We start from the raw sequence: 72,089 nt of genomic DNA on the forward strand, positions 1-72,089 counted from the left end.
AGGAAAATGCTGGAATTCATTAAGGAGTTGTTAACTTGTTAACAAGGTACTTAGAAAATCATAACATGATTGGACAGAATCAATGGTTTTGTGAAAGGGAAATCATGTTTGGCAAATTTATTACGATTTTTTTGAGGATGCAACTTGCAGGGTAGATGAAGGGCAAACCAGTGGATGTAGTATATCTGGATTTCCAAAAGGCATTCAATAAGGTGCCACATAAAAGGATATTACACAAAATAAGGGCTCATGGGGTTGGGGGTAATATATTAGCATGGATAGAGGATTGGTTAACAAACAGAAAGTAGGGATAAACAGTGCATTTTCATGTTGGCAGGCTGTAACTAGTGAAGTGCCACAAGGCTGGGGGCTTAGCTATATACAATCTATCTTCAAGACTTCGATGAAGGGTAATGTATCCAATTTGCTGATGATATAAAGCTCGGTGGCACAGTAAGCTGTGAGGACACAAAAAGGCTGCAAATGGATATAAAATAAAAATAGAAAATGTGAGAAATACTCAGCAGGTCTGGCAGCATCTGTAGAGAGAGAAGCAGAGTTAATGTGAGTATGTGGGTAATAAGATGGCAGATGGAGTGAGGTTATTCACTTTGGTTATAAGAATAGAAAGTCAGAATTTTTGAAATGGTGGAAAACTTTTAAATGTTGGTGTTCAAAGGGTGTCCTTGTACAAGAAATACAGAAAGTTAGCTTGCAGATACAGCAAGCAATTAGGAAGATAAGTGGCATGTTGGGCTTTATTGCAAGGCATTTGGATACAAGAGTAAGGAAGGCTTACTACAATGGGCAGAGGACTTTGGTTAGACCACACCTGGAGTACTGGCAGAATTCTGGTCTCCTTTTCTAAGGAAGGACATACTTACCTTGGAGGCAGTGAAGGTTTGCTAGATTGATTCCTGGAATTAAAATGTTGTCTGATGATGAGAGGCGAAGTAGAAAGGGCCTGTACTCTCTCGAGTTCAGAAGAATAAGAGGTGATCTCATTGAAACATAAGCTTCTGAGGGGGCTTGAAATGGTTGATACTGAGATGATGTTGCCCCTGGCTGGAGAGTCTAGAACTAGGGGGTATAGTCTTAGAATAAAGGATTGATCATTTCTTCTTTCTTTGGCCTCCTTGTTTCGAAAGACAATGGGTAAGCACCTAGAGGTGGTCAATGGTTTGTGGAGCAGTGCCTGGAGTGGCTATAAAGGCCAATTCTAGAGTGATAGACTCTTTCACAGGCACTGCAGATAAAATTGGTTGTCGGGGCTGTTACACATTTGGCTCTCCCCTTGCGCTTCTGTCTTTTTTCCTGCCAACTGCTAAGTCTCTTTGACTTGCCACTCTTTAGCCCCACCTTTATGGCTGTCCGCCAGCTCTGGCAACTGACTCCCACGACTTGTGGTCGATGCACAGGATTTTGTGTCGTGTTTCTGAACGGACAGGGGGCATTCTGAAGGGGGAGGGTGAACAGCCAGAGGTTGTGGTACACATCGGTACCAACGACATAGGCAGGAAGAGTATGAGGTCCTGCAGGGGGAGCTTAGGGAGTTAGGTAGTAAGCTAAAAAAACAGGACCTCTAGGGTTGTAATCTCTGGATTACTCCCTGTGCCACGTGCCAGTGAGGCTAGAAATAGGAAGATAGTGCAGCTAAACACGTGGCTGAGCAGCTGGTGTAGAAGGGTGGGTTTCAGATATCTGGACCATTGGGCTCTCTTCAGGGACAGATGGGACCTGTACAAGAAGGACGGGTTGCATCTAAACTGGAGGGGCACTAATATCTGGCAGCAAGGTTTGCTAGCGTCACTTGGGAGGGTTTAAACTAGTGTGGCAGGAGGGTGGGAACCAGAGCAGTAGGACAGCTAGTGAAATAAATGAGGAGGACATAGTAAATAAGGCCAGTAGGACTAAGAGGAAGAGCAGGCAGGGAGATGTTGCTGAGCACAGCGGGACTGGTGGTCTGAAGTGCATTTGTTTCAATGCGAGAAGTATAACAAGTAAGGCAGATGAACTTAGAGCTTGGATTAGTACTTGGAAGTATGATGTTGTTGCTATTACAGAGACTTGGTTGAGGGAAGGGCAAGATTGGCAGCTAAATGTTCCAGGCTTTACAAGCTTCAGGTGGGATAGAGGGGGATGTAAAAGGGGTGGGGGAGTTGCATTACTGGTTAAGGAGAATATCACAGCTGTACTTCGGGAGGACACCTCAGAGAGGTCATGCAGCGAGGCAATATGGGTGGAGCTCAGGAATAGGAAGGGTGCAGTCACGATGTTGGGGGTTTACTACAGGCCTCCAAACAGCCAGCGGGAGGTAGAGGAGCAGATATGTAGACAGATTTTGGAAAGATGTAAAGGTAACAGGGTTGTAGTGGTGGGTGATTTTAACTTCCCCAATATTGACTGGGACTCACTTAGTGCTAGGGGCTTGGATGGGGCAGAATTTGTGAGGAGCATCCAGGAGGGCTTCTTGAAACAGTATGTAGATAGTCCAACTAGGGATGGGGCCATTCTGGACCTGGTATTGGGGAATGAGCCCGGCCAGGTGGTCGAAGTTTCAGTGGGGGAGCATTTCGGGAGCAGTGACCATAATTCCATAAGTTTTAAGGTACTTGTGGATAAGGATAAGAGTAGTCCTCCGGTGAAGGTGCTAAATTGGGGGAAGGCTCATTATAACGATATTAGGCAGGAACTGAAGAGTTTAGATTGGGGGCGGCTGTTTGAGGGTAAATCAACATAGGACATGTGGGAGTCTTTCAAATGTCAGCTGATTAGAATCCAGGACCAGTATCTTCCTGTGAGGAAGAAAGACAAGTTTGGCAAGTTTTGGGAAGCTTGGATAACGTGGGATATTGTGAGCCTAGTCAAAAAGAAAAAGGAAGCATTTGTAAGGGCTGGAAGGCGAGGAACAGATGAAGCACTTGAGGAATATAAAGACAGTAGGAAGGAACTTAAGCAAGGAGTTAGGAGGGCTAAAAGGGGTCATGAAAAGTCATTGGCAAACAGGATTAAGGAAAATCCCAAGGCTTTTTATACATATATAAAGAGCAAGAGGGTAACCAGGGAAAGGGTTGGCCCACTCAAGGACAGAGATGGGAATCTATGTGTGTAGCCAGAGGAAATAGGCGAGGTGCTAAATGAGTACTTTGCATCAGTATTCACCAAAGAGAAGGACTTGGTGGATGATGAGCCTAGGGAAGGGAGTGTAGATAGTCTCAGTCAAATCATTATCAAAAAGGAGGAGGTGTTGGGTGTCTTGCATACCATTAAGGTAGATAAGTCCCCAGGGCCTGATGGGATCTACCCCAGAATACTGAGGGAGGCAAGGGAAGAAATTGCTGGGGCCTTGACAGAAATCTTTGCATCCTCATTGGCTACAGGTGAGGTTCCAGAGGACTGGAGAATAGCCAATGTTGTGCATTTGTTTAAGAAGGGTGGCAAGGATAATCCAAGAAATTATAGGCCGGTGAACCTTGCGACAGTGGTAGGGAAATTATTAGAGAGGATTATTCGGGACAGGATTTACTCCCATTTGGAAACAAACTTATTCGCGAGAGACAGCATGGTTTTGTAAAGGGGAGGTCGTGCCTTACTAATTTGATTGAGTTTTTTGAGGAAGTGACGAAGATGATTGATGAAGGAAGGGCAGTGGATGTTATCCATATGGACTTTAGTAAAGCCTTTGACAAGGTCCCGCATGGCAGACTGGTACAAAAGGTGAAGTCACACGGGATCAGAGGTGAGCTGGCAAGATGGATACAGAACTGGCTCGGTCATAGAAGACAGAGGGTATCAGTGGATGGATGTTTTTCCTGAATGGAGGGATGTGACTAGTGGTGTTCCGCAGGGATCCGTGCTGGGACCTTTGCTGTTTGTAGTATATATAAATGATTTGGAGGAAAATTTAGCTGGTCTGATTAGTAAGTTTGCGGACGACACAAAGGTTGGTGGAGTTGCGGATAATGATGAGGATTGTCAGAGGATACAGCAGGATATAGATCGGTTGGAGACTTGGGCAGAGAAATGGCAGATGGAGTTTAATCCGGACAAATGTGAGGTAATGCATTTTGGAAGGTCTAATGCAGGTGGGAGGTAAACAGTAAATGGCAGAACCCTTAGGAGTATTGACAGGCAGTGATCTGGGCGTACAGGTCCACAGGTCACTGAAAGTGGCAACGCAGGTGGATAAGGTGGTCAATAAGGCATACGACATTGCCTTCATCGGTCGGGCATAGAGTATAAAAAATTGGCAAGTCATGTTGCAGCTATACAGAACCTTAGTTAGGCCACACTTAGAATATTGTGTGCAATTCTGGTCGCCACACTACCAGATGGACGTGGAGGCTTTGGAGAGGGCACAGAGGAGGTTTACCAGGATGTTGCCTGGTCTGGAGGGCATTAGCTATGAGGAGAGGTTGGAAAGACTCTGATTGTTTTCACTGGAACGACGGAGGTGGAGTGGCGACATGATGGAGGTTTACAAAGTTATGAGCGGCATGGACAGAGTGGATAGTCGAAGCTTTTTCCCAGGATGCAAGAGTCAGTTACTAGGGGACACAGGTTTAAGGTGTGAGGGGCAAAGTTTAGAGGGGATGTGCGAGGCAAGTTTTTTTTTTTAAAGAGGGTGGTGAATGCCTGGAACCTGCTGCCAGGGCAGGTGGTGGAAGCAGATACGATAGCGACGTTTAAGAGACATCTTGACAAATACATGAATAGGAAGGAATAGAGGGATATGGGCCCCGGAAGTGCAGAAGGTGTTAGTTTAGGCAGGCATCAAGACCGGCGCAGACTTGGAGGGCCGAATGGCCTGTTCCTGTGCTCTATTGTTCTTTGTTTGCAGATATCCTTAAAGCGGAGACATGGATGACCGGTGGGTCTGATACCAGTGACGAGCTCACTGTACAATGTGTCCTTGGGGATCCTGCCATCTTCCATGCGGCTCACATGGCCAAGCCATCTCAAGCGCCGCTGGCTGAGTAGGGTGTATATGCTGGGGATGTTGGCCGCCTTGAGGACTTCTGTTTTGGAGATACGGTCCTGCCACCTGATGCCAAAGATTCTCCAGAGGCAGCAAAGATGGAATGAGTTGAGACATTGCTCTTGACTGACATACATTGTCCAGGCCTCGCTGCCATAGAGCAAGGTACTGAGGACACAGGCTTGAAACACTCGGACCTTTGTGTTCCATGTCAGTGTGCCATTTTCCCACATCCTCTTGGCCAGTCTGGACATAGCAGCGGAAGCCTTTCCCATGCGCTTGTTGATTTCTGCATCGAGAGACAGGTTACTGGTGATAGTTGAGCCTAGGTAGGTGAATTTGTACCACTTCCAGAGCGTGGTCGCCGAAATTGATGGATGGTGCATTTCTGACGTCTTGTCCCATGATGTTCGTTTTCTTGAGGCTGATGGTTCGGCCAAGTTCGTTGCAGGCAGTCGCAATCCTGTCGATGAGTCTCTGCAGACACTCTTCAGTGTGAGATGTTAATGCAGCATCGTCAGCAAAGAGGAGTTCCCTGATGAGGACTTTCCGTACTTTGGTCTTCGCTCTAAGACGGGCAAGGTTGAACAATCTGCCATATGATCTTGTAATCATTTAAGAGGAATTCTCTACCCTTAGAGGGCTGTGGATGTTCAGTCATGGAGTATATTTCAAGGCTGAGGTTGAGGGATTTTTGAACTCTAGGGGAATCAAGGTATCTGGGAATTGAGTGGGAAGGTGAAGTCCAAGATTAGCCATGATCTTATTGAATGGCAGAGGAGGCTCGAGAGATGTATGACGTAGTCCTATTTCTTACCTTATCTTGATTTCTACCATTAACAGTAGATTTGTTAATATTGCTTATGCCAAGAAACTTAGTAATACTTTAAACATAATTTTAACTTAACTTACTAGGCAAGAAACCTGGGCGGGGGTGGGAATCAGGTGAAATGCCAATCTTACACCCACCCAATATTTCTTTGTGATTAGGGCGGCACAGTGGTTAGCACCGCAGCCTCACAGCTCCAGTGACCCAGATTCAATTCTGGGTACTGCCTGTGTGGAGTTTGCAAGTTCTCCGTGACCGCGTGGGTTTTCGCCAGGTGCTCCGGTTTCCTCCCACAGCCAAAAGACTTGCAGGTTGATGGGTAAATTGCCCATTATAAATTGCCCCTAGTATAGGTAGGTGGTAGGGGAATATAGGGAAGGTGGGGATGTGGTAGGAATGTAGCATTAGTATAAATAGGTGGTTGGTTGGCACAGATTCATGGGCCGAAGGGCCTGTTTCAGTGCCATATGTCTAAATAAATAAACTTCAGTGTAAAACTATCTTTGCACATGATTTAGTTAGTTTCCTGACAGGTTAGGTTAAATTTGCACCCCCCCCCCCCCCCATAACTCTACAGCTGACAAAACATCAACTTTACATTTTTTGAAATCTGCTTTTCTCTTCTAATGACAGCAATCTCTTGGGTGCTGAAAGAATGTGCAGTTTGTGAAAGATATGCTCTTGAGACCATGAACTAAATGCTTGAGACTGGTTCAAAAAGGTCATTAACTCACTTATGCGGATCCTATTTTGGGACCCAGTTCTGTTTTCATCATTTTCTTTTCTGAGTCAGTATCCCCTATGATCTAAATAATCAGGAATCAATCCAAGTCATGTAAATACTTCAATCCATTAATTGTTTACAGCTATTACAGACATGTGTATACTCCTTTGAATCAGTCTTGGCTTTTTAACCATCGATTGATTCTAAATGTACTCTATTTGTATGTATTCCTATTTACCTAATTACCAATTGCATTCTTTGTTGGAATGATTTTAGATGTACCTTTTCCCCCAACATATCAATAAATGAACACAGTACATCAATTATATCTAGCTGTCATGCAAGGTTGTCACGCTGCAAGCTGTATCTCCTAAATTAAGTCTCATTCATGAAGGTTTGTTGGTTGCTGTTGAAAAACGTTGAGTCTTGTTGCTTCCTTGCGATCCATAGTTATGGTTACCTCGTTACTAAGCTACCCCAACACAATACAGTTATGCCCACGTTACACAAGATGTACTCCAACTAACCACCAAAAGAAATTAAATTTATAAACTGGGCACACAAATGTGGACAAGGTACAACCTTAAGAGCCGCCTCACACACACCAGGGGGAAGCAATAACTGAATTTCCATTCAAATCACTCCAACATTCGCATCTCGCCCCACCCCAAGGCGATTGGCCACATTTTCCGTCCTTACCGCAGATCTGATTGGATAAGATTCCGACCTACTGCTGCCCGTCTGCCATACCATTCTGATTGGATATTGGGTCACAGTGACGTCACTATTTCGTAATTGGACAGTTCCACCGCCAATCAGCGCTCCTCATCTTGCACGGCTTCCTCTCTAGCCAAGATGTCGGCGGTGAGCAAGGTCTTAACTCCGCCCAGCCTGTCCCGATTCTGTGGGGCGATGACTGGGGCGTTGTTGGGGGACTGTATTGGTGGGGAGTTCGAGGGGAAAGAGCTAGTGAGAATGCAGGATGTGATTGAAGCTGTCCGCGCCTTGGAGGAACACAGGCAGGAGGAAGGTAATGCCGAATGCGCATGTACCACCGAGCATTGATGAGGCAGAGCACCGAGGAGCTGTCGGTACCTAACAGGCTCCTTCCTGCTGCTCAAACTCCCAGTAGAAACACACCCACTGTTCAAAAAAAATTCTATATACCATTACCCCACCCCAAAACCTCCAATGTTTTTCTAATTGGTTGTTGCTCCATTTGGTGTGTAAACCCATCACAAGAGTTGTTGTCGAATAGGTTTTGTGTCAAGTTTAATGTGGATGATCGGTGGACTGGATGGTCCGGTTTTTGAGTGGTGTGTCAGAGAATTTCTAAAATGGAATCTGGACGTAACCCTTTTAGGAAATCCGTTGTTAATCTGTTTACTTCTGCGACGAATGGTATCAATTGCATTTTGCATTAAACAGTACAATTCAAACTCTGCCCTGCCCCTCTTCTATTCTCTGTTTTACGATTTCGAAAAGCCTTATGCTTAGTAAACGTGAATGAATATTCTGTGAATCAGGTGTCCAAAGTGTTGGCCTGTTGGTAGGAAAAGTGCCCGCACTAGTTTGTAATATCTTTTTTGGGGGGAAAAGGCTTCCCCAGATTACAGGGGTGGCAAAAGCAAATGGTACATTGTTTTAATAGTGGTAAATTTCCTGTGTGAAGATGCCATAGTATGTGTACTTGAGACTGTACTTCTATCATTTTAATGTTGGTAATGACCAATACAAAGGCAAAATGTTGCAGATACTGAAAATCTGAAATGAAAACTGTAAATACTCAGCAGGCCAGCCTATGGGGACAGAAATAGTTAACACTTTAGGACAATGACCTGTTGTTAGAACTGGAAAAAGTTAGAGATGTAACAGGATTTAAGCAAGCACAGAGGCAGGGAAGGGGGAAAGAACAAAAGGAAGGTCTTTGATAGGGTGGAAGGCAGGAACGATTAAATGACGAAAGGGATGATGGTGTAAGGCAAAAGAAGATGGTAATGGGACAAGTAAAGAAACAAAAAATGGGTCCAGAGAAGGTGTAAATGGCAATAACAGAATCATTACCAATAACTGCTGTCTGAAAAATTGGGGGCAGAGGTTATGAGCTGAACTTGTTGAACTCTGTGCTGGGCCCGGAAGAATGTAAGGTGCCTAATCAAAAGATGAGCTGCTGTTACTCGAGCTTATGTTGAGCTTCATTGGAACAGTGCGGAAGGCTGAGGATGGAGATGTCAAGGTGAAAATAAGGCAGAGATTTAAATTACCTTTTCCTCATTACCATCAAATCAGGTGATCAATCCTGGTTTAATGAGGATTGTAGAAGAGCATACCAGGAGTATCGCAAGGTGTAATTAAAAGTGAAGTGCTGACACAGGACTTATGTATGGCAAACAGGGCTTGGGCTGATGAGTGGCAAGTTACATTCGCACCACACAAGTGCCAGGCAATGACCATCTTAAATGAGAGAATCTAACTATCTCCCCTTGACATTCAATGACATTACCATCACTGAATACCCCAACTATCAACACCCTGGGGGATTACCATTGACTGGAAACTAAACTGGACCAGCTATATAAGTACTGTGGCTACAAGAGCAGGTCAGAGGTTGGGAATACTGTGACGAGTAACTCGCCTCCTGACTCCCCAAAGCCTCTCCTCCATCTGCAAGGCACAAGTCAGAAGTGTGTTGGAGTACTGTCCACTTGCCTGGATGGGTGCAGCTCCAATAACGCTCAAGAAGCTCAACACCATCCAGGACAAAGCAGCCCGCTTGATTGGTACCCCATCCACCACCTTCAGCATTCACTCCCTCCACCACTGACGAACAGCGGCAGCAGTGTGTACCATCTACAAGATGCACTGCAGCAACTCACCAAGGCTCCTTCGACAGCACCGTCCAAACTTGCGACCTCTGCCACCTAGAAGGACAAGGGCAGCAGATGAATGGGAGCACCACCACCTGCAAGTTCTCCAATCCACATCATCCTGACTTGGAACTATATTGCCGTTCCTTCACTGTCACTGGGTCAAAATCCTGAAACTCCCTTCCTAATAGCACTGTGAGTGCATCTACACCACATAGACTGCAGCGGTTCAAGGCAGCCGTTCATCGCCACCTTCTCAAGGGCAATTCGTGATGGGCGATAAATGCTGGTTTAGCCAGCGACACCCACAGAAGCAGCATGCTATGTAAAGAAGTAAGCAATTCCACAACCAATAGATCAGATCAAAGCTCTGCAATCCTGCCACATCCAGTTGTGAGCAACGTACACTCTTTTTTGGCAATATGCAATAGATTCATTTAAGTGTGCAGCCACGCACGCACGGTAACATAAAGGGACTGACTTGTGCATGGCCTGTGTGGAAACCTTTGGGTTGCTGCGCAGCCATGCAGCTTAGAACGTTTGTCATGAGTAGTCATAGACAATTAATGAACTAATGGAAGGAGGAGGCTCCATCAACATCCTCATTCGTGACAATAGAGGAACCCAGTACATGAGTGAAAATTAACCATTTTCAGCCAGAAATGTCAAGTGGATGCTTCATCTCAGCCTCTTCCTGTGGTTCCCGCGATCACAGGTACCAGTCATCAGCCAATTCGATTAACCCCACCTGATATCAAGAAATGGCTGAGCACACTGAATGCAGCAAAGGCTATGGGCCCTGTTACCATATTGGCTGTAGTGCTGAAGAGCTATGCTCCAGAGCTAACTCTGCCTCCAGCCAAGCAATTTTAGTGCAGCTACAAGACCTGATGGTAGGAAATTGCCGAGGTCTGTCCTATCCACAAAAAACAGGACAAATCCAGTTGAGTCAATTACTGTCCCATTGACTTATACTCAATCGTAGCAAAGTGATAGTTGTCGACAGTGCTGCCAAGCAGCACTCACCAATCACCACCTCGGTTTGGGATATGTCAGGACCACTTGGCGCCACACTTTATTGCAGCCTTGGTCCAAATATGGACAAAAGAGCTGAATTGCAGAAGTGACTGCCCTTGACATCAGTGCAGCATTTCACCAAGTGAGGCATTAAGTAAAATTGAAATCAGTGGGAATCAAGTGGCAAACTTTCCACTGGCTCCAGTCATACCAATCATAAAGGCAGAGAGTTATGGTTGTTGGTGGCTAGTCATCTCCACTCTAGGACATGGTTGCAGGAGTTCCTTAGGGCAGTTATAGGCCCAACCATCTTCAGCTGCTTCATTAACAACCTACCCTCCTTATAAGGTCTGAAGTGGGGGTGTTTGCTGATTGCACAGTGTTCTATTCCATTTGGATTTTCCTCAGTGAAGCAGTCCATTCCCACATGCACCAAGACCTGGATAACATTTAGGATTGGACTGATACGTTGCACAAATGTTACTTGCCACTTAAGTGCCAGGCAATAATCGTCTCCGACAACAAAGTCTAACTGCCTCTCTTTGACATTCAGTGGCATAGCCATCATCGAATCACCTACCATCAACATCCTGGGGTTCACCATTGACCAAAAACCACATGAATTCTGTGGCTACAAGAACAGGTCAGAAACTGGCCTCAGCTGCTTAGCTCCTTTCTGTTGTTGACCCCAAGAAGCTTTGCTGTTTTTTCCACTATGTGGAGTGCAACCATTATGTATCTCTGCTAACGATACAGAGCAGGTGAGTTGTAAAGCTCTAAAATAGAAACACAAAATGCTGGAAACACTCAGGTCAGGCAACATCTTTAGAGAGAGAAGCAGTTATCATTTCGGGTGGTTGACCATTCTGCTTCCATACCAATATAATATACCAAGTAATGGGATGGTCTGTTGCTACTGGACTTGTAACCATAGTAGCCATGTTAACCAACAGACAAATTACGTTTTAAGCTTGCATGGATGCTTCAGGTCCTCGTTGCTATTCGTATGGATGTAGTGGATTTTTTGGCTTGTGGCCATGTACTAACTGCTACCGTACTCTGAGGCTAGTGTTATATTTGTTTATTTTCTGTGACATTTGGTTTCTCACAGCTGGTTCCTTTAGACATTGAATTTATTTTTCAGGTTCATTAGCATATTCGGATGATACAGCAATGACCAGATGTGTGGCACAGTCATTGATAACCAAGCAAGACTTTGACGAAGTGGATATGGCTAAAAGGTAACGCATTGCTACATCTAACTGCACTGCTGCATCTAACTGCACTGCTGCTGCACTGCGGAGGTCCTGTTAAGTTGTACTGTGGCATGGTGTTCTGTCTTAAAGCTCAAATGTCATTGTAAATATGCTAAACTCTTAGCCAACTTATCATAGAAAGTTTACAGCACAGAAAGAGGCCACTTGGCCTGTCGTGTCTGTGCCAGCCGAAAAACGATCTACCCATTCTAATCCCATCTTCCAACATTTGGTCCGTAGCCCTGCATATTGCGGCACTTGAGGTGCATATCCAGACTCCTTTTGAATGAGTTGAGGGTTTCTGCCTCAACTACCCTTTCAGGCAATGAGTTCCAGACCCCCACCACCCTCTGGGTGAAAAACTTTTTCCTCATATCCCCTCTAATCTTTCTACCAATCGCTTTAAAACTATGCCCCAGTCCTCTGACCTCTCTGTTAAGATAAATAGGCCCTTCACTTACACTCTATCCAGGCCCCTCAAAATTTGGTACATTTCAATCAGATCGCCCCTCAAATTTCTCTGTTCCAAGGAGAACAGCCCTAGCCTATCTAATCTTTCCTCATAGTTGCATTTTTCTAGTCCCGGCAACATCCTCGTAATTCTCCTCTGTACCCTCTCTCGTGGAATTGCATCCTTTCTGTAATGAGATGACCAGAACGGCACACAGTACTCAAGTTGTGGCCTAACCAATGATTTATACAGTTCCAGCATAACCTCCCTGCTCTTATATTCTATACCTCGGCTAATAAAGGAAAGGATTCCATATGCCTTCTTAACACCTTATCGACCGGTCCTGCTACCTTCAGGGATCTGTGGACATTTACTCCAAGGTCCCTCACTTCCTCTACACCGCTCAGTATTTTCCCATTATTTGTGTATTCCTTTGCCTTGTTTGACCTCCCCAAATGCTTCACCTCACACTTCTCAAGGTTGAATTCCAATTGCCACTTTTCTGCCCATCTGACCAGATCATCAATATCTTCCTGGAGCCTACAGCTGTCCTCCTTGCTTTCGGCCAATCTTTGTGTGGTCTGTAAACTTCTTGATCATGCCCCCTATGTTTAGGTCCAAATCATTAACATAGACCAGAAACAGCAGGGGACCCAGTACTGAGCCACTAGAAACAGCCTTTCAGTTGCAAAAACACCCATCAACAATAACCCTTTGTTTCCTGCCACTGAGCCAATTTTGTATCCACCTTGCTGCATTTCCCTGGATCCCATGGGATTTTTTTTAACCAGTCTGCCATGTGGGACCTTGTCAAATGCCTTGCTAAAATCCATGTAGACCATATCAACTGCACTATCCTCATCTACCTTGTTACTACTTCAAAAAATTCAGTCAAGTTGGTCAAACAAGATCTTCCCTTAACAAATCCATGCTGACTATCCTTGATTAACCTGTGCCTTTCTAAGTGACAGTTTATCCTGTCTCTCAGAATAGATTCCAATAATTTGCCCACTACTGAGGTTCGACTGACTGGCCTGTAATTATTCGGTCTATCCCTTGCTCCTTTTTTAAACCGAGGTACAACGTTAGCAGTCCTCCAATCCTCCAGCACCACATCTGTATCCATTGAGGACTAGAAAATGTTTTGTAGGATATATTGCCTGTTACAGTTGCTGTGACATTATGATGTTTTGAAGTTTATATTTTATCTGGAATGAAGCTGAAAACATCTCGAGGGAAAGACATTTTGTCTTGGAGGAAAGTAGTTTTTGTCTTTTCTTATCGTATCTGTTTGTAGTAAGTGTGCGTCTATGTCATACAGCCAAGTACAATTCTCTATTTTGGTGACTTTGCAAAGTTAGTATTGTGATCAGATTCTTTCCTCTTTTATTCCAGTCAAAGGCAGCATTTGTTACTGAAGCTACTATGTTGCACTTAATGGAGGGGAAGAGTCTTAAAGGTATTTTTCTAGTCTTATCCATTCTTGGATTTCCTGTGTTGTTGGATAAGAAAGGGCAACTGACATCAAGATCCTGGAAGTTGCTTTGAAAGTACTCACAAACTGTGCAGGAAGGTTCTGGACTGTCTCCTTCAGTCAATTTTCTCTTCCTAAAGCATGCTATGACAGCCCAATAACTTGCATTTTAGAGTGAGAGAGGGGTGGGGGAGGGAAGAAACAGAAAAGGACAATGAGCAGCATAATAAGAGTTGGTGAAGGATTTTGCATGGATGGGTAGTTGGAGAATTGTAAATGTAAATCTGCATTTACAGAGCAGTACTTCAGTATTTGCGAGTGTTGATTGAAAATTGCCATTTTAGGTAACAACAGACTAGAGGTGTGATAGCAAGCACTGTACTTCTTAGTAATATTGAAAAAAAAAGGAAAGACTTGCATTTATATAGCACCTTTTGCAACCTCGGGATGTCCCAAAGTACTTTACAGCCAACTAAATACTTTTGAAGTATAATCGCTGTTGCAATGTAGGAAATTCAGTTGCCAGTTTATGCATAGCACGTTCCCACAAACAGCAATGAAGTAAATGATCAGATTTACGTTGATTCAGTGATGAGATCAGGGATAACTCCCCCTGCTGCTGTTCAAAACAGTGCCGTGGGATCTTTTACGTTCACCTGAGAATGCAGACGAGGCTTTGGTTTAATGTCAACTTGAAAGATGGCACCTCTGACAGTGCAGCACTCCCTCAGTACTGCACTGGATTTAGATTTAGAGATAGAGCACTGAAACAGGCCTTTCGGCCCACCGAGTCTGTGCCGACCATTAAACACCCTTTTATACTAATCCTACACTAATCCCATATTCCTACCACATCCTCACCTGTCCCTATATTCCCCTACCACCTACCTATACTAGTGGCAATTTATAATGGCCAATTTACCTATCAACCTGCAAGTCTTTTGGCTGTGGGAGGAAACCGGAGCACCCGGAGGAAACCCACGCAGACACAGGGAGAACTTGCAAACTCCACACAGGCAGTACCCAGAATTGAACCCGGGTCGCTGGAGCTGTGAGGCTGCAGTGCTAACCACTGCGCCACTGTGGTGTAAATTTTTATGCTCCAGTCTCTGGAGTGGAACTTGGAACCCATGACTTTCTGACTCCAGAGACAGTGCTGCCAACTGACCCATGGCTGTATCCTGCGTATTCTCTCTTCTAACCCTTCCCTCAAATTTTAGATTTTAAAATAATGCAAAACAAGCATTAACAGTGTTGACCAGTAAAGGATTTAGCCAATAAATGAAGTTTTAAATACTTCATTTTTCTCTTGGAAGATGTATTGGTGGGTTCAATAATTTTCCCCTTTACTTGATTTTATGTTTGGAATAAAAATCCATCAGGATACGAAAACAAACCTGGATGTTGAATCTGCATATATGCATTGCTTTTGGCTCCCTCATTGAGAAGCCATGTTAAATACTCATTCTGTAAAAGACCCCTAACTATAGCCTACTTTTAGCGTGGCTTAAAACCAGGTTCTAGAGTTATTTAGGGAATGATTAAGTACTGTACCTTGAGCATGTAGCACAGGAGACAGTTTTTGATTTATATCGCACAAGGGTAATGTAATAACTGGCATATACAGGCCATTCTGAGGAGGATAAGACAAAACCATCAACTGTATCTCTTGTACAGTTCTGTTTCTGATGCATTTGTTAAAATCTTTTTGAAAGATTGTTGAGTTTCACTGAGTTATATAACCATTAAAAAAAAAATTGATTTTTGTTTTTAACTAGGTGAGATAACACCCCAAAATGATTAATGTATTCTGTTCCCCTCATAGTTGTGTTGAAATACTCATGGTTTCTTGTCTTCTGCCCAAGATCTAAGCTGACTTCCTTACTGAAATGCTATCCTTTCTCTCTTCTCTCAGTCTGTGTTGAGTGATTTCTCATTCTGTGATTTCAATATTCACCTGAATTCTCCTAGCCTTCTCTCTGACCTTACTGCTCTCCTGTCTTCAATTAAACTCCTTCTGCACATAAAGTCCCCTACCCTTCATGAATGTACTTCACCCAAGGTCTGAGTGCTGACAGGTAACTACAGCTCACTTCTTCGTCTCCTTTGCCATACATCATCCAGCCCTCCTTCAGTCCCATTTTCCTCATCATGCGTCTGTGGAAATAGCCTTCCTCAACTTTTTTTTTATTTGTTCGGGGGATGTGGGCTTTGCTGGCTATGCCAGCATTTATTGTCCATCCCTGATTGCCCTTGAGCAGGTGGTGGTGAGCTGCCGCCTTGAACTGCTGTAGTCCTTGGGGTGTAGGTACATGCACAGTGCTGTTAGGAAGGGAGTTCCAGGATCTAGCAACAGTGAAGGATAAGCGATATAGTTCCAAGTCAGGATGGTGTGTGGCTTGGAGGAGAACTTGCAGGTGGTGGTGTTCCCATGCATCTGCTGCCCTTGTCCTTCTAGGTGGTAGAGGTCACAGGTTTGGAAGGTGCTGTCGAAGGAGCATTGGTGAGTTGCTGTAGTGCATCTCATAGATGGTACACACTGCTACCATCGTGCGTTGGTGGTGGAGGGAGTGAATATTGAAGGTGGTGGATGGGGTGCCAATCAAGCAGGCTGCTTTGTCCTGGATGGTGTCGAGCTTCTTGAGTGTTGGAACTGCATCCATCCAATCAAGTGGAGTATTCCATCACACTCCTGACTTGTGCCTGGTACATGGTGGACAGGCATTGAGGAGTCAGGAGGTGAGTTACTTGCTGCAGAATTCCCAGCCTTTGACCTGCTCTTGTAGCTGCAGCATTTATGTGGCTACTCCAGTTCAGTTTCTGGTCAATGGTGACCCCCAGGACGTTGATAGTGGGTGTTCAGCGACGGTAATGCCATTGAACATCAAGGGACGATGGCTAGATTCTCTCTTGTTTAAGGTGGTCAGTGCCCGGTACTTGTGTGGCACAAATATTACTTGCCACTTATCAACCCAAGCCTGGATGTTGTCCATGTCTTGCTGCATATGGATACGGGCTGCTTCAGCATCTGAGGGGTTGCGAATGGTACTGAACATTGCAATCATCAGCAAACATCCCCACTTTTGCCCTTAGGATGGAGGGAAGGTTATTGATGAAGCAGCTGAAGATGGTTGGGCCTAGGACACTACCCTGAGGAACTCTTGCAGTAATGTTCTGGGACTGAGATGATTGACCTCCAACAACCACAGCCATCTTCCTTTGTGCTAGGTTGACTCCAACCAGTGGAGAGTTTCCCCCCCACCCCTATTCCCATTGACTCCAGTTTTGCTCGGGCTCCTTGATGCTATGCTCGGTCAAATGCTGCCTTGATGGCAAGGGCCGTCACTCTCACCTCACCTCTTGAGTTCCGCTCTTCTGGCCAGGTTTGAACCAAGGCTGTAATGAGGTCAGGAGCTGAGTAGCCCTAGCGAAATCCAAACTTAGCATTAGTGAGCAGGTTATTGCTGAGCAAGTGCTGCTTGGTAGCACTGTCGACGACCCCTTCCATCACTTTGCTGATCATCAGGAGAAGACTAATAGGGTGATAATTGGCTTGGTCGGATGTCCTACTTTTTATGCAGAGGACATAACTGCGCAATTTTCCCATTGCTGGGTAGATGACAGTGTTGTAGTTGTACTGGAACGGCTTGGTTAGGGGCATGGCTAGTTCTGGAGCACAGGTCTTCAGTATTATTGCCGGAATGTTGTCAGGGTCCATTGCCTTTGCAGTATCCAATGCCTTCAGCCATTTCTTGATATCACGTGGAGTAAATTGTGGCTGTAGACTGGCAACTGTGATGCTGGGAATCTCAGGAGGAGCTTGAACTGGATCATCCGTTCGGCACTTCTGACTGAAGATGGATGCAAATGCTTTAGCCTTGTCTTTTGCACTGATGTGCTGGGCTTCCGCATTGTTGAGGATGGGTATTTTTGTGGAGCCTCTTCCTGTCAGTTGTTTGATTAACTTTCCTACATTGCAACAGTCACAGCACTTGGCTGTAAAGTGTTTTGGGATGTCATGAGATCATGAAAGGCGCTAAATAACTGTCTGAATTTCTTTCTAAAAACACACTCACAAATTCCTAACTCCTGCACCTTTTTGGCCTGCTATGCATCAAACCACCTCTGTTGTAACTGATCCCTTGTCTCTGTCTTCAAGACCTTTGTGTCCAGCTAGTCAATCACTGCCCTCTCCCTTCTCGTCATTTCCCCTGGCAAAGTTCCAATCTTCGATCTTTCAAGTCAGAGCTTGTGGCTTATTCAAGAGTCATTAGATTTAGCATTACTGTGTTTGCTGTTCTCGGCCAAAATTACCTATTATTCCAGGATCATCTTGGAAGGCAGAGACAATCCCAGGCTCTTGCCCAACTCTTGCTCCCTCAATTCCCACTCCACTTGATACATATTCCTGGCCCCAATGCTGGCTGACATCTGCAATTGTTGCCTTTCGATAGGCACTGGCTGTCGCCCCTTTGAAACTGTCTTCACTCCTCAAAAGAATTCATCCTTGATCCATCTGTCTTTTCCAACTACCACTCATTTCTTTGTTTGTTGTTTCTGATTCAGGTCTGCCTTAGTTATCCTCTTGGACTCAGTGACATCAGTTGCTCTCTTAAGCAGTTTGTGTGGCTTTCATTAAAGTTGGTTCGCATTGCCTTGTGTCTACCAGATCATGTTAGTGGGGTCAGCAAAGAAGGACAACATGCTTTGACATGAGTAGCTAACTGCAAGGTTTGATTACAGGAAGATATCTTGCATTGTCACCACATTTGTGTGAATAACCTAGACAAAAGGAGAAAGCTGATGGATAAAGCATTGTAGTGACATGATCCTGAAAGAGTTAATCATTTAGCATTAATATGTATATGGGACTGAGTGATACTGCGGATTATCGTGTACAGTCTAACACAGTCCAACATGGTACATATTTTTAAGAGATGGAGTTAATGTGGGTAGAGTTAGTTTTTAACATCAGCAATGGGGGTACATTTTCAAGTCTATTTAAGGATGAAATTGCCATGCATCTAGATCAAGAAAAAAATAGCAGTCAGCATGGATTTCAAAAGAGACAATCGTGCTTGGAAAAACTTCAGCAGAATCTTTGAAGAAGCTATCGACATCGTATACAGGGGAATTTTTTTTTCTTTTGTGGGATGTGAGCATTGCTGGCAAGGCCAGCATTTGTTGTCCATCCATCCCTAATTGCCCTTGACAACTGATTGGTTTGCTAGGCCAATTTTAGAGGGCAGTTCAGAGTCAACCACATCGCTGTGGGTCTGGAGTCGTGTGTAGGTCAGATCAGGTAAGGACAGCAGATTTCCTTCCCTGAAGGACATTAGTGAACCAGATGAATTTTTACGAAAATCAATGAAAGTTTCATGGTACTGAGACTAGCTTTCAATTCCAGATTTTTATTAATTAATTGAATTAATTTTATTTAAATTCCACCAGCTGCTGTGGTGGGATTTGAACTTGTCTCCAGGGCATTAGCCTGGGCCTCTGGATTACTTGTTCAGTGACATCATCACTGTGTCACCGTATTGTACATAACAAGGTATGATTCAGGAGATTACAACAGAAGGGTGTTTAATTGGGTGGGATAGTATACTGGATTAACAAGTCCTTAGAAAGGAGAAAACAGTTAAAAGGTAAGATCATTTTTTCCAGAATAGTTGGAAATAGGTGGTGGTGTCTCTCAGGGTTAGTTCTGTGGCCACTTCTGTATGCATATCAATGATTTGGACACAAGAGTGAGTAATGTCAAAATTTGCAGATGGTACCAACATAGGAGGTATAGCTAATTTTTCAGAATATTAAAGGAAGCTGCAGAGGATTGTTAGGGGAATAAGCCAAAAAAAAGGCAAAAATAGAATTCGGTGTTATTAAATATAATTATCAACATTTTGGTTAAGAAAAATAACAGCAGTAATTATACTCTGTATTGAAGTAGGTTTGATGTTTTGGAAGAGCAGGGGAATTTGGAGAGTCATGTTTACAGGATATTAAAGGTAGTATCTTTGATAAGGCTGTAAAATAAAAAGTATATACAAGTAGAATTCTAGATTTTATCACTAGGGATAGAACATAAACGCCAAGAGGCAGCGAATAGTGAACTTATTTTTTAAAATCCTTAAGATCTCGGAGTACAGTGTGCAATATTGGACTCCGCGCTATAGGAAGGATGTCAAGACTTTAGATAGTTTTGTGCAGATTCAGTAGGTGGCTGCCTGGTATTAGGAAATAAAAATATGAGGATAGACTTGAAAAATTGGGGCCTTTTTGTTCAGAATAGTGCAGATTACAGGGTGACATGTTGAAAGTGTTCGAAGTTATGAAAGGCTAGGACAGGGTAAATGGACTCTTTCAAGTTCTTGAGGAATCTAGAGCAAAGAGTCACAGATGAAAGATCAAATGTAAGATTTGGAAGATAGAGCAAGGGAAATTTCTTTACACAGTTGTGAGGCTGTAGAAATCACTTTCAAAGTTGGTGGTTGTGGCAGAAACTATTTTGGATTAGGCAGGTGGATGAGGGAAATGGATGAGACATTTGGGAACCGGGCAGTAAATCTGATTAGAACTATTTGTTCATGTGGAGTAGATACAGACTTGGACTGAATGGCCTAGTTCTGTGTTCTGACAGTTGCTTAGAAGGCAAGAATGTGACTTTAGAGCAGCTGTATATGTGTAACTCGCACATGTACAGTTAGTATGAAGATCAAATATTGATTTGTCATTATGGCTACAAATCTCCCTAGTGGTGGGGCATGTTCAAATACGTCCGCAATAACAAAAGTGGATTTCTGGCCTGTGTGAATGGATTAACTATTCAGTTGATTTGTGGCTAGGTGAAAGATGGAGCTGACAAAAGGTGGAATTTATTTACATTTTCAATCCATTGCACCTAGAGCAAATTAGTCATAAAAGTTTGGTTTCTATTGACAGATTAGTTACAGATTTGCCTTTGGTATTTCTACTGTCTTGGGTAACCCTACAACATAAATAACATTTTTGGAGTACAACATTTAGGGGGACTGTTGCTGTTTGACTGTAGTGTAAGATGATCTGTTGACTTAACTGAGAAAAGTGTACCATTCCCAGTGCTGATATCCCTCTTCTAGATGAGATGAAAAAAATGTTTGTTTCTGCAGAGTGTAATAGTTTTCCACTGCACAGCTGTTTGATTTTAATAATGTGTGTGATGCTGTTTAAAGTTTTGGAACCAACAAAAATTATATTTTCTTTAACTTAGGTTTGCTGAAGAATACAAAGAACACCCAAACCGTGGGTATGGAAGTGGTGTCATTCGTGTATTTAAGAAACTTTTAAGCCCAAACTGTAATGATGTGTTTAAACCAGCAAGGGAACAGTTTAAGGGGAAGGGTTCCTACGGAAATGGAGGTGCCATGAGGATCGCCCCTATTGCACTCGCATATCCAGATGTTCAAGATGTTAAAAAGGTCAGATTGATGGAACATGCGTAATTTACTTTTTTGATCAAGTAAGAGTTTTTTCTGTTGATTTTCTCTCTTTCTCCTCTTCTCTTCTGTTGCTTCTGCCCTCCACCCCTTTAGCATCAATGGTCCACCCTCCTTGGGCAGAATAATTCATTGTATAAACATTTTTATGATCATTATTCCTCTATCGCCACTGGACACTCTTCCCCAAACTCTCAGAAAAAGAAATCCTGTGTGTTCACTTTACTGCATTTGTGTTAGCTTATCATTGACTAAATCAGAAGTTTACCAATCAACCTAGAGTATATAATGGGATTGAGAAAATTATGGAAGTCATGTATGATGGGGTGGCAGCTACAGGAAAGGAATGAAGCTCCTTTTGGCTAGCCTTTATAATTAATTTTGTGCTAATTGTACATTTATGTTTTTGTTCACTTGCCAGAGTTTATCTATACTAGTGGATCTCCTGGGGCATTGCTTATGGTAAGTTAAATGGTGGTCTGTTTTGCGTACCAGGAGTATTATTTCATGTAATGCACAAAGTACTAATTTAAGATTGAATTTTCAGGTCATTAATCTAATGGCTGTTAAATAAACACTACCCTAGAATTTGAAAATGAGAAATACCTTCAGATCTTCTATTTGCAGATTGGAAGGTACATTGAGCTTTCATGTTCCAGATCAGTGGCTCTCTTTAAATTGAAAGCTAGTTTGCATCTGTAATAAATTGTGACCTCTGGTATGTGACAGATGTGAGCCAAACTATACTTTTAATTTATATGTGAGTGGATTTCCTCTGTCATTGCTAATACTGGGTTAGAGGTTGTGCAGTTGCAGTGGGCAGAGGATGTGGGGAGGGGAGCACGTCTCCAGTTTGAGTTTGGAAAGCTTTTAGGAGATCTCTGCACTGACAGAGTATTTTTGATTGCTTCCTAGAAAACTGAATAAAAAATGTTTTATTTTTTCAATCAATCATTGTTTTTTGACCAAGGTAAATGGATAACTGGGAACTACTAAAAAGAAATAGAAATCTTCATAAATGTAATCTTTCTACTTTGAAATTGTCATGCCCAACATGTTGCAAGAAGTTCTTGTATATAATAACCCTGTTTAATTTTCCAAGACAATTAACTCCAATAAGTTGGCATTGATGCTTTACCCATCTTTTTTCCATATATAAAAAAAAAATCAGTTACTATATTTAAATGGGAGTTTCCACAGCAACATGGCTTAAAAACTTCAACACCTCTGCCAGGGCATCAATCAGGCTGGGACAATTGGGAGTTCTCTGGAAAAGGTATGAGGCAGAATGTTCACCCCTATATTGGGGCAAGAAATGGAGGTGGTTGGGCACAAAAGTTTGCGCTGTTGGCTAGCGTGCTGGTTGACTGGCACCATCCAGCCCCCGGGCTATTTCCCCAGAGGCAGGAATGGTGGCGGAAAGGCTACCCACTCGCAAGTGGCGGTTGGCCAATTAAAGGGGGGTGGGGGGGGGGGGGCGGTTTAATGGCCTATTAAGACTATTGTCAGAGGCTGACCAGAATTTTCCAGTCGGCTGTGGGCCTATCAAGATGTAGGCGCATTCTCACTTTCTTGAACTGCAGGCTGGTGCTCCTTCTGAGCTGGAGGGCCTCCTATTGGCCCTCCAACTTTAAGGACGGCAAGCCCACCCTCTGGCCACTAATTGGCCAATTTGGATATAATCACGGTAGCATCTTTCACAACCTCAGGATGATCTGAAGTCATTCATGCACTTTTCTTTTTTTTAAAAGTGCAGTCACTGTTGTAGGAACATATTGAGGATCAACCTGTCTTGTCATAGATGATTAATGAAAAAGGACAGAACCTGCCCTGGTTCATTGGCAGCACTGTCTTGTCCCTGGGCCTGCAGTAGGTGGCAGAAATTCACAACATTCAGTCAGAGGATTATAGCATAGGAGCCAACTGAAAAGGATTGAAATTCATCAACTGGACAGCATTGAACGCACAAATTCTAATATATCCAATCTAAAAAAGATGTGAGAATGGTCATAACTCTTTGCAACTATTACCAAGCTCCCCAACATTAATAGCTAAAAAAAAACCTTAAAATAGAAAAAAACGTGTAAATCAGAATTGCAAGGACTGGATAATGCAAGCTCATTGGCCACATGTGGCCTGCAGGCAGTGTCTTGGACATCCCTAATGCTATCAGATATACAAGTACTGAGGTACATGTGCTACAACCAGTTGTTCTACTTTGTCTTGCATGCAAAATCTTTTTAAAAAAAAATTAGAAAGAGAAAGCTAATCGCTTCCAAACTGCAGAGAAACGTCCTTTGCAAGATTAAGTATCTAATTGACCACCTAATCCTTTGAACAATTAATCATTAATTGACTTTAGGATGCTATAGGAATTTGTTCTATTGCTTAAAGGCAAAAGATCTCTTAGCAGCTGAATAATGTGTATTACTCGGTATAATACTCTTGTCCTCTGACATGCCATAAACAACTCCCTGTGAGATCCACTTGTTTGTTACATTAACATTTTGCTGGCTTATCTATACCATTACAGTGGTTCCAGTGAAATAACCCTAGAAAAAGATTTAAAAATAAGAGTATAAGTCTGGTGATGTTGCAACATATAGCTTAGATAGAAATATCAATCTTGTAATTAACCCTTGGGGTATTGTTCTGCTGCTACCTTTTCTTGGCAATTTTGGGTGTGCAGTAATGTGAAAGTGGCTGATGAATAATGCAAAGCATGCTAAAGTTAGAAAGCATGAGTCCCTTTCCAGAATGTTATCTCACTCTCTCACTCTCTCACTCTCTCACTCTCACTCTCTCACTCTCACTCTCTCACTCTCACTCTCACACTCTCACTCTCACTCTCTCACTCTCTCACTCTCTCACTCTCTCTCTCTCTCTCTCTCTCTCTCTCACTCTCTCACTCTCTCACTCTCTCACTCTCTCACTCTCTCACTCTCTCACTCTCTCACTCTCTCACTCTCTCACTCTCTCACTCTCACTCTCTCACTCTCAGTTTGGGTGCAGCTCCAAGGAGTTTAAAGCTTTCTTTAATTTCATCCTTTCAGCTCATGGGCAATGGCACTGAAACAGTACCTAGAATGTTGTTCAGATATCAGAAGTAATTTTATTACACTAATATTCCTATATTATTAAAATTAACACTTTTTAAAAAATAAATCTAATCACAGTCTTCCTTTTTTAAGCCCGTTCATTTAATTATTTGAGGTTTACTTTTGAATAATATAACCTAACTCATAACAATTTCTCAATGTTGGTGAAAGACTGACTTAATTTGTGTCATAAATTCAGCTAAGTCAGCTTGTGAAATATTTTTCAAGCCCCAAACTTAACGTGCTACAAAATGTCTTTTTTATGGCACCCCCAACAGTGAGATTGCACTCTGCAAAGACACCTCTCTAGTGTTCCAAGGGTTATGGAAGATTACTTTCTCATCCTTTCATTACTCATTTGAAGAGGTGTTGAAAGTTAAAATGCTGGGAGCAAATAACTTTCAACTTTTAGCTATGCAAATGGAAATATGCAACTTTTTTTTTTAAATCAGTGGCAAATTAGCACAAGATCAGCTCAATCTTTCCATTAAAAATAAAATTCTGAAGATACAATCCTTCATTAGTTAAATAATTTCTAATAATTTCCCTCTGACTTTGATTTGATTGTTTTGTTATGGGACAGTTTGCAAAGAAAAATGCTGAAGTGACACATGCTTCCTCACTGGGTTACAACGGTGCGATCCTGCAAGCCCTCGCTGTTCATCATGCTTTGCAGGGGGAGTTGAAGAAGGACAAGTACTTGGATAATCTCATTGGAGAAATGCAGTTGATCGAGAATGATGAAAAATCTCTGTCAGATGCAAAAGAGTAAGTGCAGGTCTAGGGTGGCCTCTTGTGGCTAATGCCTTCATTTTCTTTGGATAACTTGACATGAAATTCTTGCAGTCTTGTCAACATACACAAGGGTTAACCTACTAAATAGATCCTAACTGAATAGAGTTGAATATTTAGGATCTGAGATAAAATACAGATCTGTTGTTTTCTGCCACTAAAGGGTATAAGATCAAGTGGCAGAAATTGGGTAATATGATATAATCTATAGTTAATTTTAAGTTTTCTGTCAACTGACAGATTTAGCTCTTCAGAAAGAAATACTTGCAGATCTGGCATCTAATTGCCGTTATTTTTTGGTAAGCTTTTTCTCTGTTTGTCTCCCCCTCACCCCACCCTGCCCATCTTCCTGTGCCTCATTCAAGAGGTGAATTCTTCCATGTGTAAGCCCAGACAGTGAATGTTGACAAGCTTATTGGAATTCATGTATGCGTGTGTCCCAATTTCCTGTGCAGTGTTCAGGAGACCTTAACGATTTTTCCCCTTTATCCCAGAAGATCTTGAAGCCAATTGTAGCAGCCCATTTTGCCATTCTGCAGGTGCAGATGCTGGGCCGAATGGCCTCCTTTCTGAGCTGTACCATTCTATGAAACCTGAGTTCACTGAACTGCACAGACTGGAAATCAAACTTCAAACTTCTCGTGTGTATTCAGCTGTATGTTAAGTGCTTCTTAAAATTAGTTTAAAAATCATTTTTGTTTTGATCAAAAGGTGGAAAATTTGGTCATCAAAAAATGTAGGTAAATTCAGAGAATGTAATAAAAATCGCTAAAACTTAGATTTAAAAAAACTAAATGACAGTCTTCAATTATTCAGACAGTTCACAGGCACTGCTTTTTATGGGTCTTATCAGCCTCACTTGATGCATAGATTTTTTTAGCTTAAAAGTTAATTTGAGGAACTTGTGTTTATTGTTGCTGCAGCCAGTTATCTGCCACTGTAGTGTGATATTAAGAATTGTTGGAGATCATGCACAGGGGAAGTGTGGCAATCTTGCTTGGTATGTGATCTGAGTTAGTTTTGATGACCTCAGTTTTCTGGAGATTATCATTCAGAGCATTGCTGTCCTTGGTCCATTCCTAACTGGGCGAAAGACTGACATTTGCTGTAGGATAAAGAGCACAGTTCTCACAGTAGTACCTAGCTGGTTCAGGTAGCATTTAAAAAAAAAATCGTTTTCTATCCAAAATTCGGGTCCTGCAATGCATGTGTATCGTATCAGTGATCTCAGCATGGCACATCTAGCAGGCAATGTGTATGCTGATGTCCCAGATGCAATTTGTGCATTCTTCAGACTAATTTGTGCTTTAAAAAAAATTGAGCAAATATAATAGCTTGTTTCCTCTAATTCAGGAGCAGATTCCACTAGGAGTGCTTAATGTCAGCATGGTGACTGTTAATTATAGTCTCTCGAGAGCATGAGAGTGAGATTTAGGTCACCAAATAATTGGAAGAAAATATAACCTCACATTCAGCACTCCGTTCTTGTGACTTTATGCTGAAATCTGGGCGTGCAAGATATGAGTAGCACAGATGAACCGAACACTTAACAGCAAGTGGCAAGAAGCAACATCTCCAATTTTCCAAAACCTTGCCCTTTCCACCACACAGGTGGATTAAGCACCTGTGGGATATATGCCAGTCAAGCCATGTAACATACGTAAGACTGGGAAATTATAGAGCACTCGATCCCTTTCTTGGAGACCTGTGAAAATTCCCTCACAAACATCATGACATGTTCCTGCTGAGAGAAGGATTTGTTGTTAACATGGTGGACCGAAGGGCTTGTTTCTGTGCTGTATAACTCTATGACGCAACTGAGAGTGCACCACTGTTCATCCCCAGTTGTATAGAAGTGACCAACCGTAAATATCCATAGAAAATTTTGGATTGCCCTCTGTACCTTAGCTATGGTGCCCTACCTTGGTTCAGAAATGTGTTAAACTACAGTACAGAAGACGCAATTAGCTGTTTGCGTACCACCTTGTAAATGCTGAATTCCGAATATATGCAACTATTACATCAATGTGAAAACATATATATATATATATATATATATATATATATACCCACACACACATTTTTTTAAAATTAGTTTAAACCTGTTTTTGACTGTTTAATTGTTAAGTGTTTCCAATTTCAGTTTGTAATCTGTAAGAAATGGCTTATTTTCCAAAGTGGGTAGTTAGTTATAGCTCTGACATAGCTAAACAGGCTGGTCTTCAGACCGTTTTGAATTGCTGTTGATGCAGCAAATTCAAGTTAAACTGTTAAACTTCCTCCTCTCAGTGGTGCTATGCTCAGTTTGAAAAGGTTATACAGTATTACTGATTCTCTAGACGATTGGGGGGGTGTGGTCGGGCAATTCTAAGGAAAGGGTTCTGATCATTTTGGTAAGCCACTGTGTTCCCTAATTTAATGTTTTTCATGTCTCTTAATTTATTTTCCCACTTTACTGCTTGGAACCAAATGAGTTGCTGCTCCTTCTGTGCTAAGAAGATTGTGTGGCTGAGTTACGCTGAAAAGAAATGCAGATTTTTTACTGAATGTATGCTTTCAGGTTGCTTCTTTAAGTCTTGTCTGCTGCAGAATGGGGTGCTTGATTTTGCTGAGTCTGCTGGATTAAAAGTTATCTGCATCTGACTGCTCAACTTTCTTGCTCTCATAGCAGATTCGGCCACTATTAATTTTGCTGATTTAGCATTAAATGTATAACCTAGGGATTATTGTTATCTATCTGTAGGATTGTGAACTTGGCTGCAAAATTTGAAGAATTCTTACAATTGTGTGGCAATTTCTATTAAGACCATCTGCTAAGAACTGAGTGACAAGAGTATTTGTTTTTCCTTTTAGCTTTTTCCTTTGGGATGTTGCCCAAGCAAACTGAGATTGGGTGTAAACATTTCCAATATACTTAACTTGCTATTGATGGCATGATAGGGGTGGCAAAGAGACAGCAAGGGAAGAGAAGTAAAAACAGGAAACGCAGGACATACTCAGCAGGTCAGGCAGCATCTGTGGAGAGAAAAACAGTTAATGGGCTGAATTTTAATCGCACTCCGCAGCGGTGCGCTTTCAACTCGGCAGCCTTCCGACACAGAAGTGCCGCTGAGGAGCCCCTGCGATATTACGCGTGGGGACTCATTTAAATAGAGGGGCAGAGCGGCCGTCCCCGATGATGTAGAGGGGGTGGCCGCTGTGTCCCCGGCCATGGCGTCTGGCGCCATGTTTGAAGGGCTTTAAGCCCTTCGATGAAGTTTTAATTTTTAAAGGCAAAGTAATTGGTATTTTTATTAAACAGATACTAAAGATATGGAGTCCCTTCCCCAACCACCCCCAATGTACATTTCAAGTCACCAAAACATGCCTTTTTCCCTACCTAGACTTTACCCCCTAACCTTCTAACTTTTGCCCTTCAACCCCTTCCCACCATTCCCACATCCAATAAAAATTGACTTCCCCACTCCTCCACCCTCCTGTCCTGAAAATTTTCAAAAAAGCCACAATTTGTAATGAACTTGTTTTTATTTCTGCCATTATATAAGCTGAGTGTCTGATTTAAAAAAAAATCCTAGTCTGACTTGCTGGAAAATGGAATAAGCTCATTTTGCTTCTACTCTAAGCATCATTGTAATGACCTCTGCTACATGATTTTTTTGTACAAAATTAAGCCAAAAAGTCGCAAATAGCCTTTGTGAGATTATCCAATTCTGGGTTTTTCATGTAGTTCGTGGGCAATGGATGAAACATTTTTAGTTTCAGTCATTACTCTGGATCATCCACACCATCAGCTCAAAAGAAAATTACAGCATCTATTGATGATTTTTGTGCACAAATGTTTATCTTGCAGTGAGAAGTTCAGTTTGTACGCACTGTGGTGAGCATACCTTAGGTTTTTTGGAAAAAACTGGCATGTCTTGGGTACAACATGAATTCATACCTCTAATTAGTTAAATGGTGAGCTGTTCCTGAATGCACCATAATGCGAGTTACATCTGCTGAAGAGGGGCACTCTCACTGACAGAATACCGAGGTGGCATTAGCAACAGTCTCCAACCCTCCTTCTTAAGTAGGGATGGTTTATGGCATGGGAGAGAAAAAGATTTATCTCAATGCAGAATTTATGTTCATTTTGAATCTTGATCTGTTGAGATTTATTTTGAACAGTTAAAGGTCTTCAGAAATTCTTAAGCATGATAAGACTTTTAAAGAACTTGAAATAAAAACAAAATTGTTAAACCTACGAATTGTGAGGAGTCAGCCTTGAAAAAACCAAGCAATCTTCGGAATAGGATGTACTGTTTTCAAAGATTCCGAGGTTGAGGTTCTGAAAGAACCTTGAAATGGTTTGCTAAAAAATCCTTTTTGTTTAATTTTCCATGATGTCCTTCTAAAAATGCTTTTTTTTTGCTTAACTTTGTTTCCATTGTTGAAGATGTAAATGGGTTGTATTTGGGGATGGCGTGTGAGGGGAGGTCTGAACAGTTTACAGAGCATGATCCCAAAAATTGATCACAACATGATCAACTTGCTTTGTATCCTAATCCCTTCTATGTTTCTAAGAACCTGTACAGTGGAAAAAATATTTTGTGTTTAAAATATATTACTGAAAAGCTTGAGCTTGGGTTGTATTACAAAGCAGTTGAACTGTCTCATATTTCTTGTACTATTAAGATTGTTATTCCATTACTTCCCTCCTCCTGAAGACAATAGCTCTTGCTGGGGTGCAAGCATTGGTTCAAATGGCCTTTGTTAATATCAGATTATTTTAGCCTAAATGTACTGCATCCAACTAATTGAATTGATGAGCGTTCTCTCCTGAAAGTGGAGTTTACTATTTATGTTGGGGCTGTGTTTTCTTAAATTAATTGGTTGATATTATGTCATAAATAAAATAAGTGAACAGTTATTGATCCAGTTGTGATTGGGTGTGAGCAATTCTGCAGTTTTAGGCAGTACAAAATCATCCACAGTTTGACAGTGAAGTGATGATTTCACATTCAGAATCAACAAGGACAGCTAGTGCAAGAAATAGAAATGTCATGCGAGTATAATGGGAGGTGCTCTTCAGAGATCGGGCCAATGTGTTGTAACCTAGGTAGGTTGGCTTCACTCAGTATCTGGCATGATTTATTGGACTTGCATGAGGTTGATGTTGGGTATCAAAGGTTGAAAAGCATTTCATTCACTATCGCTGGCATCTTTCATCTTGATAGAACAGAATATTAAAAATTGTGTGTGAAATGTACTCAAAAAAGATCATTCCAGTTTTGAAAGTTTTTGGACTTATTTAAAATGTCTCAAACCTTAAAACCAGAATAATCTTTGGATAAGTTTTTTAAGTATTTTGCTGAAAGCAGCAATGTTCAACTGAATTGCCATATAATCCAAGGTGTTAGAAATGATAACTACGGCTGTTGGGGCCTCTCTTGTCCTCTTGCTAGTGTGTATTTTCAATTGTTTTATAATTTGTAGTACATTTTTCTTCCTCTGCTTTGACATGAAAGGTGTGTTTTAGTAAAATACTAAATAGGGAAGCATTGGTCATAAGCAGGGTGCCTCCTAGTGTTAGTTTTTACATTAAAAAAAAGTCCCCTTTTTAATGGCCTATCTTTGGTGCATTTAAGTCTCTGTCATCTTTACTCAAGGCATCTTCTGTGGAGAGTCTAAATATTTGAGAAGGGCACAAAGTAGCTGATGATTAAGTGCAGTGCAGCACTTGCAGAGAATAGGCAAGCTGGAAAGATTCCAGTCTGAGCAGTTGACTCTTTCCCTACATGGATCCCTCAACAGTTGTTTTATTTTCTTCCTTTTTCAGCTTTCATGAGTTTCCCTACTGCAATAGACTGAAGAAAATGAAAACATTTTTATCCCGAACGGATGTTTCAAAGGAAGAGGTAGTTAATGAATTGGGTAAGAGTTGCTGCTTCTATTTCCTAGAAACTGTTCTGTACTAAGCCCTAGTTTCATATATTTTTTGACAGTGTATTTAGTAGAATTGAAGGAAAGGAAAAGAGAACTGTGCCAGCTGGAAGGAAAATAATTAGTTGCAGGAAGTCGCGATAGCAGCTGTTTCCTGCAAATCTCTGTTTTCAGCATTTAGAAGCAAAGTTTTGTCACCCTATTTGACTTTTTATCTATTTCTTGATGTCTAATTTTGTAGATTTATTACATTCACTCAGATCTCATTACAGCCTTGGTCCAAGCATGGACAAAAGAGCAGAATTCCAGAGAGTGACTGTCCTTGACATCAAGGCAGCATTTGACCAAGTGTGATATCAAGGAGCCCAAGTAAAATTGAAGTCAATGGAAATTAAAGGCAAAACTGTCCACTGGCTAGAGTCATACCTAGCACAAAGGTTGTGATTATTTTAGGCCAATCATCTCTGCCCCAGGACATCACTGCAGGATTCATAGAATGGTTATAGCACAGAAGGAGGCCATTCAGACCATTGTGTGTGCTGGCTTTCTGCAAGAGAATATCAGCTAGCCCCACTCCCCAGCCCTTTCCCTGTAGCCCTGCAAATTTTACCTTAACACAACAAGGCTTGCCTGGGATTCGAACCCAGAACCTCTCCCATATTGACTCAATGAAACTCCTTAAGTGAGAATCATACCCCTAGACCAGTGAACCACTAGTTACAATTATGGCTGATCTTGGACTTGATCCCACAACCTTCTGACTCAGATGAGAGTGCTACCCACTGAGCCATCGTGAGCCGGGAGTTCCTCAGGGCAGTGTCCTAGGCCCAACCATCTTCAGCTGTTTTATCAATGACCGTCCCTCCGTAATGTCAGAGGTGAAGCTGTCAGCTGATGATTGTACAGTGTTTGTTTGGTTCCATTTGCAACTCCTGAGATAATGAAGCAGTGTAGCAAGTATGTCTGTTCGGCTGTTCGTATCAGGCAGAGTACTGAACGTACTCAACCAGCCCGTACCTATAAAACTTGGAACACAATGTCTAATGTTAGATGTGATTGCGCGATTGGACAGCACTTACTGAACAATCCCGAGTGTGCTAAGAATTACACTATCAACCAATTTATGATTATCAGTCGGGCTCACGATGTGGCTCACTTATGCTAGCTAGAAACTACATATATTCATGCACAGGGACCTGTCCTCTGCAGGCAAAAGGAACATGTCCAGGCGTTGCGCCATTTTTGAATTACACAAGGTGCGATGGATAGTAGTTCCCTGATGCATTCTCCATGGCAATGCCTCAACCAGAGTCAATTTGCCAACCAATCAGCATCCTTTTCTCATGCAGTAAAAATTGTTGCTTCCTTTGAAATTTAGCATTCGCATTCTTGCGCCTGTCCTAATGCGTGCAAGACGAAAAGCTTAGACAGCATGTCTCTTTTCTTCAGCAATGCTTAAGATCTGTATTACCAAGCAACTCTATTAATAGGAATAGTGTTTGGACAAAAAAAATGCCAGTTTAATCTTTAAGCTGTGGCATAAAGTTCTTTGTAATTCTTTTGGCATCTTCAAAATGAGTTTCTATAAATAAAAGTAAAAATATTATCCATGCCGAACTATATTCTTCCTCATGCCATAGGAGGTCATTATTGTTTTGCCTGAAAGTACAGGCATATAACTGAGTATTTCAGCACATTCTCATTGTGCATTACTTAGTGTTTGTGCACTAGATTTCAAGGTATTGCTCCACTTGGGTATACTCTGTACAGTGCTTTCTGTTTGTACTCTAAAAATATCATCTCTGTATCTACTAAGCTTGTAAGGTTTGTATGATTTTTGTTTTCTTAGGGAATGGAATTGCAGCTTTTGAATCTGTGCCAACTGCTATATATTCCTTCCTGAGATGTATGGATCCTGATCCAGAAATTCCAGAAAAGTACAATGGACTGGAAAGGACAATAATCTACAGCATTTCACTGGGTGGAGACACTGATACAATTGCCACCATGGCAGGAGCAATTGCTGGAGCTTATTATGGAAAAGATCTTATACCAGAGTCTTGGCAGAAGAGCTGTGAAGCCTATAAAGATGCAGATTATTTTGGATCGAAACTGTGTGACCTGTACTACCATCACCTAGCCTCTTTAAAAACAGGATAAAATGAATTGATCTGAGATGCACTGTTGCTGGTAAAAATATAAACAATGAAATCGCAAATGAGGATTATAGTGGTTCTGGCAAAACATAATTTCTGAATCCAGTTGGTTCTCAACTTATTTTCTTCCTTTTGTTATTTTATTTGAGTAATTAAGATTGTTTGAGTGACAGAAACAAAATTAATAATTTGAAACTAACTTAAAATCATTTAACAATGAGCCGATTCAAAAAAATTGTAATTTGTAATTGTTTTTTTACAACTGCTTACAGTTGTAATGTCCTACTCAATTCAACCACAAACACTAGCATAAGGAGTACAGGAATAGTACAGCATTTTCTTATAAATGGAGTTTGTTACACTGTCTTGCCAAATTAAGGATGTGTTGGAATATTGGTGGTTTGAATTTATTTGATCCTTCAGTCATACAGCTGTTGCTACATTTGCCAGGATTGCACACTTGTGAATCCATCATTGCTTAAGTGTTCTGTTTAAAGTCCTTGTCATCAGTTTTGTTGCTTAACAAACAGAATATGATAACCCCATTTCCGAGTCTGAACATTGTATTACCTTGCCTAGATGTTGCTGGCTGTTTGCCAATTTCATGTCACTTTTCTGGGGCTAGGGGTTACCTGAACTCTTACAAGATTGGGGGAAGCATTTGCTTACAGATGTATTAACTGATAGCTTTGCCTCAGATCACCCATGCCGCATGGCTACTGGATATAGACTACTTTACATAGGTGCAGGATTATTGGACTGTCCATCTAAAATCTAGCTGAAGTCCTGTCTGGTTGCCTAGATTGTCGTGTAGCTGGTAATATAGCTAAAGCCCTAATATAAATGAAATGTGCAAATATCCCACAATACAGTTCGGGTTTAAAATCTCCACGGACATCCTTTTATCATTTAGGTGATTTTTTTTAATGCAAATTGCTGGAGTATCAGTTTCGCAGTACAGGAGGCCTTTTTTCTCCAGGGCTGTGCATTTTACAATACCTTCAAAGATTTTCTTTATTTTCAAATACTTCTCTGTTTCCCTTTTGAAACCATTATGGATTCTGTTTCTACCATTGTTTCTGCTGGGGTAGTCACTGCTCCTGGTGTGAGGCAGGAAGGGGGTTCCATGTCCTAAACCTTCTGCATTTCATAAAATACTCCTGTTTTGATAAATTTTACTGATTTGCTAACCAGAAATATTTTTTCCTGATTTATCTTACAAAAACCCTCCATAATTTGGAATATCAGATTACCTCTTTACTTTCTCTGTTCTGGTGAAAGAAGCTCCAGTTTCTTTAGACTTGCCTTGTAACTAAAGCCTCCCATCACTGGCATCATCTTAGTAACTGGCTTTTCTACCATCTCCATTAAGTTGCATGTCCAAACCTGAACACAATATTTAACTGTAGCTTAACCAAGATTAGTATAGATTTAATATTACCACTTTGCTTTTGTACAATAAGCCACTTTTTATAAACCCTAGGAATCTTGTATGTTTTTTCTTAGTAGCTTTATCAACTTTGCCTCATTTTTAAAATATTTTGGCCATCAATGGCTGAGCCTTGTATTAAGATTTTGGCTATTTATTTTCATTCAGGTGACTAAAATCATATTTTATAATTTTGCCCATCAAGCCTGTTTCTCAGTTATTGAAACAAATGGTGAAATTATTCACACTAATGGAACAAAATGACTTGCATTTATTGAGGGAGGAAGTGTTGTGATTTCCCAGTATTCAATATCTGTATAGATCTGCTTTAGACTAATTGTAAGCATTAATTTTTGCCCGCTAAGACAAGTACAAAATCTAGGCTGACACCCCTTTACAGTATGGAAGGAATGCTCCACTGTTGGAGGTGCCACCTTTCAGTTGCAACATTAAACTGAGGCCCCAGTTGCTGCCTCAGATGAATGGAAAAGATCCCAAGGTGCTATTCAAAGAAGAGTAGGGAGTTCTCCCCGATATCTTGGCCAATTATTTATCCCCCAACCAGCATGAAAAAAACAGATTATCTGGTCATATCTCATTGCTGTTGGTGGGACCTTGCAATGTACAAATTGGCTGCTGCATTTCATATATTACAACAGTGACTGGGCTTCGAAAGTATCCCATTAGCTGTAAAGTGCTTTAGGACATCCTGGACTCATGAAAAGCACCATATAAATGCAAGTTTTTTTTCTTGATTTGTAAATACTTCAAAAGAAAGTTTGATGCTTTCCTGAAGCAGGCTTGATGGTCTGAAATTGTTTGTGTCAAGTTAAGAATAGTCGGGAGAAGGGAATAGATGTCAGTCTAGCCTGGTGCCATTGTCTACCTTTAGTATTAAATTCTAGAGAGGAATAGAAATGTAGGAAATGCATCTCCAGCCTACAGTTACTGGAAAACCGGGAAATGCTTTTCATATTAAAATGCATTTAATAATGTATATGAAGATCATTTGTATTAACTAGTCTCTAGAAGGTATATTTCATGGTAAATGTTTATAAACCAGCCCCATACCAAGAAAATGTTAGTTTATCTTTGGTGTTTCAAACTAATAAAAGTTTTTTTTTAATGTGTTCCTCCCATGTATCCAGGTTGCAGTTTAAATCAAAATTTAATGCTGATGAGATTTTTCTGGTTCACCATGTCCAGCTGTGAACTAGTGAAACACTGATACAGTCACCTGTAATTTACTTCAAGTGCCTGTTACCCACTGACACTTGACGCTAAATTTTCAATCCGGGGTCAGGAACCCGACAGCCGGATCATTTCCGGGTCCCAACCCCGCACTGCGTCGGCATCAGTGACGCGATGTGATTGTTAACGACCGAGGCGGGAGGAGTGCATTGTTAATTCAGTCCCCCTTCTCCACAGGTCACAACATATATTTAAATTTTCCCACTTACTGAAACAGTCAATTGGATACTCTATTTTTCCCAGAATCAAGCACACCAACCAGATTCCTTTAAACAACAAAATTATCCATTTATTAAAAACCAAATTTTAACCAATAATAAAGTAAAATATACACACTATTAGAAATATTAAAGCCGCTTATTTATTCTAGTTCTCATGCACACAAGCTTACATACACAACCCATTAACCAGGAAAAAGTAAAAGGGATTTTTGTTTACAGCTGTTACAAAGAAATAGAAGGAATTTAAAAAAACAACACTTGGGCTGAAAAGAAGGTATGGAAGGAAGTCCTTTGTTTCGGTGAGATGTCCCAAGGTGCCGATGGCGGTCAATGGGATCTTCCTATGGCAGTTCTTCCCAGAGGATGATGATCAGTTTGGGTAGCCTTCTAAGATGCAGCTAGAGAAGATGCCAAATAAGTCTTACTGCAGGGAGGCAGCAACAAAGGTTTCTGTCGCACATGTTTGACATGCAAGTTCTTTAATTGTGCAGGCTTTCTTCAAATACAGGAGGAAATAGGAATCTCTTGATGCAGGACTTTTAAAGAGAAAGAGGTGAGCGGTCTTCTGGCAAGTCAAACTTCTTCTGTTTCAGACCAGACACCAACTGGCCTTTTTTTTTTTTAAAACAGTTCAAAATGCAACTAAAACTTTCCAGAAGCAAGTCCTGTGACATCTATAAATCTTGGCTTGCCACTCCTCTGCAACAGCTCTCAAGCCAAAACAACCCCTGCTGGGTTCTTTGAAAACAGGTGCCTTCCAGTAACTTTACTCTTGGGCCAAACCTTCTGGTGACCTTTTTTTTTAAAAAAAAAAAGCACAAAGTCAGCTTCTTCAAGATTCCAGATGTGGCAATGCCCGTAACATATTTTAAAAGAGAAATAAAAGTAATCTTGTAACATGATTTTTAAAACGGAAATCCCTAATTGACCTGGAGCCAAGTTCAGTGCCCAATTAGGGGCGGAGGAAGGAACTAGTTCTGGTGGATGCCTTTAAAAGGCAAATGGCAGACATTACTGGGCTTGCCGTTGCCTAGAGGAATGGAGCAAGCAGGAGAGCAGTAGCCTCAGTCCATACAAGTGCCCAAATGTTCACTCCAAGTACTCTATGCTTTGCTCAAGCGATGGTGACTGTGTCACTGCAGAAGCACCTCACTTTGATTATCCTTTTTATACAAGATTTCTCATCAGCAGCCATCATCACTGTGCTCCTGACAGCTGTGCACTCACTTGTTCCAGACTGTTTGCTCTTCCTTTTGGAAATTTGATCCTGTCCCTCTCCAGCCTGTTAACAAGCTCATTAAAGAGCTTCACAGCAAGTTAATTGGAAGTGTGTGTGTTGCTGGCTCTTCCCCCCCAACCACCACTTTGAAAAATTCTCGCATGCCACAGAGGCATCTGAGTGCGCTATTTTCAGAGTGCACCCACACCAGAACTCGCCCCCACAAACGATTTGAAAATCCAGTCTTTAGATTTTGATATGAGTTAATTCTTTGTAAAGGAGATTTGGAATTTTTAAAAGCAAGTGGCGGAACAAAAATGATCCCAAATAAAATTAAGTGCTATTGAATGAAGTATTGTTTTTCACATCCTTAATATCAATTAAAACTGTAACCAAAGCTAATAGAGTAGCAAGATGTATTTGTGATGTTCCAAAACTAATCTTTACTTGTCCAATAAATATGCAGTTGACTTAATTGGGAACCTTGGAAGAGGAGTTGGATACTGTCCTCCATTTTGGCATTCATGACCTGCTGTCCAAGGTTATATGGTATCAGGGAAGTCATGCTGAGGCTTGCCCCTAAAGTGTATGCCATGACTTCATTAGACTCTGATCCCCACTTCTGTCATGCAAGGCCCCAGAATTTGTGCAACAATTCCAGTTTTGTCAGCAGCTTCTAAAGAGATCTCTGCTTTTAGCAGACTAATTACACCTGTTGTTTCTAGCATTTTTAAAGAGGCAATAGAGTCATAGTCGTACACCATAGAAACAGACCCTTTGGCCCACCGCGTCCATGCCGACCATAATGCTTATCTATACTAATCCCACCTGTCTGCATTAATTCCATATCCCTCTATGCCTTGCTCATTCAAGTACCTGTCCAGATGCCTCTTAAATGTTGCTACCGTTCCTGCCTCCACCACCTCCTCTGGCAGCTCATTCCAGATACCCACTATTCTTTGTATGAAAAATTTACCCCTTTGATCCCCTTTAAACCTCCTCCCTCTCACCCTCTAGTTTTAGTCACCCCTACCATGGGAAACAGACTCTGGCTATCTACCCTATCTATGCCTCTCATAATTTTATATACCTCTATCATGTCCCCCCTCAGCCTCCTTCGCTCCAGGGAAAACAGACCCAGCCTATCCAATCTCTCTTTATAACTCAAGCCCTCCAAACCAGGCAACATCCTTGTGAATCTTTTCTGCACCCTCTCTAGCTTAATCACATCTTTCCTATAGTGCGGTGACCAGAACTGCACACAGTACTCCAAATGCGGCCTAACCAACATTATGTACAACTGTAATATGATGTCCCAACTCTTGTACTCAATGCCTCAGCCGATGAAGGCAAGCATGCCATATGCCTTCTTCACCACCTTGTCTACCTGTGTTGCCACTTCCAGGGAACCATGTACTTGCACCCCAAAGGTGTCTCTGCTCAACAACACCCCCCAGGGCCCTGCCATTCACTGTATATGTCCTGCCCTGGTTTAACTTCCCAAAATGCATCACTTCACACTTGTCTGTGTTAAATTCTGCTTGCCAATCCCTTGCCCACTTTCCCTGTTGTAACCTTAGATAACCTTCTTCACTGTCCACTATACCATCAACTTTGGTGTCATCTGAAAACTTACTAATCATGCCCCTTACATTCACATCCAAGTCATTAATATATATGACAAACAACAGAGGGCCCCAGCACTGATCCCTGTGGCACATCACTGGTCACCGGTCTCCAATCTGAAAAACAACCCTCCACTACCACCCTCTGCCTTTTGTAACTTACTGTTTTTAAGTGCCTTAGCTGTTCTAATTTGTAATTATTGTGCTAAATGAAATTGAATACTGTCCCATTTTGGATGTCCAAAAGCCAATTGTTAAGCAAAAAAAATGTCCACGTATGTACCTCCTTCTCATCATGCAGTGTGCTGCAGAGTTGATTAATAGCCACAAATTGCTCATTTTCCTCATGGTATTTGCTATTGAAAGTTTCATCGGCTTCATTTCTAGGGAATGAGTTTGGGTTGTCTTGGGCTTCTAGTGAATTCAGATATTCAATAAATGATGTTTATATGTGAGTGTCCCATCACTGTACCAATATATGAACTACTAGTCAGGGTTTCAAGCAATTGAGTTTGGAGTCAATCATCAGCAAGGGCAGTGAGCAGCTAGACTTTCCTGATGAAAGATAGAAGCACAAAGGCAAATGCAACCCTATATGAAACGCGTGGTAGTAGTTCTACAATATGTGGTGCACAATGAAAACTTAGTAAGAATAGCTGTTCCAGAATTTGACCAGGATTTCTTTTCTCCCCTCCCCTCTCAACAGATAGAACGAGCAATTCCATATGGCAACTTTGAAATGAGTAGATAAGCTATGATCTACTATCACTAGTGATTTCATGTAATGACCTTAGACTCAAATCTATCACCATCCAATTCGAAAGTGGCTTTCAAAAAGCATAGGCACCAGAATTTAGCTTGCAACCACTGTATTCAATTTGACTGAATGCACAACACACACACAGATTATTTACAATTTTGAAACACAAAGATCAGCATCACTCATGCATCGGAACTTGACCCACATCTAACTTGTGCTACACCTGGCCTCCGAGCGCTTATATTGTTCTGCTAACAGTCCTCAATGTGCACAGGGTTCACTTTTCCCCTTCACCACTGAAAGTCTTAATGGGTAGGGGGAGGGGAAAAGAACAGCCATATAGAAATGAATCAGTAAAGTTCATATATTAAGACATTCTTCCTCAATCTTTCCCCCTTGTCTTTTCTGAAGCTGATGAGTCCTGGCTCATGGGTATGGAGAGCCACTAGTACTTCGCTCTAGTGCCCATTTTTCACGTGTGTTTTGATAATTAGGTTAAACACGTAGTATAATTAGTGGAGAACTACAAGAAAAACTAGCATATAAAGGGCTCCGAATATTTTTAAATCCTACAGACCATATAAGCTTCATTTGATTTTGTTGCAATTGAGATTTTCTTTCTTAGATTCATAGTTAATTGAAAATGTAAACTTACTAAGAGAATCATGAGATGAGATTCTATGGGTTTGTGAAAGCAACTAAAATCATGGCAGTCAACAAGAAAATACAATATTCATCCAGTTATTAGGTCATTATGTTTTGTCGGGGACATGTCTTGCTCTTTCGGAGAGCCAGCACTGACATGGCGGGCCGAGCAGCCTCCTTCTGTGCTGTGCCAATTGTGTGATGTCTTAATTGTAGGTTAATAGAGCACTGATCTGCATTTCTAGTTCAGTTTAAAGTTGTTACAAAATACATTTGTTGTTAAAAACGATCTCTGAAGTGGAGTGACTGTTGAGGGGTCGGGTACATTCATTATTGTTACTCTGTAGTAGGGAACAGCTTGAATCTATTTCACTGAGGACATGATGTTCATTATGTCTCTTCCTGGAGCTTCACGATATTTCTTAAAAGACCTTGGACTCCATTTGATTTTTTTAATGAGGAGATGCCAGCTCTCCTAGCCTTGTGTCTGAAGAAGATATAAAACCAAAATTAACCCTTGATCAGCACAACTGTTTTATTTTGAACAAACCTTTTGAGCAGTGACACCTCTCACTCAAGAAACAAAATACCTGTATTTTCTCCTTGCCACATTTCTGCCCCAGAAGAATGCAGTCTGAAGACAGATCCAACAAATCTGAATGATGCACAAGTTGGATGGTATGTTGTGCTCCCCATTTTTTTCTGTGAGGCTATTATTCCTGAGACATTTTTCTGTACTTAGTGTTCACAATATTTTATAGAGTCATAGAGAGATACAGCACCAAAACAGCCCCTTCGGCCCAACGAGTCCGTGCCGACCATTAACCAACCATTTATACTAATCCTACATTAATCCCATGTTCCCGCTCACATCCCCACCTTCCTCAATTCTCCTACCACCTACCTACACGAGGGGCAATTTACAATGGCCAATTTATCTATCAACCCGCAAGTCTTTGGCATGTGGGAGGAAACCCACGCAGACACAGAGAGAACTTGCAAACTCTGCACAGGCAGTACCCAGAAACAAACCTGGGTCACTGGAGCTATGAGGCTGAGGTGCTAACAACCGGACTTGCACTCTGCATTTTACCACTGATAGATGTTTCCTCCATTCATAGTGCTCATCACTTATCTTCTACAAAGCAATTTTTTTCTTTAGCATTTTCTCAATTTTCTTTCTATCCCTCTCTCCCTCCCTCCCAAAGCTAGTAACTGATTACAGAAAATTTGCTCCAAAATCATGGGGCAGCTGCGGGTCAGGTCCAGAAAATTGAATGGAATGATGTGCAGCTTTGCTTACAAAAAAAAGCACTCCTAATGGCATACTTGGGCATTTAAAAGTTCTGCTTAAATTATGCTTTTTCTAAAATGGCAGAAATTTGGATGCTAGGATCAGCTGTGACCACAGTGTGATGGAAGCTCCACCTGCCAAGAATGAGGCATATTAATTTTGTCATATGGAACATAAATTTTAAATTCTTACTGGACTAAAAACATGGCTGCACCTACATTCTAAAAGGACAGTGGCTGGAAACATTTGCATCGCAAGAGACAGTTGCCTGGAGAGGTCAATGGAACTGCTCCCTGATTCAATTAACCAAATTGATTTTGATCAAAAGCTATTGAGGGTATGAAGGTCAGCATTCCAGCCCCCTACTGAGGATGTCTACTAAGATTGTAAGAATCCACAAAACTTGTCGGGCAGGTTTTCCCGGGGGGAAAAAAATGAGCTAGTCACATGACTGGCCAGCTGGCCCAGGTTTGATTTGAATTGTGTTCACTGAACAGTTTGGGTCAGACTGCAATTTGAAGACAAAAGAGAAGGAAGGTCTCCTTGATTCTCCCCCTCTCACGAAAAGAAGAGACTGCAACTGGATTTCCAGAAGACCGAAAACCATCGAAACACGTTTGAAAGAGTGCACTGGGCCCCAATGAGACGGCAAGATTTAACTGCAACCCAAAGACTTTACATCAAACTGAAAAGACAGTAAATGAACTCCAGCTATTGCTTCAAACCTTTCCCCTTGATTCTTTCTCCTTTTTTGTCTTATCTGCGTGTGTGTTTATCGTGTGTGCATGCTAGCGTGGTCGCATTGCGTATTTTTAGTAGTTTTAACTGAATTAGAGTTTTAAGATTAATAAACTTACACCTTTCTTGTTTAAATCTATGAAAACCAGTCTGGTTGATTTCTTTGCCATTACAATTGGAGAGCAGGGAACAAGGATTCACTGAGGGGAAGCTAAAAACACAGTCTTTTGAAAATTAAACCCTGTTAAAGTCAAACCAAGAAAAGGCTGAGAGGGAACCCCTAGACCTGGAAAGGTAATGTCACAGTGCAGCAAGCTATACATATAGTTGATCCTGTCCAATACTCCAGTTGCTCTCCATACCAAAATTCCGACTTTTACTATCTGTTATGAATTCAACAGTGAATGTTTGGCTGACTAGGTTAGCTCATTTCGCTTCCAGACCCCTCTGTGGCTGCTTTAATGTCAACTATGTCTTTAAGAAGTCTTTGAAAATATTTTTATAAAGTCAAATACCTGATGTCCCATTCTACATTAGTTGAAAGAATTTAGACCTGAGTGACATTGCAGGAAGATTTTTTTTCATTGCACTTAAGGTTAAAAAAAACTTCCTATGTTTACAACATCACAAATGCAGCTACTGAAGGATATCTTCTCCCCAGGTAATATGTACATTATAGGGGTGTTGGGTCAGTCACAGCATTCTATTTTGGATTAATATTTTGCTGAGGTACAAAGAACAAATATCCCAGTACTAATCCAAATACCGATACAGATTTGCTTTCAGAACTCTTCCTCAGTTTATTTATTAACATAAAGTTTGTACTTGCAGCTCTCCTGCAGATGATAGAGTGCAGTGAGGTTGTGGCATCCCAATCATCTGACAAGAGAATATGATGTATGTAAGTGATGAAAGTGAAGTGAAAATAAATGTGATGTAAAACAGCTTGACGACTATTTAGTTTTAGGAATTGAGATTAAACTTTTATAAAACAAAAACATTATGACGAAGAACTAAGTTGGCAAATGGCATTTTTTCCATTTTACGAAGAGACAGTACCAAGTAGTCTGACACAATCCATGTGGAATGCATGTCCTTGTTGCATCATTGCAACAATATCCTTCAACACAAGCACAGCTCAATCTTGTTGAATGAATTCCTAAATTGTGAGGACAAATTATTCTTGCACCAAGACTTGTGTGATACAGTCAGACAAGGTCTTCCAATACAAATTCCTACAGATTGGAGGGTAGCTAATGTAACCCCGCTATTTAAAAAGGGAGGTAGAGAGAAAACAGGGAATTATAGACCAGTCAGCCTGACGTTGGTAGTGGGGAAAATTCTAGAGTCCATTATCAAAGATTTCATAGCAGAGCACTTGGAGAACAGTGGTAGAATCGGAAAGAGTCAGCATGGATTTACGAAAGGGAAATCATGCTTGACAAATGTACTAGAATTCTTCGAGGATGTGACTAGTGGAGTTGATGAGGGACAGCCAGTGGATGTGGTTTATTTGAACTTTCAGAAGGCTTTCGACAAAGTCTCACATAAGAGATTATCGTGTAAGATTAAAGCGCATGGGATTGGGAATAGTGTATTGCGGTGGATAGAAAATTGGTTGGCAGACAGGAAACAAAGAGTAGTAATAAATGAGCCTTTTTCCAAATGGCAGGCAGTGACTAGTTGGGTACCGCAGGGATCGGTGCTAGGACCCTAGCTGTTTTTTTTAAAATTCATTCATGGGATGTGGGCATCGCTGGCCAGGCCAGCATTTACTGCCCATCCCTAACTGCCCTTGAGAAGGTGGTGGTGAGCTGCCTTCTTGAAGCGCTGCAGTCCATGTGGGGTAGGTACACCCACAGTGCTGTTAGGAAGGAAGTTCCAGGATTTTGACCCAGCGACAGTGAAGGAACGGCGATATAGTTCCAAGTCAGGATGGTGTGTGACTTGGAGGGGAACTTGCAGGTGGTGGTGTTCCCATGCATTTGCTGCCGTTGTCCTTCTAGTTGGCAGAGGTCGCAGGTTTGGAAGGTGCTGTCTAAGGAGCCTTGGTGCATTGCTGCAGTGCATCTTGTAGATGGTACACACTGCTGCCAATGTGCATCGGTGGTGGAGGGAGTGAATGTTTGTAGCTGGGGTGCCAATCAAGTGGGCTGCTTTGTCCTGGATGGTGTTGAGCTTCTTGAGTGTTGTTGGAGCTGCACCCATCCAGGCAAGTGGAGAGTATTCCATCACACTCCTGACTTGTGCCTTGTAAATGGTGGACAGGCTTTGGGAGTCAGGAGGTGAGTTACTTGCTGCAGGATTCCTAGCCTCTGACCTGCTCTTGTAGCCACGGTATTTATATGGCTAGTCTAGTTCAGTTTCTAGTCAATAGTAGCCCCTAGGATGTTGATTGTGAGAGATTCAGCGATGGTAATGCCATTGAATGTCAAGGGGAGATGGTTAGATTCTCTCTTGTTGGAGATGGTCATTACCTGGCACTTGTGTGGCACGAATGTTACTTGCCACTTATCAGCCAAGCCTGGATATTGTCCAAGTCTTGTTGCATTTCTGCATGGACTGCTTCAGTATCTGAGGAGTCACGAATGGTGCTGAACATTATTCACAATATATAATAATGATTTAGATGAGGGAACTAAATGTAATATCTCCAAATTTGCAGATGACACAAAACTGGTGGGAGGGTGAGTTGCAAGGAGGATGCAGAGAGGCTTCAGGGTGATTTGGATAAGTAAAGTGAGTGGGCAAATGCATGGCAGATGCAGTATAATGTGGATAAATGTGAGGTTATACACTTTGGTAGCAAAAACAGGAAGGCAGATTATTATCTGAACGGCTATAAACTGAGAGAGGGGAATATGCAGCGAGACGTGGGTGTTCTCGTACACAAGTCGCTGAAGGTAAGCATGCAGGTGCCACAGGTGGTAAAAAAGGCAAATGGTATGTTGGCCTTCATAGCGAGAGGATTCGAGTACAGGAGCAGGGATGTCTTGCTGCAATTATACAGGGCCTTGGTGAGGCCACACCTGGAATACTGTGTGCAGTTTTGGTCTCCTTATCTGAGGAAGGATGTTCTTGCTATAGAGGGAGTGCAGCAAAGGTTTACCAGACTGATTCCTAGGATGGCAGGACTGACATATGAGGAGAGATTGAATTGGTTAGGATTATATTTGCTGGAGTTCAGAAGAGTGAGTGGGGATCTCGTAGAAACCTATAAAATTCTAACAAGACTTGACAGGGTAGATGCAGGAAGGATGTTCCCGATGGTGGGGGAGTCCAGAACCAGAGGTCGTAGTCTAAAGGATACGAGGTAAACCTTTCAGGACTGAGATGAGGAGAAATTTCTTCACCCAGAGAGTGGTGAACCTGTGGAATTCGCTACTACAGAAAGCAGTTGAGGCCAAAACATTGTGTGTTTTCAAGAAGGACTAAGATGTAGCGAAAGGGATCAAAGGATATGGGGCAAAAGCGAGAACAGGTTACTGAGTTGGATGATCAGCCATGATCATAATGAATGGCGGAGCAGGCTCAAATGGCCTACTCCTGCTCCTATTTTCTATGTTTCTAAATAAGTCGAGAGATGACATGGTAATTTGACATCAGCTTGCCTTACCCCACAAATTAAAAGAACAGTAAAGTCAATGACTATTTTAGCCCTCATTTATTCACTGTAAAAAGTCTTCTGAAACCTCTTTTCTAGTTAGGAAACCAATGTGCTGGGCTGAATTGCTAAGTACACCATAACAGCAACAACAACTTGTATTTACATAGCATCTTTAACGTAGTAAAACGTCCCAAGGCACTTCACAGGAGCATTATCAACCAAATTTTGACGCCAAGCCACACAAGGAGATATTGGTTGAAGAGCTAGATTTTAAGGAGCATATTAAAGGAGGAATGTGAGGACAAGAGGCAGAGAGGTTTCAGGAAGGAATTGCAAAGCCCAGGTACTTGACAGCTGAAAGCATAGCTGCCAACGATGGAGCAATTAAAATCAGGAAACTCAAGATGCCAAAATTGTTGGAGCACAGTTATCTCGGAGGGTTGTAGGCCTGGAAGAGATTGCAGAGATAGGGAGGGACAGGGCCATAGAGGGATTTGAAAATAAGGATGAGAATTTTAAAATTGAAGTGTGCTTAACTGGAAGCCAATATAGGTCAGCGAGCACAGAGGTGATGGGTGAACTAGGCTTGGTGCAAGTTAGGACACAGACAGCATAGTTTTGTATGACCTCAAGTTTATGGAGGTTATAATTTGGGAGGCTGTCCATGACTGTGTTCGAATAGTCAAATCTAGAGGTAACAAAGGCATGGATGAAGGTTTCAGCAGCAGATGAGCTGAGGCAGGGCAGAGTAGGGTGATGTTACAGAAATGGGAATAGGAGGTCTTAGTGATGGCATGGACATGGGGTGGGAAGCTCATTTGGTACTTCAAAAAACACACAGCCACAGAAGAGCCAAAGTTTGATCCCCAGGTTGTGATGAATTTGCTAATTCAACCAGAGGATCAGTAGAACCACAATAATTGGCTTTAGTGTTCTGCACTTGGAAGGGGGAAAAATTCAGTGTTCCCACTCTTGATTGCTGTCACCCTTACAGTATTGCTTCTTGAGCAGCCCAGAAGCAGGTTTTGACTTCGAGGGTTTTGCTTTTTACGGTACTGCTTATTCCAGTTACTACATGAAAAGAGCAGCAGAATTTGAGAGCACAGATGACAGAAAACTTATTTTCTTTTACAGGAGCAGTGAAATGGTCACATTTATTTATCTGATTTCCCTGCTGATGCGATATATTGTACTGCAATAAATTATGTTTTTATTTTAAAATTGTAATGTGGAGAAATAAGTGCAATTTGCCACAGATAATGCTAAATGCAATTTAATTGGGTCATATCTATGTCATGTACTTTTACTTTCCTTTCTACTGTAATTTATAATATGAACCTACCTAGCTGCGGTTAGACTGGTGCCATTATTGCAGTTTCAATTGTGTGATAACGCTTGGCTGAACATCACTTTAAATCCATTGGCTAAGTCACGAGGTAGGATTTGGAATCCGAATCACTTGTGCTGTGATTCATTCACATTAGGCCCTCCTAAATCCAATGGGGAAATGGGCAGCTCGAGTTCAAGTGGCTGAACCCTTGAAGTTTTCAAACTGCTGTCAATGACCTGTAAGTCTCGGAACTTCTGCTATTGGCACAGTTTCTGAAAGCAGCTGCTTGTTTCTGCTGAGAATGTAAGCCTGCACATTGTCATTACGAGGACCGTTTGGTATGCACGTCAGTATTTAATAGCCTTTTGACCATCTGTTAAATTTAGATGAGACTTTTGCAAATTAATTGAGACCGTAGACTACTGAAACACAGAATTAATTCACCTTTTGTGCAATTCTGATAAGCAAATTCTTGATGTAAGCAAATTGCTGGCAAGTAGCAGATGGTTTTTTCAATATTATTAATCTTGGTTGCATACAAAATTAATTAGAAATTTGAAAACGCCTCCAGAATCAAGAAGACAAAACTATTTGAGGAAATAGAAAAATCTATCTGCTGTCCTCAGGCAGAAGATGCCAGAAAGTGTTTTATTTTTAAATCTGTGGTGAATTAGGGGACAAGCAATATTGGAATTTATTTTCAAAACTGCTGTGAAAACTGTCTTAGCAAAAAAAAATCAATAAATGGCAGCAAGCAGGAAAAGATAAACCCAGGACAGTAAGTAAAAGGGCACAGCAGTGCTTTCGACCTTTTTAACATAACTTGCAAGTGGCATAAACTTGCCACATGTTTTCAACAGAAACAAATTTTATAAACAGTTTCTGCGACATTTATCAGCAGCTTATGTGCCCTTTGTGGCTTATTGCTTACAAGATGAATTGACTCTGTGTAACAATTATATTTTGAAGTTTCTTCAGAGGACACTGAATAAAGAGTTGCTTCTGTCTCTCTATTTCTCCAGTTTTGCTTATGAATATTCAGCATTAGAGATTAGTTGACAAAGTTCCACAAATTAATGTTCAGAACCATCTTACATTTTATAAACAGCAAAAATTAATACTATGCTTAAAGAACTGTAGCAGTCCCATCACAGCTGAACATTAAATTGAATCAAAAAGGATTGAAATCTGTATTAATGCTAATTGTACAATTACAGAAACAAACATTCATTGTCTATATGGAACCACAGCAGTATTTTTCTTTTAAACTATGACCATCGCTGTAAAAAAATAAGTGAAGGTGCAGGTTTTAATCTGTCGATAAACTGAACTTTTTCTCATATGGTCATAGAGTCATAGAGTTATACAGTACAGAAACAAGCCCTTCGGCCCGTCGTGTCTGTACCAGCCATGAAGCACCTATCTATTCTAATCCCATTTTCCAGCACTTGGCCCATAACCTTGTAAGCTATGGCATTTCAAGTGCACATCTAAATACTTCTTATATGGTGTGGCAATAGTTCTTTGAAATATCAAGGTTTAAAGAAAAATGATTTTTAACATTTTATTTCTGAATAATAAGCTCTAACTGAATAATGGGAGGGAATTGAATTGTTAAAATTGGAAGACCATGAATTATTCTGGGTTTATTGCATGTTTATTGATAGTTCAGCTCTCTCATGCTGTCTAGTTCAGAAATTTCTTCACGTTGGAAGTGTTAACTGTTTAAAAGTTTGTTTTTTTTTAAAACAGAAGAAATGGACAGAAAATGAAACAAAAGAATGATAACGTTATTTTATATATTTACCACTGGTGAAATTAAAAAAGATCACTATCAATAAAGCAGACCAGACTGTATATTACAGGATTTGGATTTGCCTTATCTATAGTGTATTGACTCTTTCTGCCTTGTTCTCTTACTTTCACACTGATGGGTATACAAGAATGAGAGATAGAATCTTTAATTTCCTGTTAGTGTCAAGGACACTATGAAATAATGAAATGTTTAAGTCTTTGAATGCCATGGTGACAGAGCTGAGTGAGTAGTTTCTCAGTTGTAAGTGTTACTAAATGGCAAATACAAGAGTTTAAACATTTTGTAAAGCATTGATATCTGGGTTATTGTGTCCTGACTGAGTATAGTGGTAATAAATATACTGTGTGAATTCAAGTTTTCAGAAACACTGACACAAAAGTGACCAATACAATAGCCACACAATATTTCATATAACATGTATTTGTAGTGACAATGCCAACTGAGATTCTGATTACTCCTATTAAATTCGGTCACCACAGCCCCATGCCAGAACCAGACAGACCAAGTTTCCCCAACCTCATTACCACCCCTTTTAAGTTCTATAGCTGCCCTGTGCTGATCCATTTGAACTATGGTTTTCAAGGCCAGTATCAATGATACTAACTGCTCAGTCAGCAGAGGTCACTGTTACTAACAAGTGGGACGGGTCCTGCCAATTTTTTGAGAGGTGAAAACACAGTCAGTATGGCTATTTAAATTTTCTAAACAGCATGCAGCAAAACTATGAAGTCTTAGTTATGAGTCCTTCGAGACGAGTAAAACTCCCGGAAGCAACGGCTTACCGATCGAGTTGTACTCGGCCCTGTGGGACTGGGTCGGTCCGGACCTGCTGGAAGTATACGAGAGTATGCTCCTGGCCGGCAGCATGTCAGAATCCATGAGGAAAGGCATCATCACCTTCATTTACAAGCGGAAGGGGGAGAGGGCAGAAATCAGAAATTGGCGGCCCATCTCACTGCTTAATGTTGACTACAAGATTCTGTCAAAAGTCATAGCCAGTCGAGTCAAGTCTGCTCTGGAGTTGGTGATCCACCCCGATCAGACCTGTACTGTACCCGGCAGGAAGATCTCTGATAGTCTCCCGCTACTCAGAGATACGATCGCCTACGTACGGGACAGGAGGGTGGACACCTGCCTCATCAGCCTGGACCAGGCTTTTGACAGGATATCGCACACCTACATGATGGACGTGCTTTCCAAAATGGGATTTGGGGAGGGAATCTGCAATTGGATCCAACTGCTCTACACAAACATCAGTAGCGCAGTCTCAATCAATGGGTGGGAATCGGTAAGTTTCCCGATCAAATCTGGAGTCAGACAGGGCTGTCCTCTCTCCCCGGTCTTGTTTGTTTGCTGTATTGAACCCTTTGCTGAGTCTATTAGGAAGGATGCGAGCATAAGAGGGGTGACAATCCCAGGCAGCGGAGGCACTCAGGTTAAAACCTCCCTGTACATGGATGACGTCACCGTCTTCTGCTCGGATCCGCTGTCTGTGCGCAGACTGATGAAAATCTGCGACCAGTTCGAACTGGCCTCGGGAGCCAAAGTTAACCACGGCAAGAGCGAGGCCATGTTCTTTGGGAACTGGGCTGACTGATCCTTTGTCCCTTTCACCGTCAGGTCAGATTACCTGAAGGTGCTGGGGATATGGTTCGGAAGGGCCGGGGTGTGCACCAAAACCTGGGAGGAGCGAGTAGCCAAGGTACAACAAAAGTTGAGCATGTGGGGGCAGCGATCTCTCTCCATTGTGGGTAAGAACCTGGTCATCAGGTGCGAGGCACTCACGTTGTTGCTGTACATGGCGCAGGTCTGGCCCATACCCCACTCCTGCGCTGTGGCGGTCACCCGAGCCATTTTCCGCTTCATCTGGGGATCTAAAATGGACCGGGTCCGGAGGGACACGATGTTCAAATCTCTGGATAAGGGCGGGAAAAATGTACCCAACGTGGCCCTCATCCTGATGACCACCTTCGTGTGCGGCTGCATCAAGCTGTGTGTAGACCTCCAGTACGCAAACTCCAAGTGTCACTACGTGCTGAGGTTCTATCTGTCCCCGGTGTTGCGAAGGATGGGCCTGGTCACATTGCCGCGGAACGCTCCATGCAGTTGGACCGGGCCATACCACCTATTCTTCGTGGAGCAATTTCTGCCGGAAAACACCTCTGACCACCGATCCATCAGGCAGTGGTCTGCACGGAATGTCCTCAAGGCCTTACGGGAAAAGGAGACGGGGGATCCTGTCGGATGGTTCCCCGAGCAGACTGTCAAAGTCATTTGGCGGAATGCCTCATCACCAGAACTTTCAAACACCACCAAGATGTAGCTTGGCTGTTGGTGAGAAGGGCCCTCCCAATCAGATCCTTCATGCACACCCGAAGTCTCGCCCCCTCCGCACAGTGCCCCCGCGTTGGCTGTGGTGGGGAAGAGACGGTTGCCCACCTCCTCCTGGAATGTGTCTTCGCAAAGCAGGTGTGGAAAGAGATGCAGTGGTTTTTGTCGAGGTTCATCCCAAGCAGCTCTGTAACACAGGAGTCTGTGCTCTACGGGCTGTTCCCAGGGACACACACCGAGACAAACATCAACTGCTGCTGGAGGACTATCAATTCGGTGAAAGACGCCCTTTGGTCTGCCCGAAACTTGCTGGTCTTCCAACGCAAAGAGTTGTCCACCACCAAATGTTGCAGACTGGCACATTCCAAGGTCCAGGACTACGTGCTGATGGACGCACTAAAGCTTGGGGCAGCTGCAGCAAAGGCTCAATGGGGAAAGACCACAGAGTAAGGTCCCCCCACCAAGCTGAACTGAGGGGCTGGATCCATGGGAAACCCCTCGAACTGAATCGGGAAAATTTTGTGTGCTGTAAATGTAAAAATGTATATGGCATGACAATGAAATGGAAGGGTTGTGAGGCAACTCATGATTGTATTGAAGGAAACTGATCATCTTTGCACTGTTTGTATTTTTTGACTTGATGCTGTTTTAAACTGTTTGGGAATGTAATTTTTACAGATTTTTATGAATAAAGTATATTTTGGAAATAAAAAACATTTTAAAAATGAAGTCTTAGTTATAGTTGCTTGGAAGACTATTCTAACAGAACTGCAGGTAACTGTAATTAGCAGGGTATTTATGTGATCTAATGTTTCCTGCCATCATATATATCACTGAACCACTGATTGTCAACAAAACTAGAATGTATAATGATTGTGGAGTGAGAGCTAGATAATCTGATGATACTTTGAGATTACCTGGCATCAGTTGGATTTAAGTGTCCCATGAGGGATGCAAAGTTAGATATGTTAGTGTATGAATTATTCTTTGCTCTTCTGAAAGCTTCAACTGTTGAAGGATTTGATTTGCACTGGCAGACCTCTCACCTTGCCCAAGTAGTCATTCCTCACACACTCTGAGTACTGGAGGATGATTATTTGTAATGAGCAAAAACCACAAACTGTGATTAACCATCTACAATTCAAGCTATCGAGAAATCTTCACTCACCTGTTTTCTGTTTTACCTATTCTGAAGAACACACACTCTTGCCAAGCAGGATACATCTCACTGATCTAAGTGCAGGTTAGTAGGGCTGAGGTTTGGGAATGCACAGTGTTTACAGGTGAATTGTTGGAGTTTAACCAGCTTTGGCCTGCAGGGTCATCTGGAGCCAAGTGGGAAGAATTCCTTCTCCCAATGACAGGTCTGCCACTCCACGCTAGTGAGTCAGATAACAGTGAATCAATAACAGTAACCTAGAGATTTGGAGTTTAAGCAGAAGTTACTTGCCCCTTTACGAACCAATCATGGTAGGTGCCAAGCCCTTATAGGTGGGTGCATACTCTCACACCCAGCTTCTGAGTAATGCTTCCCAGCAGCTGTTCTTCCAAGTCTGAGTCTCCTCATCAGTATGGTGACAGGACCTGTATGGGGCAGTGTATCTTGTACTGGGCACCTGGATGTCTAAACCCAATGGCATGTACAATTATAGAATTGTTGAATGCCACTGTGTAGAAACGGGGCATTTGGATCATGAAGTGTGCGCTATATAAATACAAGGTTTTTTTTGCTTCATTCAAACCCACATTGCAATGAACAATACCATTACCTGAATGACAGTCTGTTAAATCATCACTAGATTTTATCTGCAGGGCCTGTGGAAAAGTCTGTCACTCTAGAATTGGCCTTTGTAGCCCCTCCAGGCGCTGCTCCACAAACCACTGACCACCTCTAGGTGCTTACCCATCGTCTCTCAAAACAAGGAGGCCAAAGAAGAAGAAGGAGATACCAGATCAGTTTTACCGTATGTAATACAATGATATGCCACATGGTGGCACTCAGTGTATGGAAAGGAGTCCTCATATTGCATTTCAAAAATTGAAAGGTAAAGTTTTTGAATCTTCAGATACATGTGAATATAAGTATATTCTTTTTCTTAAAGCCATTTTATTATACAAGATCTGGACCTGGATTAAGAAGCCACTGAATAACGTGGTGACTAATAACTCCAATAACAGACAATAATAAAACCTGCACTCGGCAGCAAAAACATTAATCATAATCATGCTTAAGGTGCCTGGTGGACAACTGGTTCTTTGCCACCATATATACACAAAGGAGAAACTGTTCTACTCTAGGCTACAGAGCTGTACTTATATATAAAAGTAGAAAAAGCTGTAACTCAGCATCAAATTCTCTAAATATTTATATTGTATATATAATTTATAGTTCCACAGAATGTAATACAGGTTTATTGTTTCATACTTATAAGATATACCATTGCCAATCCAGATGATTGAATATAATTTGGTTAGTCCCTGTTGCAAAAATAAAAGCCAAATAAGTTTGCAGGTCACAATGCCTGTGAATCAGAGGACTTTGAGAAAGCAACTTTGTGTTGCTTTCTTTATGCCTGTATCTGAGACTCATCTCAGCAGCAGTAATGTCAGCTAAATGTTAATACTGTGCATTCTCCAATATAATCCTGTCAGTCAATTTTTAATAAACTTGGAAGACATGGTGGGCAGCAGTGGAATATTGCACTTTTCTCACTTAAGCTTTTAATAACTGACTTCCTAGCTTAAGCTCATTATCCCACTATTCTTACAGGTCATTCTTGATACAGTTTGACAAGCCTGTGGAGCCACAGTAGTAAGAAAATTTATGGGATGCACGCAAACACGGTGCTGGGGGGTGGGGCGGGAAGGTGAAGGAATCATGGAATATAGAACACTGTCTACTAGCAATGATGCATAGTTTTTACGGTGCTTGATAACTTATCTGTTCACTGTAACCAGCTCAGAACTTAATCATTTATCAAGTGGCCAGTTTCATCTGTGGCATAACAATCATATCAGAGAGAAATAAACATGGTGATCACCTGGGGATCTTCAGTGCCTGTTGCCTACTGACAGTGAGCACACTGTTGCTGTGCAATCTAGCCTTATTTCAAGCTTGCATTTTCACAAGGTCACGGTGTAAAGTATTTTTATCAAACCTAGTTGAGAAGTTTTGCAGATATGAGGTCTTGAAAAAGAATACATTTAAACAGGAGACAGTGTGATGTATTCTGATTGAGCCAGGATGGGACGCATAAGTATTTCCATCGTTGCTGAATCCAAGACTCTTCCTATCCTTTTCAAATGTTTGTTCCACTCCAAATCCTGAAAGAATGAAATTTTATTTCAGCTCTATGCTAACAAGATAAAAATGATCCAGTCCAATGTTCCACTGACTGCAAATCCATCTCTTCCCCTGCTGTTCTTTCAGCCTAAATTCAGGGCAGTGAAACTTTGGCTAGATTTTCAGGGACCCCCGAAAATGGGGACAGAGGCAGGTGGGCTGCACAGTGGGGCGGCGCAGTGGTTAGCACCGCAGCCTCACAGCTCCAGGGACCCGGGTTCGATTCCGGGTACTGCCTGTGTGGAGTTTGCAAGTTCTCCCTGTGTCTGCGTGGGTTTTCTCCGGGTGCTCCGGTTTCCTCCCACAAGCCAAATGACTTGCAGGTTGATAGGTAAATTGGCCATTATAAATTGTCACTAGTATAGGTAGGTGGTAGGGAAATATAGGGACAGGTGGGGATGTTTGGTAGGAATATGGGATTAGTGTAGGATTAGTATAAATGGGTGGTTGATGTTCGACACAGACTTGGTGGGCCGAAGGGCCTGTTTCAGTGCTGTATCTCTAATCTAATCTAAAAAAAATACTGGTGCCGGGCAGCGTGTCAATTTCAAGGTGCCGATCCTAGCACTGGCAATAATGAGCAGCATGAGGTCAGGGTGGGACAGGAATCCTGCTCTCCCTCCAATTCAGACCAGTTAAGAGGGTTTAAAAGCTCATGAAGAGCTTTTAAGGGCTAACAGTCCTGATTTGGAAAGAGGTGCACAGGTAACACATCCCGTTCTAAAACAGATCATCTGGGGCTAGGTGGGAACAGACTGGGAGACAGTCATGGATCCCCCAGGGCATCACTCTGGCCCCCTAAAAGGGTCAACATGGCAAAGGAGGATGAAGGAGTTATGGCAGCTCTTAGTCAAGGAGTGCCCTTGGTACCGCACAGGTGGCAGGGACAGTGGCCAATGAGTACACGGCCTTTGAAGAGGGTCAGCAGGCCCTGGCATCACAAGTGAAAAGAGCAGGAGGGCAAGGCTGCTAAGGACAGTCGGGCAGCCACCTACCCAGAAAGAAGGCTCCAGCTGGTGATGGAGGCACAACTATCAGATTTTGGGCCCAGTGGCAATGATGGGCAACACCCTCCACAGGAAAGGCAAGACCCCGAGCAGCAGGAGAGCACGAGGAAAGAGAGGTAAGAAGGACGTGGAGGCCATACCCTCAGCACAGGATTTACTTCCGAAGATGGAGCTACCTGGAGATGACTGAGACCCAGTTCTGCAGGAAATTGTGTCTGTCCAGGTAGATGGTCACAGACATGACTTCATTGCTGAAGACCTCGCAGCTCACAGCACTGGTCACCATGCCCCGCCGGTATATATCCAAGTTACTGTGGCCTTGAATATCTTTGCTTCTGGCTCCTTCCAAGGATCAGCTGTGGACCTTAGTGGCATCTCAAAAATACCTACATACCACTACATCTCGCAGGTCACTGATGTCCTCTTTGCCAAAAGTGGACAGCACATTCATTTAATGACAGACGTGGCCTCGCAGGGATTGAGGGCATTGGGTTTCACCTCCATCACTCCATGTGCAGGACATCATTGCTCGCACCCATGTGACCATCAAGGCACCCAGTGACTGGCCAGTGAGATTCATCAACAGGAAGGCTTTCCACTCCCTCAACATCCAACTGGGCTGTGACTGCACCAATAGCTTCCTCCATGTGTGTGCTCGCTCTCGTGGCAGAGCTCCTTCATCCTCCACTAGTCCACACTATCTCAGATCTTCATTCCAACCCCCAAAGTGCATCGGTGGATCCTAGGGGACAAGGGAAATCCCTTGAAGAGATGGCTACTGCACCCTCAATGGGAGTACCAGGCAGAAGCTTTGGGTTGAATCATATAATGGATTATATAACATCCAGTTATTCAGAATCAGCTGCCAGAAAGTCAAGCTTCAACAAATAGTACTAAGCGGCTATATCCTATTTAGTTTAGGCTTTTCTTTAATGCTGCTGCCTTTAGTGACCAAGTTGCATCTGCAATTCCTCTCCTAGCTGGCCCTGTGTCCAATAATGTGACTCCATCTGAAGTCCACTCTCAATATGCAAATGAAGGCTCAGACGAAACTCATGCACAACTTCTTTCTCCCAGATGCTGCTGCCCAGGAAATATCAACCCTTAAAGATTCTATGGCAATATTTGAAGAAGACCAGGAATTCCCCCAGTGCCCTCCCTCAGCCGGTACCATCAAAGACACTTCCTAGCTGGTCATTCATCTCATTGCTGTTCTTGGGACCTCACAATGAACAAAATGGCTGTTGTATTTACACACATGAAAAATAACAGTAGCTGCTTTATGTAATTTGGTTCAATGTAGAGAACTTTGAGATGTTTCTGAGAGCTCTCTAATTCAGGTCGTCTTTCTCTTTGCCTTTGAAACATCCTTAAAACACACACCATTGGCCTTCCTTCCCTAAATTATTTCCTTTCCTTACTATATAATAATACAGCTAAAACATTGGGTGATAGTTGACGATACTTTGTAAACTTCTTGAACTTTCACTCTTTGATAGCTATCATCTTAGACATGTGACAGGACTAATGAGCAATTTTTAATTATTCAGTGAAAGTCAGGCTTGCTGCTTACCAGATAAACCCTTTTACTTTTCCAACCTTAAATACCAAACTGCAGAACACCAGATAAAACCGTCTTTCCTTCGGGTATTCTCAGGTATTGTTTTTCTAATCCAGACAGCATAAACTATCTATGGAATTACAACTTTACAACCTGGGTCTACCAGCTCCAGTCATTAATTGGAGCCAGCGACCAGTTATAAGAGCCCATCTTCCTTCGAAGAGTGCTGTCTGACCTCCAAGAATGCTTAGTCTTAACTCTGGTTTTCCCAGAAGTCAGCAACCATTTTAAGTCCCGTTTTCCTCGGGTGTTCAATCATTGGGGACATTTTAGCCAAGCTTGTTCCTGTCTTCATCCATGATTGCATATGTGCATGTCCAACAGAGATCCCTATTAAGGATTTAAAGGCAAAATCTACCACAATGCTGCACAGCTACTCTGCACGAGATGAGAGCTCAGTCAGGCTGCATTAAGCACATTACAGTTTGGCTAGTGGCCCTTGGAAGGAATGAGAAAATGAGCCAGGGTTCCAGCAAGCTGTGGGAAGTGCTTGTGTGAAAATTAAGAAGGTAGCTCCATCTGTGCAACTGTATCAATGGACAGGAGTATACAGAACAAACACCTGGTGGTGGTAGTAGCAATAGGCCTGAACACAAATGGCTAAATTTGACAGTGGTAGGAGAAGATCAACAGTAAATCTTAAAATGACAAAACTCACTAATGGGGGTGGGAAAAGCAATAGGCCGCCTATATTCTGTTTGCTACCCGGCAAGGGTGTTTAAAGGCTGTAACACTCTCTTGGGATCTTAACAACTGTTTAAAAAAACTCAAAATTGTGATATGTAGAATCTGCTGGTCTTTCTCTTGTAGTATTGCACGTGGGGAGTGGGGCTGGATTTTGTGCTCAGCCTGACGTTGGGTTTTATGGCGGGGTGGGGCAGAGAATTGGAGCAGCGGGGGTTGCAGCGGAACCCAACACCGGGATTGTCAGGCCCGATGTTCCCAGCGGCGGGACCCGGGCTTAAATATTTATAATACCTATCTGCATACATTACCATGTCATCCACCGCGATCCGTTCCCGATCTTCAGTGCAACATGTGACACTCATGCACCTTCGCTTTCCCATCCAGGAGAAGCTAGCGCCACCAAGGAGGGGAAGGGGTCTCCATTGCATTCTGAGTATAGATGGTGGGGGTTGGGGAAGGAAGGCGTCAACTCTGCATTCTGAGTATAGATGGGGGGAGGGGCAACTCTGCAATATTTTGTGGATTTGGGGGAGGAAGAGGTCAACTCTGCATTTTGTTTGCAGGGCTGGCAGCCTTTTCAAAATGGCGGCAGCCCCAGCTCACGCATCCAGTGACACCATTTACAGCGAGGCTGCCTCCACCACATGATTGTGGTGGGGGGACGGGAGGGCGGCTGCCCGCCCGCCGCAGAATCGCAGCAGCGCGGCAGTGAGGGTCTCGTGCGGGGTGGCTGCCATTTTCTGCAGTCACCGCCGCACACAATGGTGGGACAAGAAGATCCAACCCCACATGTGGTTTTCAGGTGAGGGGAAAAGGACAGGGGATCATTGGATCAGGCATGCAGACATCTTCAATTACCATTTTAAAATCATACATTCTATTTGTGTCTTTATGTAATACTTGGAGTTTATATTGTTACTTATAATTAAATCATAAAATGCATGGCAATTTAGGATGCAGAATAAACTTGGCTTCTCTCTGGTATAGGCTGAGGAACCAGGAGATGCAAAACTAAGACACTGCAGTGCCTTCACTGATGGAAGGTGTAATGCCTTCAAAAAGTAAATCACTGATGGTGAAGCACTCAGGACAACCTAAGGATGTGTTAAGGTGCCATATAAATGCACGATCTTTCATTCAGCTTTCTAGTTCCAACATTTTCTGATTTTGTTTTTGACTTCCAGCATTTGCAATTGTTTTCTTTTCCGTTCACAGGAGAAGTGTTTGACCCATTCAATCCCTCCTGTCCAAAGTAACTTACTCACGTTTCCCCATTTATCAATTTCTCTCATTTCTGCAGTAATGATATGGAGGGGTGTGGGGGACTGGGGGGAGGGCAGAAAACCCTCCTTTTCTTTCCCAATTTGCACCACACACCCATCCCTGCACTATCTGTAAATGATCATATCTACCTTCAGAGAAAGATTTTTTAATTGTATTAATGAATAGGTATTGTGCTATCCTAGGAATGTCCTCATGGATGTTTGTGCCGATCACCATGACAGCAATCATAACTCACTTATATTTGTGAATTCTGCCCTTTACAAAAACTTTTTGAAAGGGGAACTGTTTACAGACGCCTGTGTCATTTTCTTTTGTGTATCAGATGACAGGAACTGTGGTTTCATTTGGCTCCTGGCAGCAGTGCTAATTTCAAAGACAAAGACAGAAAATTTTTAAAATATCAAACAGGTCTGTCAGCATCTGAAAAGAAAGATGAATGTTTCATTGGTATTATTAGCCTGTCTTTTTCTGATGTTGACAAACCTACTATATATCTGTTTTTATTTCAGATTTCTATCATTTGAAATTTCTTTTTAATTTGTCAAATCCACAATCCTGAGTGCTTCTAAAGAAGCGTACCATTTCACTCAAGCAGGAACTGGGATTGTGAACTCATGCAGTCGGAGGAAAAGGATCCTAAGTCTTAAGAAGTCGGTGAATATCTTGTCACAGTGCTGTGTAGTATCACTTCAGCCATTTGAAGCGAACAGTATTAAACATTTGGTGAAGTCAAACAGCCCACATAGTGCAGTGTGACAGGATAAAGCCAAGGCTGTTTAGTATTACCATATGGAGCAATATGTTTTTAACACCAATTCCTTGGTTTGTGAACGTTTTATACAGCAACCAGTCCCAGTCTCATCTAAAGATGAGAGGGCGCTCACAGAGCAAAATAGGATATTGAATGACTCTTTGTGCTTGTAATAATCCTATCAAAACAAAATTGCAGGTAACAATAAGATTGAATAAATGCTACATAAACTGAATGTATTGTAGGAAGAATGGAATGCATAGTTTATTTCAGTCATGAGAATGACCTTTGTAACACCCAGAAATTTGTCTTTCATGATAGAATAAACCCATGTTTCTGCCGTTCCCAACCCTGTATTGCCCACTGTTAATTCCCCATATACATTATTGCCCAAATTGCTCCAAGGGTTAACATGCCTTGAGCAGTTGATTTGCTTGAGTGCTGACACTGTCTGCTTCTGAGTTTTGCTGTATTTTAGTTCTTTACAGGTGTGTGACAGTGTCTGTGTTTCTGACAACTCTTGATTATCTTTCACATTAACACAAATCCTGCCTCAGGCACATCACGACATTGGAATTTTTTTCTCTTTAGCAACACGAAACAGAACATTTTAAGCTATTCACACATTAATCTTTAGAAACTGTTAGAGGGTTTCCACCCCAGAGGGGTGTGTGGAAAAGTTCAGCAGCAAAAGTAGGAAGAAAATAATCTGGGTTCAGACTTCGAGTGCTTCTGGGGGACAGAGTTAATCAATTTTTCACAAATTTCAAGCTCGTTGGTTTATTGGAAGAATGCTGTTATAGATTTAATGACTGAGATTCGATTCTCATCCCTGATATTTGGAAAATTGTAAAGAAATTCAGCGCTGAGCAGATTAAGAGGTCATTGGTCATTTACAACATCATGAAAATGGCAGAACATTCAACCAAATGAGATTGAAGTGATTGATCTTATCAGCAATGATTTGTATTTCATATACCACAAGAATGCTGCAAGAACTGAACAACATAATCCTCTCCATCCTGATGACCATTGTTTTGCATTCCATTTTCTTGCATTTGTATAAATCCTGGGTGATTTGTCCAATCATTCTTCTGGGATGGCTCCAGTGGCTGCAAGCATCTCAATGTAGCTTGTATTTATATCGAGTTTTTAACTTAGAAAAACTTCCCAAGCCATAGCCGAGCCATAGAAGAAGACATTAGAAGGGTTGCGCAAAAGCTTGGTCAAAGAGGTAAGTTTTAAGGAGAATCTTACAGGAGGAGAAGGCCATTGAGAGGCAGAGATGTTTTGGAAAAGAAGAATTCCAGAATGTGGGGTCCTGACGGCTGAAGCCAGAACTACCAAAGGTGATGTAAAAGGAGATATACAAACCACCAGAGTTGGAGGAACGGATAGTTTTGGAGAGGGAGATTATGGCACTGGGAGAAGTTAGAGATGGGGAAGTGGTGGAAGTGCAAAGCCGTAAAGAGATTTCGACACAGGATAAAAATGTTAAATTGGAAGCTTTGGAGGCCAGGATCCAATGTAAGTCAGCAAGGTGATGAGTTTGGGATAAGATACAGACAGCAGTGTTTTGGATGAATGTAAAAGTTGGGAGGCCAGGCAGGAAAGCATTGGAATGGTAAAGTCTGGAAATGACAAAAATATGGATGAGAGTTTCAGCAGGCGTTGTGGCGTTGGTACAGAGTTGGATGCAGATGGTCTTTGTGGTGGGAGGAAATGGGGAGCGGAAACTCGGCTGAGGTTTGAATAAGATGGTGAGGTTGTGAACAGTCTGGTCTTTGTCACCTGCAGACCCACTATTCCAATGGTCTCCTGGTTGGTCTCCCATCCTCCTCCCCCCATAAACCTTATGCAAATCATAACTCCCACTAAATTCCTGTCATCCATTACTCCTTTGCTCGCTGACCTACAGAGGCTCCTAGTTCAATAATTCCTCAAAATTAAATTTTTCTCGTCATGTTCAAATCCCTTCATGTCCTTTCCCCTCCTTATCTCTGTAACCCCTTCCAGTCCTACAAGCCTCTGAGAACTTTGCGTTTCTCCTATATTGGCTTCTTGTGCATCCTTCACTTTCTTCGCCGTGCCTTCAGCAGCCTATGCCTTAACTCTGGAATTCTCTCCCTAATCCTCTCTGCCTCTCTCTTCCTTCAAGACACTCCCTAAAAACCTACCTCTTTGATCAAGCTATTAGTCACTCCTCCTAATTGTGTCTTCTTTAGCTCAGTGCCAAATTTTTGTCTGATTAAGCTTCTGTGAGGTCACATGGGACATTTTCCAATATTAAAGGCAGACATCTCTGCGAGCTGTTGGTTCAACCTGAGACAGTGGCTTCGGAGAGACACGGAATTTGCAGCTGACGCACAAGGTTTGTGGACAGAGCCAAAGATGATGGCTTTGGTCTCACCAATATTTAACTGAAGAAAATTGTGGCTTATCCAGAAGTGACAGAGAGGTAGTGAAGGGTTTGTGAGAGGTGGTGGAGATGGAACGCTGCATGTCATTAGTGTATGTCATAGAGTGATAAAGCACTGAAACAGTCCCTTCGGCCCACTGAGTCTGTGCCGACCATCAACCACCCATTTATACTAATCCTACATTAATCCCATATTCCCTACCACATCCCCACAATTCTCCTACCTACACTAGAGGCAATTTACAGTGGCCAAGTTACCTTTCAACCTGCAAGTCTTTGGCTGTGGGAGGAAACCGGGGCACACAGCAGAAACCCACGCGGTCACAGGGAGAACTTGCAAACTCCACACAGGCAGTGCCCAGAACCAAACCTGGGTCGCTGGGGCTGTGAGGCTGCGGTGCTAACCACTGCGCCACTGTGCCAACTCCATGGGCTGAATTTTGTTTTTTGGGACAGAATGTCAATGTCGGGAGCATTTCCGGGTCCCCATCCTGGCACCTGGCACCCAATGGAATTTTCAATAAGATGGCCAGTTAGTAGCCAGATGGCACATTCACCATCCAATGAAGGATGGCGGGCAGGCTCCCAAGGCTGCAGGGCAAATAGGATGCCCTCCATCATTGGAAGATAGACAGCCCCACCATCAGAGGTGGGAGCCTCCGATGTGGGTAGGAGAGAGAGTGGAAGCACCCTCTGAAAACTTTTTAAGAAGTTATGAATAGAAAAATGCCATAACTGCCAGGCTGTCATCATGGAGGGGGATCTAGATGAAACGCTGCCCCTGCCCCCTGCCCCCACCACCATTCCCCAGTCTGCTAGCAGGAGACTGCCTCCATTCATTGGCTAGGATTCGGCCTCAGAGGTGTCCCGCATGATGACTGGAAAATTCCAGTCAACATATGCACAATGGCCTTAATAGGCCCTTTAAAGAGTATGATTGGCTACCCGCCACTTGGGGACGGGTAGTCACCAACCAGCTTCTCCCCCCCATCCTCCCCAAAAATGGCCTCAAGGCAGGGACATGCCAGCAAACCGGAACTCCAGCCAGCAGCATGAAATTGCAGGCCCATCCGCCTTTGTTCCTGTCTCCCTGGCCCTTCTGAAATCTGACCCCATGTCTTTGAATAATATTACCAAGGCTCCTTAGACAACACCTTCCAAACCAGCGACCTCTACCAACTAGAAGGACAAGGGCAAAAAAGCTCATTGAATTTTTTGAAGAGGTGACGAAGGTAGTGTCTATGAATGTTATTTATATGGACTTCCAGAAGGCATTTGATAAAGTCCCACATAAGTGACTATTAACTAAGGTAGAAGCCCATGGAGTTGAGGGCAAATTATTGACATGAGTCATCGAGAGATACAGCACTGAAATGGGCCCTTCGGCCCACTGAGTCTGTGCCGACCATCAACCACCCATTTATACTAATCCTACATTAATCCCATATTCCCTATCACATCCCCACCTTCTCTCAATTCTCCTACCACCTACCTACACTAGGGACATTTTACAATCGCCAATTTACCTATCAACCTGCAAGTCTTTGGCTATAGGAGGAAACCAGAACATCCGTCAGAAACCCACGCACTCACAGGGACAACTTGCAAAGTCCGCACAGGTAGTACCCAGAACCGAACCCAGGCCATTGGAGCTGTGAGGCTGTGGTGCTAACCACTGAGCCACTGTGCCACCCTAGTTAGGAAGTTGGTTGAGTGGTAGGTGGCAGAGAGTGGGGATAATGGGTAAGTTCTCCGATTGGCAGGATGTAACTAGTGGTGTCCCACAGGGATCTGTGTTGGGGCCTCAATTATTCACATTATTCATTAACGACTTGGTTGATGGCATAGTAAGTCATATGTCCAAATTTGCTGATGATACAAAGTTAGACGGCATTGTAGACAGTTTAGATGATAGCATAAAATTGCAAAGAGATATTGACAGACTCGGTGAGTGGGCAAAACTGTGGCAGATGGATTTCAAAATGGGCAAGTTGAAGTTATCCATTTTGGACCAAAGAAGGATAGAGCAGGGTACATTCTAAATGGGAAGAGGTTAAGTACAGTGGATGTCCAAAGAGACTTGGGGGTTCAGGTGCACAGATCTTTAAAATGCCACGAGCAAGTGCAGAAAATAATCAAAAAGGCTAATGGAATGCTAGCCTTTATATCTAGAGGATTGGAGTATAAAGACACAGAGGCTGCAGCTGTACAAAACCCTGGTTAGACCCCACTTGGAGTACTGTGAGCAGTTCTGGGCACCACACCTTAGGAAGGATATATTGGCCTTGGAGGCAGTGTAACGTAGGTTTACAAGAATGATACCTGGACTACAGGGGTTAAGTTACAAGGAGAGATTACACAAATTAGGCCTGTTTTCGCTAGAATTTAGAAGGTTAAGGGGTGATCTGATTGAAGTCTTCAAGATATTAACAGGAAAAGACTGGCTAGATAAAGATAAACTATTTCCACTGGTTGGAGATTCTAAAACTAGGGGGCATAGTCTAAAAATTAGGGCCAGACCGTTCAGGAGAGATGTTAGGAAGCACTTCTTCACGCAAAGGGTGGTAGAGGTTTGGAACTCTCTCCCACAAACAGCAGTTGAAGCTAGAACAGTTGTTAATTTTAAATCTGAGATAGATAGATTTTTGTTAAGCAAAGATATTAAGGGATATGGGCCAAAGGCAAGTATATGGAGTTAGGCCGCGGATCAACCATGATCTCATTGAATGGCGGGACAGGCTCGAGGGGCTGAATGGCCTACTCCTGTTCCTATCTTCCTATGTTCCTATGTAACAGATGCATGGGAACACCACCACCTGCAAGCTCCCCTCCAAGCCACACACCATCCTGACTTGGAACGATATTGCCGTTCCTTCACTGTTGCTGGGTCAAAATCCTGCAACTCCCTTCCTAACAGCACTGTGGGTGTACCTACCCCAGTGGACTGCAGCAGTTCAAGAAAGCAGCTGATCATCACCTTCTCATGGGCAATTAGGGATAGGCAATTAATGCTGGCTGAGTCAGCGATGCCCAAATCTCACGAATAAAAAAAAATCATTATGCAATGAGCTGCCCTAAGCAGAGGGGCAGAGTCCTTGAAATAACACACAATACAGAGAAATCTGAGGCAGAAGAGGAAGATACTGATGAATCTGAACAAGTTGTACTAGCCACAAGGAGTTTTAGTCCTGTGATGAATGCGTTAGTTGTGGATTCATTCAACTGTGCTGTATTGGATAGTACTTGCATGTCAACAGCAACATATTGAAGTCACTGAAGAAAGTAGTAATTCCATGTAAAATAGCTGGAGTAAGCTACTTTATCTGTACTGACGTAGTCTCTAGTGAGATACCTTTATTGTTGAGTAAGTCTTCAGTGAAAAGACACAAATGAAACTTGATATAGAGCATGATCAGGCATTTGTTTTTGGAAAGTCAGTGAATTTGCAGTTTATCCAGTCAGGGTATTATTGTATACCCTTAACAAAACCTAATGTTTCTCGTCAGAGAGTTAGAACAGTATTAATGACATCAGATGTTAAAAATCAGAGAGATAAAAAGCAAATTGTCTTAAAGTTACATAGACAATTTTCTCACCCTTCTTGACAGAGATGAAAAACCCTGCTAAATGATGAGGTGTGATTGATCAAGAGTATACGAGGGTAATAGAAGAGATTAGTGAAAAGTGTGAAATCTGTAAAAAGTATTGGAGGACACCATCACGTCCTATTGTCAGCCTTCCATTGGCACATGACTTTAATGAGGTAGTTGCCATGGATTTAAAGGTGTGGGACAAAGACAAGAATATTCTCATTCAACATTTTATAGACCTAGCAACTAGATTTAGTCTTTCTACAATAATAAATAGCAAGGCCAAAAGGGTGATTATGGACAAAATTATGGAGAAATGGATAGGGATTGGACTTGGGGCACTAGCTAAGTTTCTGACCGTCAATGGAGGAGAATTTGCCAATGACAAGTTCAGAGACATGTGTGAAAACATGAACATTATGGTTATGAATACTGCAGCTGGCCTTTCAGAAATGGGCTTTTTGAAAGGAATCATGCAGTGGTTGATGAAATGCAGCATAAAATCTTAGATGACCAGCCAAACTGCAAGTTGACAACTGCCCCGGCATGGTCAGTTCATGTGAAGAATTCGCTTCAGATGGTTGGAGGGTGTAGTCGCTACAATTGGTTTATCGGCGGAATCCCAAATTGTCTTCTGTACTGTGCGACGGTCCTCCTGCTCTAGAAGGTACTACAATTAGTTCCATTTTTTCTGCACATTTGAATGCTTTACATGCAGGGAGACGGGCCTTCATCAAAGCTGAGGTCTCTGAGGCATCATATAAGGCCTTCTGAGGTGGAATTTAATTCAGGAGATTTGGTCTATTATAAAAGAGAAGGTCACAGGGAATGGAAGGGCTCTGGTAAGGTCATAATGGTAAGACAATAGTTAGCAAGCATGGAAATCAAACTGTTAAGGTTCATTCCTTGCGATTGATCGGGGTTGATTACAAAATCTCAGAATCTGAGTAGTTGTTCGAGGAAACGAGGCACCTTGTATCTCGAATACTCATGTGTTTTGTGATGAAGGACCTGAGGAACAGAATGAGGTAGTTCCGAAGAAGGGTCACTGACCCGAAACGTTAACTCTGCTTCTCTTTCCACAGATGCTGCCAGACCTGCTGAGTGGTTCCAGCATTTCTTGTTTTTATTTCAGATTTCCAGCATCCGCAGTATTTTGCTTTTATTTGAGGTAGATCAAGAGTTGGATAGTAATGTGAGGGATCATGACGCTCAAGAAAGAGCTATCACATCCAAAGGACAATTGCCCCGAGTAGGTACTCGGGGAACAAATATTCCAGAGGGGTCTAGTAGATGGAGGGATGCAATAATTGTGGGATGTGCAGGAAAATCTACAGGCAAGTTTAAATAGTGGTTAAATGTTCAAGATGATGGCCAAGAAGTAAGGTCCATAGACTGGCAGAATGGGGTGAAAAAGTGGAGGGTAAGAAAACGCAGTGCAAGTTCTAATAGTGGGTCTGGAAGTGACTCTTGCGTAAGAAAGCGATCACGTACTGGAGAAAGAGCCTTCGATAATGTGCGAGGGAGATCTTCTAGCAGTAGTCCCAAAAGACATAAAAGTACTAATAGAGGCCGTAGTTTGAGCAGATTCCACAATGAAATGAAGGCTAGAGAGCAGTCTCGGAATAGAACTTGAAGCAGAAGTCCTCGTGATTGTGAAGTTTTAGTGGCTGCCAATAAACTTGAGGATAAACTAATAAGAGAAGCAAGACATAGGAATTAGAGAGTTGGAGAAAGTTTGGTGTTTATTCTGAGGTACCAGATAGGGGACAGCCGGCCTTGTCACATAGATGGATTTGTACTGAAAAAGTCTCTCCCGATGGAACTTACAAGACTAAAGCGAGGCTAGTTGTGAGGGGTTTTGAAGAGCAACTGGGTGATACTGATGTTTGAGTGGACTCTCCCACAGCTGGAAAAGTAATCTTGAAAATCTTTTTAGCTCTTTTGGCCACATATTCATGGGAATGTTGATCCATTGACCTAAAAGCCGCATTTCTGCAGGGTGATACTTTTCAGAAAGAAGTGTTTCTGAAACCACCCAAAGAGGCAGCAGATGCAGAAGGAAAACTATGGAAACTGAACAAGTGCATCTGTGGCCTTAATGATGCTTCCAGGGTGTAATATTTCTCGGTGAGATCTGTTTTGTTGAAAATTGCTTGTGCTCAACTAAAAGCAGATCCAGCAATGTTTTATTGGTATCATAAAGGGAAACTTTCAGGCACCTTCATGATGCATGTTGATGATTTCTTATAGGGTGGTACTGTGGATTTTGAGAAATATGTTATTAATAAGATTAGGACAGAAATTAAGATTGGGAGTCAGGCTTGTGGGACCTTTAAATATATTGGTTTAGATATTACACAGTGTTATGACCAGGTGAGAAGGGGTCAAGGGGTTCCCTCTCAGCCTTTGCCTGGTTTAACCGTAACAGGTTAATTTAAAACACTGTGTTTTCAGCTCCCTCTCAGTGAATTTTTGTTCACCTGTTTCCAATTCTAAGGCAAAGATATCAATTAGACAGGTTTTCTTAGATTTAAACAAGAAAGGTGGAAATTCATTAATCTTTAATTCAGGTAACGGCTACGAATACGCAACGCAACCACGCTAGCATGCATACACGATAAACACACGCGCAGATAGAGACAGAAAAAATAAAAAAGAATAAAGGGGAAAAGTTTGAGGCAATAGATGGATTGTAGTTACAATTCTTTGAGTTTGATGTTGAGTCTTTGGTTGCTGATATGTCTTGTTATTCCTTGGGGCCCAGTCCACGCTTTAACTTGTTTCGATGTAGGAGTCTTTTCTCTCTTGAGGTTTACGTGTCTTGAGTGGGTCCGGAGGCTTGTGAGAAAGTGAGAGAGCCATCCAGGAGAGTGGCTGTTTTGTTCCAGGTTCAGTTACAACCTACAGTCTGTGTCTTCAAATTGTCCTGTGAGCACAATTCAAACCTCCAAATTGGCCAGCAGGTTAGTCATGTGACTAATTTTTTTCATCAAATTCTCCTGTGTCTGTTGTGAATTCTATCATCTTAGCGGATCCTGGAATGTGAGTTTTCTTGCACGTTCAATGTCTGATAATCAAAATCCATTTGGTTTAATTGGACCAGAGAGTTGTTGCTTTGACTCCACAAGCACCATCTCTTAGTATGCAAATGTCCTCCAGCCAAGTGTTGTGATCTCTTTTTAAACAAGTCATTTCTTCACTCCAGCAACAGTTTAAAATTAATGTTCATATGACAAAATTAATATGCCTCATTCTTGGCAGGTGGGGGTCTTCAAGTCTGGAATAACTTTAAATCAACAATCCTATTTACAGAGTGTTACTCCCATCCTGGTTAATTGTGTTAGGTCATCACAGAAAGATGATGATATCTCTAAAGCAGATACTGAGCAATTGCAATTGGTCAATTAAACTGGTTGTACTCTCAGACTAGACCGGATGTTATTTTTGATGTGCTGGAGTTAAGCATGATGATGAAACATCCAAAAATTGAGAATGTTTTAAGGACAAATAAAACATTTTTTAAAACTAAAACTGGAGAAATGTGTACTGAAGTTCCCATCCTTAGGTGACCCAAAGATCATGTAGCGAATAATTTTTAGTGATGCTTCACATGCTAATCTTGCTGATGGGTATTCAAGTGCAGCTAGTTTCATAATATTTTTGATGGGTGAAAAAGGGAAATGTTGTCCTTTAGCTTGGAAGGCTAAGAAAATAAAACGGATCATTAAAAGCACTTTAGCTGCAAAAACACTGGGTCTTGTGGAGGCAGTGGATATGGGGTTCGATTTTTCAAATATTTTGGTAAAATTCTGAACAAGGGACATCCTGAAGATAGGATACCCATTGAATGTTATGTTCTTTGTAGGACAATGTACACTTGACAAAAAGTGTGAGTGAGAAAAGACTATGTATTGACCTCGCTGAATTGAAACAAATGCTGGCGAGAAAGGAAATCTCCAAACTTAATTTGGTAGATGCAAGTCATCAGCTATCCGATTGTTTCACAAAAAGAAATGCTAGTACCATGAAATTATTAGGGGTGCTAGAGGAGGGGTGTCTTATAATGTAGTACTTTGTGCCCAATATGGAATTTATTTTGAAATGTTGTTTGAGCATATTAATCCATGTTGTATTATAAAAGAAAGAAGGGAATCTGTTAATTGTGTCTCAATTGTTTGATTATTTGCAGGTGGTGGGTGTTAATTGGGATCTTACTTGAGCACTTATAAGCAGACACTTACTGAGACTGGTGGAGGGTTTTGAGTGAGGAGCTACATGTCTGTAATGCTTTTACTCTGTACAATAAATGTGAAACTGAGTAAAGATAGGCTCCAGCATTATCCTTTATGCTTTCTGGAGTTTAACAGTGTAGGCTAGCTTGAACTTGTGCTAGCCTCTTATGATTTTGCAACCCCTGCTCAGGCATGCAGCCACTTAACAGTGCACTTGGCTTTGCCTGTATGCTGCAAAATGTAAATGAGCAAGCAGCATGAAGTTTGTGTGCTGCCTGCATTGGAATAAACAGGCATGGGTTAATGGCAAAATGTGATCCCCATGCCCTGTTTTCAGACCTTACCAAATTTCGTGGCCCAAGTGAGTGGAAAACTGAGAGAAACCAATAGCAGTGTTGCTGAGAAGAGTTCATGAGGGATAGGATTGGGAGTAATGAGGTACCTTTTCCAGACATCTGTGCCTTAATAGGACTCTCCCATAAGATGGGGAAACAAATCCCTGCCCATGAGAGAATTACACCTGTCCCGGATGGCTGAACAGAGCTATTTTCTCACCCTAAACAGCTCTATTTTAAGGAGTAAATGGAATAAATCCTTCAGAGCTAAGCAGAAATGGTTTGAGGTAGATTATAAGAATAATAAACAGGTTTGACTGTACATTGAGCTCTTTGTAACCTGACAACAAATGAATAAAAACTCACAAACCAATCCTTTAAGCTTTTCTGACAGGACATTTCTAACAGTGTTGAAGATAGGGTTGACTTACCAGTGAAACAATCCTCACAAAGAATTGCAAGCAAGTAGAAATAACAAAGAGGCACTTACATTGTTGGAGATGTTGATTGAGAAATCTCCTTGCTGATGGAGACAGTAAGGAGCTTTCTCCACTTAGAATAGTCAGTGAAAGTAAGAGAGACTTGCATTTGTATTGCACCTTTCATGAGGTCTCAAAGAGCTTCACAGCCAATGAAGTACTTTTGAAGTCTAGTCATGTAGGAAATGTAGCAGCCAATTTGTGTACAGCAAGCTCCCACAAACATCAGTGACCAGATTTTTAGTGATATTGGTTCAGGGACATATATTGGCTAGAACTCCCCTTTTCTTTGAAATACCATCAAGAATTGTTTATATCCACCTTAGAGACCAGGTGAGGCTGTGGTTTAACATCTCTGACAGTGCAGTACTCCCTCAGTACTGCACTGAAGCATCAGCCTGGATTTTGTGCTCCATTCCCTGGAGTGGCACATGAGCCCACAATCTTCTAGCTCAAAGACGAGAGTGCTACCAACTGAGCCACGGCTGACACTGGGGAGCTGATGATAGAATACTAATTGATATTTCCATTGAGTCTTTCACACTTTCAAAATATACTAAGGGGCCAACAAGAGCAGATAAAAGATTTGTCATTTTCAATACGGGAACTGTCCCTCTCCCTTTTAATTGTATGCTTTAAGGGGCTGAGTAGTATAATGGATTAGAGCACTGCCCGATCACCTTTGTACCCTATGATCTGATCTAGACCAAATTGAAGGGAGGAAACACTGTATAGACTGATAGAAGGTCAATTCTGAAGTGGGGCAAGAAATTTTAAGTGTATCTTCAAATATGTTTAAATTTCCTGTCTGGAATCCAGACATGAAGCATGTTAAATTACTGTACAAGTACACATTAGGCCTCCGGCATGTCCTCCTGTAAATGGCTTATTGGGAATGTGGTGTTCTTGAGACTTGAACAAGGTTTAGCTGAATTTAATAAGAAATATGAGGCAAAGACTGAGACAGAAGCAGCATGCTGTTGAATATAATGGAACCTTCTTTATTCTGTTTTACTTTCACTTTCTCTTTCAG

At 42.1% G+C, this 72,089-nt stretch overlaps 1 protein-coding gene across 2 annotated transcripts; it reads left to right on the forward strand.

Annotated features, from left to right (window-relative positions):
• Positions 1-7,386: 7,386 nt before the first annotated feature.
• On the forward strand, positions 7,387-35,598 carry adprs (ADP-ribosylserine hydrolase). Of its 2 annotated transcripts, none has more exons than XM_068011318.1 (6): positions 7,387-7,561; positions 11,560-11,656; positions 20,846-21,053; positions 24,753-24,937; positions 30,780-30,874; positions 32,733-35,598. In XM_068011318.1, exons 1-6 carry the CDS (start codon positions 7,387-7,389, stop codon positions 33,041-33,043), a joined length of 1,071 nt encoding a protein of 356 aa, XP_067867419.1. In that variant the 3' UTR covers positions 33,044-35,598. The 2 variants fall into 2 exon arrangements, with proteins under 2 accessions (XP_067867419.1, XP_067867420.1); XM_068011319.1 differs by lacking the exon at positions 24,753-24,937 and adding an exon at positions 21,493-21,533 and having other exon boundaries at positions 7,388-7,561.
• Positions 35,599-72,089: the final 36,491 nt, after the last annotated feature.

Source organism: Heterodontus francisci, chromosome 31 (assembly GCF_036365525.1).
Source record: "Heterodontus francisci isolate sHetFra1 chromosome 31, sHetFra1.hap1, whole genome shotgun sequence".
NCBI classification, from domain to species: domain Eukaryota; kingdom Metazoa; phylum Chordata; class Chondrichthyes; order Heterodontiformes; family Heterodontidae; genus Heterodontus; species Heterodontus francisci.

Coding starts and splice junctions, on each gene's coding strand:
- adprs (XM_068011318.1), top strand. CDS start 7,387: ATGTCGGCGGTGAGCAAGGTCTTAACTCCGCCCAGCCTGTCCCGATTC. Junction 11,657..20,845: donor GAAGTGGATATGGCTAAAAG/GTAACGCATTGC, acceptor TCTTTAACTTAG/GTTTGCTGAAGAATACAAAG. Junction 30,875..32,732: donor AGAGGTAGTTAATGAATTGG/GTAAGAGTTGCT, acceptor TTGTTTTCTTAG/GGAATGGAATTGCAGCTTTT.